The sequence below is a fragment of the Cetorhinus maximus genome, chromosome 21 (genome assembly GCF_964194155.1).
Source record: "Cetorhinus maximus chromosome 21, sCetMax3.hap1.1, whole genome shotgun sequence".
Classification (NCBI taxonomy): Eukaryota; Metazoa; Chordata; class Chondrichthyes; order Lamniformes; family Cetorhinidae; genus Cetorhinus; species Cetorhinus maximus.
This window is the reverse complement of record NC_135899.1, coordinates 80,243,054-80,312,098: the sequence shown is the minus strand read 5'-3', so window position 1 is coordinate 80,312,098 and position 69,045 is coordinate 80,243,054. Positions and strand designations below refer to the sequence as shown.

General features: G+C 42.3%; 1 protein-coding gene across 2 annotated transcripts; it reads left to right on the top strand.

Annotated features, from left to right (window-relative positions):
- The first annotated feature begins 10,545 nt into the window (after positions 1 to 10,545).
- slc9a1a (solute carrier family 9 member A1a) lies at positions 10,546 to 58,142 on the top strand. 2 transcript variants are annotated; one of them, XM_078567250.1, is made up of 12 exons: positions 10,546 to 10,934; positions 34,597 to 35,057; positions 35,780 to 36,030; positions 37,026 to 37,243; positions 38,133 to 38,329; positions 40,319 to 40,408; positions 52,080 to 52,150; positions 52,788 to 52,952; positions 53,441 to 53,555; positions 53,911 to 54,012; positions 55,079 to 55,151; positions 56,446 to 58,142. In XM_078567250.1, the coding sequence occupies exons 1-12, from the start codon at positions 10,688 to 10,690 to the stop codon at positions 56,685 to 56,687; spliced, it is 2,232 nt and encodes a 743-aa protein (XP_078423376.1). In that variant the 5' UTR covers positions 10,546 to 10,687; the 3' UTR covers positions 56,688 to 58,142. The 2 variants fall into 2 exon arrangements, with proteins under 2 accessions (XP_078423376.1, XP_078423377.1); XM_078567251.1 differs by having other exon boundaries at positions 53,911 to 54,016.
- Positions 58,143 to 69,045: the final 10,903 nt, after the last annotated feature.

Here is a 69,045-nt window from a genome sequence, read left to right as displayed (position 1 = left end):
TCTCTTCCTTTATACACTTTTTTCCTCTTCGAATGCAAATTCTCACTGTATCACTAGGGTTTTTTTAAATTTTATCTCTTCTAACAATAAAACCCTTTCATAACATCAATTTTATTTGTAAGCTTTGGAAAAAGTAAACATATTATTTGACTTCTTCTGGCTAGGTGTAATATTTCACCCACTCTTTTGAATGGTTTGTTTAAAAATGCCACTTGCCCCCTTTACACTTCACCTTGTAATTTTCCTAAGTTTATTTAATTAACATTTCAAACCGACTTCTCTCCTATACATCAAAGCCTCTAGACCAGCTGGCTTTAATCCAATTAAGACACACACGCACATAGACACAGACACCACTAGAACTCTATTTTAAAATAATTTCCAATAACATTATAGACATTATTATATCTTCTTGACATGAGCTCGATGAAGCTGAGGATGTTGAGGCCCCAAAGCACAGACAGACACAGCAGACGTGTCCTATATAGCCACAAGGTTCCAGGACAATGAAGACAGCTAGCTCATACAAGCCTCTTTCACTGTGCCCTCCATGCAGGCTCAACATTAACACTTTCTTTGCTACCTCAGCATCTCAATGAAGGACATCAATCTCGGAATAAGTAGTTACAACCTTGTATGATTATGGGCTCATCCTTGGAATGCTAGGCAGCCTGTGAGGCATGTGGCCATGATATGGGATAAGAACTCCACCAGCGTGCACTGTGAAGAAAGTATACATGATGCAGTCTTTTCACGCATTGTGCCAAAATTTCACTGCCTATGACTGCCTTCAAGAGGCTGCAAACCTCAGTGTTCTCATGGCAGTATACCTGGAGTGTTGCAAGGTGCCTCAAGGAGGACAATCTTCAATCACTGGTTCTTGCGTGTACGTCTGAGGACTGATGTGAATTGGGACTATGGCATCTCTCCACATGCCATCCCACATGCGAGAATAATGTTCTGGCCTCATCCTCATACTGAGTCCCCAGCATGAGATTGTTCTTTAGGACTCTGTGATCTGGTCACTCTCAGTCATGGATGCGAGTCTGCGAGTCAGGCCATCTTTATGTGTACAGAGAGAGCTTCAGCAGCAACATCACCTGATCATTTACAAGCACTCATAACCCAACCTTTGTCTGGAGCTTCCCAAGTTCACGTACTGCATAGCCTTGGTATCTGGGTGTGAGGTGGCCCAGTAAATGTTGACATTGCATTTAGGCATTACTTAGTAACTTGATTGATAATAAAGTGTACACATCAGTTGTATTGGAGCTCCACGTTTTCATTCCAGCAGTTTCAGATATTCAGATTTTCACAAGAAAACCTGATGGCACTGTCACAATCAGATAACCATGTTGATTGCGCATCAGAGAGCTAGCTCAGGGATTATGTCAAGCTACCCGAGCCAGACCTCCAAGTCCAAAGCAGCATCATCTCATTTAATAGTCCGGCATCAGGAGTCTAGATACACACCTCCGATCTCTCATAGTTGTGGCCGCCCATCAGACATTTCAGGAGTCACCAAGTGCTCACTTGGTCCATAGCTCTGCATCAAGCAGGTGGAGATTGGGAATGACTGTAGGGGTGATGTCTAGCTATACACACAGTCACGACATCATACTACAGGCTACCATGAGCGCCTAAGATCCAAAACTATTATGTGAAATGTCACCTACACTCAAGTCTGACAGATATTACATAGAGGCAATTGAAAGATGCACCGAGTTAATGTGGGTCACCATTAAAACCTATCAGATCCACATAGACTAGTTTTCAGTGCAGCAGCATCAGGAGAATAAACCAAACCGCTAAATCTATACGCATGAGGCCACATGATATGATCCTCTGTCGCAAGTCTAGGATATGCATTGCCCAACCACCATGTTGAAAGAGCAACACGCTTTGCTCATGTCGCTGCTGTGGACAGAAATGCAACACAATAATGAGATTGTGTGAAACACCATAGACCTGAGGGATATGATGGGAGATAAGTGAAGAGTTGGGGAGGGGCATCTGTTACATTTGTATGATCTCAGAGCATTGCATCAGACAGAAGAGCCATTCACCAGATGAGACTTTCAGATAAGCTAAATATTTTTACAGATGTGCAAAGTCTATACAGTGAGTGAACACCTGTGCCACTGTTGTGCCCTTAATATTTTTAAATTTTTGTTACCTTATCGCCATGTCTAGGTGCATCCACGACATCCACAGCAGAGGTAGAGGCAGCCTAACTGGCTGCTGTGCCTTGTTGTCTGTAATGACCTTGGCGGGCAACCTCTGGAGGGCCCCAGCCTGCACTGGGTCTCCTGCTGTGGGACAGGTGCACCCTCCTCAGCCTGAGCAGCTGGAGTTCCTGGGGTCACAGGCAGAGGGGATTGAGATCAGCTGGACAGTCTTGGAGACATCTCGGTGGATCGCCCCGGGGTGTCCTGCTAACGGTCCTCCCCACTATGTGTGCCTGTGGGCCCCTCCCTGACTCCTTGAGGAGAAGGGGCTCCTGGAGGGAGATTGAGGTGTCCCGTCTTCCTCTCACATAGCCACTGAAGGGATCCAACTCAGGGCTAAAGCAATGGTGTGCAGGTCTGAGCGCATATCTAGTACAAACTGCTGGGTCAAAATCTCCAGGGCGGTTGCCACCCTTCCAATGGTGACCTTGATGAGCTGGCATGTTGGTGCCATGACATCCTACAGAACATGGATGGACTCCTATATCCTCCATTCTGATCTGCTGACGGCCTCTGAGAAGCCTGACTGCTGTACCCTTGCCTGACTTTGGAGCTCTAACATCTCTCTGAGGGCTGATTCCAGAGGTTCGTCATCAGATTCAGCCTCAGCAGGATCCTGGCCCCCAGCAGTCCTCCAAGTGTCAGTGACCTTGGCTGTCGCTGCCTCTGCCTGCTGTGGACCCGAATCAATGCTGTGCTCACCAGATGGTACCCCACCCCCAGCCTGCTCCGAAACTCGGTCCCACTGAGGTTTGTGTATCTACCCTGGTGGAGGGTGCAGGTGAACAAAGTGACGGCTCTACATCTAGTGGGTCCTCAGGATCCTCATCCGAGGTGATCTGGGGGCTGATGGGCTGGCTGGCAGTGTGCCTCCTCCTTTACTTACACTCAAGGTTTTGGCTGGTGGGCAAAGACTAGTGGATGGGGCTTCACTGGCTTGTTGGGAGATGCCGATCTCACCTTCGGTGCAGGAATGGTTCCGGTCCTCACCGGCCAGCTCTGCTGCCGCTCCTCAAAGGGAATGATTGACCTGAGCTCCGGTATCTGCTGTCCTGTCTGGGATCCCTCCCTGTTGTTGTGGATGATCTTGTCCTGCATAAAGACAGATGGACAGACTGTGAGCAAGGTGGGTGTCAAAGCAGATGATCAGCATGCCGGCCTGCTGTGTGTGTTGAGTGGACCTCTGTAAAGGCTTACAGAGATGAAGATGTAAATATATGTGTGAGTCAGTGATGATGTCCCTTGTGCTGGCTGTGTGTGAGATTCCTGTAGACTGTAACCCTGCATGGCCTTCTGAGAGTGTGAGTTGAGATTGAAGAAAAGATTGACTTACCCTGGCGGAGTAGATGAGATCATTCATCCTTTTTCGGCACTGGGTGGTGGTCCTCTTCTGACCATCCTGGTGACCTCCTCCCAAGCTTTGGTGGGGAGGTTTGTGGACCTCTGGATCCCATCACGGGGATCTCCCACCTGACCTCGACTGCCTGGAGGGGTGCCGCCAGTGACTTGTCCCTGAACTTGGGTGCACATGGTTTGTCTCTTCTGGGGGCCATTTTGGTGCTTTCCACGACAAGTCCTGGGCTGCAGAGAGTGAATGTATATGCAGATGCTGTTTAAATATGACACCCGGAAATATGACCCGACGAGGTAACGGCAGGCGGACGTATCCCAGCCACAAGATACAACGTGCTGCTCATTCATGCATGCATAATTAGGTGAAAAGCGGACAATCTGTTGTGGCAACCTGCCATGCCAGCTGAAGGGAACCGCGCTGACTTTCCTGCCCGCCACCTCACTTAGTCTCCAGAGCCAAAAATTCCACCCGAGTATGGCAACCTTTGACCCAGAAGCAATACAGTAAGGAAAATTTGTAATTTCTTCAAAATTTCTGTGGAATCTGTAGTTGTTTTTAAGAATGCTTGAAAAGGACTTTTAAGAATTTGCATCAATTATAAGGGGATTAATTGCAATTTTCTTGGATAATAAGAAAGGTTTTTTTTTTGGAAAAATATACTTTATTCATAAAATATCTGAAAGAACATTACAAAACATTTCAAAATGGCCATCACTAAAAGTGCAATCATATTCAAGTTTTCCACAAAGATCAAAGTCTGTGGAATCTGTAATTGTTTTTTAAGAATGTTTAGAAAGGACTTTGAGTTTGCATCAATCGTAAAGGGATCAATTATAATTTGCTTGGAAAATAAAATATACTGGTCTATGTGACCTGGCAACACTTGACCTGGAAGCAGGACCAGAAGTTAAGAAAGAATCCATGTGACTGGTAGACACAAAGAAGAGCTACAGAAAAACGGTGAGGTACAAGCAGAGGTTCTGGGGGATGAAAGCGATAAGTGCAGAGATGTAGACACAAAGAGAAAAGGGAAAGAATCAGAAAGAGGGACACAGAATTCTTGTGTGGAGAAGAAGCAAATCACTCAGGAAGAGGTCAGTTTCTCTGTTTGGTAGAAAAGGAGACATGAGCCGTTGAAGGTACTGTGTGAGCTGGCTAAAAAGATCTAAAATCTGGAAAGCTGTGTAAATAGCTCTGAGATGTTAAAGAGCTGGGTGTTTTCCCATAGGCCAAAGCATGAACCAGGGTGTTATTGGTTAGTCAGTTAAAAAGAATCCCTGGAAAGTTACACCATCAGGACTGTCATGACCCGCAGGAGAGAGGGTTCGTAGAAGTGTGCCATTCTGATGATAATCATATTTGTGGAATTCAAAGGTGAAAGCTGTTGGATTTGAATCCTAACCAACCTTGCATGAATAAAGAACAGCATATTGTGGAACTGTGTAGCTAGGTAGTGTCACATTGGTGCGGGGAGTGATTCAAATGCTTGTTGTTGTGTAAAACATGTCTTTGTTGTGTCAACTATTTAAAGTGAAATTTACCTTTTTATTTGAAGTATCATTTACTTGTTAATTCACATGAAATTTACATTGGTTCTGATTTGTGTTAAAGTAAAAGCTACAAAAAGTGAAATCGCGTTGATAATTTCTTCATTTGGGGGTCATTCAGTGAATTTGGTTTACAGTTTCCCCACAGAGATTGTTACAATATATCATCCTACCGCCTATACTGGGTGGGATTGTGCAAAAGCTATATACGCTTTACATTATATGCGATAGCCAGTCTAAAGTGGTAGCCTTGGTAATTGAGTGACTGCTGAGCAGAATTTGTAGTGTTATGGCTTTAACGAGAGCCAGGTTCAATCCATGGTCTGCAATGAATTAACTAATCTTGGACAACTGGTGACAGCATCTGAAGGCAGAAGGGAAATATCAAACGGGCATCCCCCTTTTGGTGGCTTTTCAGTGATCTCCGCTGAAAAATCTTTGCATGTGCTTATGCTGAGCGAGGGCTTAGCTGTAACATCATCCCCAGTAACAGTTGACAAATCTATTTGTTGCCCATATACCCTTGTGAAGAATGGCCACTTGGCTGGGGTATCAAAGGGTTGTTGTTTCATGTGGAACTGTTCCCAGGTGTTAGTCACTGCAGCCTGCAAGATGGAAGAAAATGAAAGATAGAAAGCTCCTTTATTAACGTGAAGCTATCTGATCCTTCCCAAAATGTTACCGTAACTAGATAAATTATATGAATTCCTTGCTAGGGTATAGTATTTGCCTTTTAAGACCTTGTTCCCAAGATATATATTATTCACATATAAACCATGAATAGTGAGTGCCTGCAAGTAATTTGTTATTCTTATTGTATCCTTAACAACAACTTGCATTTATATAGCGCCTTTAACATAGTGAAACATTCCAAGATGCTTCATAGGACTGATTATCAAACAAAATATGACACTGAGCTACTTACAGGGATATTGGGCAAGTGAATGAGGTAGATTTTAAGGAGGAGAGAGGTAGACAGACAAACTATGGGTGAGCAATGATTTGTTTCTAGGTTCTGACCAACGCTGGTATATCATGAGCAACTATGAGGCATGCAGAGGAATATGTGACGATTTCCCCTCTCTGACCTCCCCAGCCTCCTGCAGGGAAATGCCTGGCATTTGGTGTTTTATTGATGTTTGGGGATGTGACTGAAACCTTTAGCTAAAACTGTGAAAACTGTAGGTGTTAAACCACATCCCATCATACAGTGCTGCAGTGTGCTGTGCACACATTCTAACAATTTAAATAAAATGCAATACAGCCTGTGGTTGTGTTACTTTAAGAACATAAAACACTCAAGGTTAAATGGCAGATTAAGGGCTCAGCACCAACTGATGTTTCTCTGAAGCATATGTACAATAAACACCATCTGTTCTATTTAGATGCTAAAGTCTAATTTTTGGCCGCTGTCTTCGGTCCCCGTCTCAAGCTCTGTTCCCTAACCACCAACCCCATCCCTCTCCATGGAAACTGTCTCAAACTAAACCAACATCAGTATCATATTTGAACTTGAGATGAGCTTTCAACTACGTATCTGCACAGTCACCAAGATTTCCTATCTCCACCTCCATAACATCGCCCAACTCCACCCCTGACTCTACTGAACTGTTGCTGAAACCATTATCCAAGCCTTTGCTGCATCTTAACTTGATTATTCCAACATAACCCTGGCCTGTTTCCCATTTCTGCAGACCTGGTCATCCAAAACAGTGCTGTCCAAGTCTTAACTTGCACCAGGTCCCATTCACCCACCATTACTGTGTTCACTGAAATACTTTGGTTCCTAGTTAAGGAACGGTTCAGTTTCAAAATTCCCTTCCTTGTTTTCAAATCCACCCCCCAAGTCCTTGCCCCCTCCCCATCCCATCCCTGTAATATCCTCCAGCCCTCAGTCTTCTGAGATTGGCTCCTTCAATTATGGCTTCTTGAGCATCCCCAATTTTAATCACCCCTTCCTTGTGGCTGTGCCTTCAGCTGCCCAGGCCCCAAATTCTGGAATTCTCTGCATAAACCTCTGCGCCTCTTTAACACTCTTTCCTCCTTTAAGACCATCCTTAAAACTTACCTCATTGTCCAAGCTTTCAGTCATCTACCCTAATAGCTCCTTATGTAGCTCGATGTCTAATTTTGTTCGATAACATTTCCCTGAAAGAGCTTGGGACATTTTACCACCTTTAAGGTGCTGTATAAATACAAGATGTTGTTGGGGGAGAAAGGTTGTAAATATACCTAATTTTGATTGTCAGTAACAATATTTGATTTCCCAGTGAGTATACTCACATTGAATATTTTTAAGGCAGAGGTAGATAGATTCTTGTTAGGCAAGGGAATCAAAGGTTATTGGGATTAGATGGGAATGTGGAAATTGATACACAAGAAGATCAGCCATGGTCTTATTGAATGGCAGAGCAGGCTCGAGGGGCCGAATGGCCTACTCCTGTTCCTATTTCTTATGTTCTTATCATGAGGTGCTTCAATACAATCAATGAGCTTGAAAGACATTTCAACATGGTCTTTACAGACAGGCAGTGCAATGGTATTCAAGTTATCTACATGGATCATGTTGCACCCTGAGGTCCTTTAATACAATTGTGATACATGTAGTATTCACTGCATACAGTCATACAGCCCAAAGGGTCTATACAATTCCCAGCCCCTCGCTGCATTAAGGCTGAAAGGTCTTAGGCAGTGACCTTTCCCCATTGCACCTTTGCAGCATTTGCCCAAGCTTTAGTGCGTCCCACTGTGTAAGGCTGTGTTTACTTGTGACGCAACACTAGGGGAATAACTTTTTGTACATACACAGAGGTAATGTCAGACCCAGTTTGTGATTGATGCTCTTAAGTGCAGTTAGTGCCTTATAACTCATTTTATCATTTGCAACTAAATAAACAGCCTAAGTTAAGTTTTGGGATGCAAACTGAAACCTGTTATTCGGGAGTAAATTAAAACAAATGATGTGTTTCCCAAAATGTTCAGTTCTTTGCCACTCATTATTATTCAAATCCTCATCAGAAATACACTAGGATATTACTTTTTTAATAGGACTTTTTGCAGATTCTATCAAAACGATGCTTTGAGAAGCAACAAGTGTTTGGGCTTACTGCGTCTTGCATTATGTATTAACATTTGCTATTTTCTACAAATGAATGTATTCTTTGGTAGCTGGGCTCTCAGGGAATCCCCTGTCAACTATTTTTATAATTCTTGTACCAGCAACAAGGACCTTTATTCACCAAAGTTGTTCAATGTTCTGAATTGTTAAAAAGTTATAAGTATGAAATAAAACAATCATTGCACAATGCTGGGCTTGACACAAAGGCTCTGGGATAAAGAGCCCAATTAATTATCAAATGAGCAGGAACTGGGTTTGCATAACACTGATGCTATTACCATTGACCGGAAAGGCATCAGGATCAGTTGTGCATGTGTTTCAGTGCGGGCTGAATGTGCATGCACAACCGTTTCTGACAGCGTTCCGGTTGGAGGCAGGAGTGAATAAGAAATGCGACAAAGTGACCTTTGACCTGGTAACTATATCAACAGGATAGAAGTCAAGACAGCAGTTATGTGACCAGACACAAAGGAGAGAAACAAGCAGAGGAGCTGGTGAGTGAAAGCCCAGATGCAGACATAAAGAGAAAGCAGACAAAGACGGAAAGAGGAAAACACCAAATTCTTATGAGGAATTGAAGCAAATCGCTGTCAGGAAGAGGTCAGTTTTTCTGGTTGGCAGGAAAGGATAAAGAAGGTCTTGGAGACAATGAGCAAGCTGCCAAAAAAAGTCTATAGCTTGCAAATCTATGTGAATATCTCAGAGACCTAAAGAGCTGGGTCTTTTCCCAAAAGTGGCAAAACTGTGAATAGGGGTGTTATTGGTTGGTTGGTTGAAAAGAAACTCTGGGAAGCTACCTTCTCTGGGAAGAAACCATCAGGACTGCCATGACATGAGGGAGAGAGTGTTCATAGAAGTGTGCCTTGCTGATGATAATCATACCCGTGAAACTCTAAGGTGACAACTGTTGTCGGATAGGACTTACCCTGCATAAATAAAGAACAGCATATTGCGGAACTATGTAGCTACGTAATGCACATTGATGTGAATGCTTGTGGTTGTGTACTTTTGTTGTATTGGCTATTTAAAGTGAAATTTTTGTTTTTATTCAAAGTATCACTTGCCAGTTAATTTATGTGATATTTGTGTTGGTTCTGATTCATGTTAAAGTAAAAGCTACAAAAAATAGAATACTGTTGGTACTTTTTTCATTTTGGGCTCAATCAGTAAATTTGGTTATTTTGGTTTATCGTTCCCACATGGGGATCGTAACGAGGGGGAGTTTTCTCTTCCTAATTTCCCGCTCTTTTGATTCTCCTGGTTCTCTCTTTGCAGGTTTTCCTTTCTGGTTCTTTCTTTGATCCAATAATTCCTCAATAACAATAATTAGCCTCTAATTTATCTCAGAAACATATGAACATAAGAACAGGAAAAAGCCATTCACCACCTCAAGCCAGTTTTGCCATTCAATTAGATTATGGATGATTTGCATCTCAACTCCATCTACCCATCTTGGTTCCGCAACCCTTAATTATCCTTGCCTACAAAAAAATCTATCAACCTGAATTTTGAAATTTTCAATTTCCCTCAACAGCTCTTTGGGAAGAGAGTTTCAGATTTACTCCACCCTTTACGTAAAATTCCTCCCTGCCAGAGGTCATAGTTTATTTCTATCTACCCTAACTCCATTTTTTTATGCATTCATGGGATGTCGGCATCGCTGGCTAGGCCAGCATTTATTGCCCATTCCGAATTGCCCTTGAGAAGGTGGTGGTGAGCTGCTTTCTTGAACTGCTGTGCTGTGGTGTAGGTGCATCCACAGTGCTATTTGGGAAGGAGTTCCTGGATTTTATCCCAGCAACAGTGAAAGAACAGCAATATATTTCCAAGTCAGGATGGTGTGTGGCATGGAGGGGAACTTCCAGATGGTGGTGTTCCCATGCCTCTGCTGCCCTTGTACTTCTAGGTGATAGTGGCCGTAGGTTTGGAAGTTGCTGTCTGAGGAGCCTTGGTGAGTTCTTAATCACCTTAACACTTCAATTAGATTACCCCTTAATCTTCTATACAAGGGAATACAAGCCTACTGTATGCAAGATGACCTCATAATTTAACCTTTTACTTTTCAATATCTTTCTGGTGAATCTGTACTGCACCCACTTCAAACCCTGCCAATATATCCATGCTGAGCTCCAGGTACAGTGCCCAGAAGTGAATACAGTTCGGTCCTCTCATGCTGCAGGTGACGCTGCGGCGGGCGGGGATTTGATTGGTCCTCCAGGTCTGTAAGTGGCGCTGTAGTTGGATTTTTTTTTTTGGTTGGAGGGGTGGGGGGGTTCCTCCCGTGCTGCAGGTGGCGCTGTAGCAAGGTGGTGGGATGTGGGCCGTCCTCCCGAGGCGGAGCGGCGGGTCTAAAGTGCCGCTTGGTGCAGTTGTCGGCTCTGCTGTCAGGTGGCGGTCGGGTTTCTAGTGTTGCTTGTGGTGATTCCCCGCTCCGGTCCTGATGTATCCCCGCTGCTGCCTTCCGAGCCTACTGCTCGGCTCCCTGATGCTGCTGACCCTGTACTCAGGTGCCGTCGTCTCGGCCCAGGTAGCGCAGGAGCAGGGGAACGAGACTACCACCCAGGGAAATGGGCAAGTCCGCAACAAGAGCATTAAGGCCTTCCCGGTGGTGACCATCGACTTCTCTCATGTCAGGCCCCCGTTCGTTGTGGCGTTGTGGATCCTGCTGGCCTCTGTCCTGAAACTGGGTGAGTGACTGGGGTGAGGGGGTTGGGTTGGGTTGGGTGGGGGGATGCTGGTGAAGATGAGTGGGGTGAGATGTAGGAGTAGGGATAATCCTATCCTATCCTGTCCGGTCCTGTCCTGTTCTGTGTCTCACTCGGTGCACGGAATCTTACATCACAGGAAGAGACCATTCGGCCCATCATGTCTTTGCCAGCTCCCGGGAGCACAGTCTCAGGGTAAGGGGCCAATCACTTAAGGCTGGGATGAGGAGAAATTACTTCACTCCAAAGGTTGTGAATCTTTGGAATTCTCTATCCCAGACGGTTGTGGATGTTCCATTGTTAACTATATTAAAGGCTGGGATAGACAGATTTTTGGTTTCTGGGAGAGTCAAGGGATATGAGGAGCAGGTGGGAAAGTGGAGTTGAAGCCCAAACTCAGCCTTGTTCGTACTGTATTGAATGGCAGAGCAGGCTCATTGGGCCATATGGTCTACCCCTGCTCCTGTTTCTTATGTTGTTGCATTATTTTCAAGCCATTCCTCTTCCTTATGCCCACTTGCCTTTTAATAGTTATGTAATGCAGTTCTGCCACTCGAGTAGTGCGTTTCAGATCGTAAACATCTGTGTGAAAATAAATTTACATTTTTTCTGTAGTCCTTTTGGCAATTATTTACATGTACTGTACTGCCTTCATTAACCCTCTCTGTTATTTCCTCAAAAAACTCAATTAGGTTAGCCAGACATGATTTGATTTTAACAAACCCATGCTGGCTGTCTCTTTACCCATGCTTCTCCAAATAAGGATTAATTTTGTTCTTGACAAAGGCTTGTCATAGTTCTCCCTATGACCCCTCTCCCTTTGACCCCTCTCCCCTTTGCCCCCTTTCTGCCAGTTGCTGCTGTGTCTATCCTGTCATCTGGATTTTGGATAGGGATGTTTTTAATTGGGTCTCAAACTGTTAAAGCATGCCCAGACCCAGGATACTGGAGTGGGATTTGCAATGAATGACTGAATTGTTTGGCTGTATGCTTGGAGTGGCTCATACTCCCACATCCATCTGCCTCTCTCAACTGATATTTTAGTACAAATGGAGATCATCTGCCAACCAGTGAATAGGAACATAAGAGAGAAACCTATGTTATCTCATGTATTTGTACGTCAACCTCCTACTGACGTAATTCTGTCCTCTGCCACACTAAACAACACTCACATCATTAGTAATGTTTGTATGTTCTTTCTGAACACAGTGTTACGTTCCAGCAGACCACCCCTGACAGTCAGTTGAAGGTGACTCTTGTGAATTAATGCAAGGGCATATTGTAACCTGCTGTTCGTGAATTTGAACAACCAAATGATAAGTTAGTTTCTGTGTGCCAGCAACATGATAGTACTAATTGCAAGAGCATGTATGAAATCAAACACGGGCCTGTCAAAGCCAAGGATTACACTCTTGCATACTATGTGTTATACTCTGTGCTGTGTCCCATTTTGTACAGTGGATTACCGTTTGTGCAGGATTCCAACATATACACATCTGTTGTCTATCTCATATGTTGATGCTGCCGCCCCCACCTAACACTCTGGCCATTCCCAAAGGAATGTTGGGTCTGAGATGTAGCTAGTTCTGCTGTGGGGGTTAGCAGAGCAGGAATGTTGGGAGTTATTGTGGTAGCCCCAAGACCATGACTGGGACCCAGAGTGTGACTTGTTTGATTAAGGAAAGAATGAGCAGCACCTGGTGCAAGTTAGCAAAATGCTTCTCTGACTCCAAAATGTACTAAACTTCAGATTAAAGCACATTTGTGGTGGAGTATTGGGTGGTAATATCTTTGTAGCCTAAAGGGGCCTGAGGTTGTATTGGAGGAATGACTGAACAGCACTGAAGACAGCTGATGCGATCAGCATTGGCACTGGCGAAACCGCTTTGGGTGCGTCTGTCTCCTGAACCTGCCTTCCTTGAGTGTGTGGTGTGTTTCTGTGTGCATGGCCACTGGGTTTCAGTGACTATTTCAGTCTTCACCCTCAATGAACAGGATTAATGAGTGGGGAATGGGTTAGGGAGGAGCTGGTATGTTTGAGTTGGTCGCGTCTTGTTCTGTCTTGTTTTGATTAAGCTGTTCAGGACCAGGCATTGCTCCTTAGACTTTTTTTCTCAAACAATGTACTTTAACATACTCTTGCAAATTTTATGATTACACAACAGCTCAAATTTGACATTTCACAGTGAAATATAGTTCAGTACAACGTGGATCATTTCTCATATCTTGGGAACATCCTCTCAACAAAGACAGAAACTCAATATTGCCTCCAGTGTGCCAGTGCAGCCTTCGGCCGACTGAGGAAAAAAGTGTTTGATGACAAAGACCTGATACCTGGCACCAAGCTCATGGTCTATAGGGCTGCAGTGCTACTCCCCCCTTGTATGCACCAGAGACATGGGCAATGTATAGCAGATACCTTAACTTCCTGGAGAAATAGCACCAGCGATGCCTCCACAAAATCCTGTAAATTCAATGGCAGGATAGGCACTCCAATAGCAGTGTCCTCTCTCAGGCCAACATCCCAGTGTCGAGGCACTGGTTATGGCTAATTGGTTACATTATCTGCATGTCTGACACAAGACTCCCAAAACAAGCTCTCTACTCTGAGCTTCGTCACGGCAAGCAGTTACCAGGAGGGCAGAGGAAGCATTTCAGGGACGTCCTTAAAGCTTCCCTGAAAAATGCAACATCCCCGCTGATATGTGGGAATCTCTTGCTTGAGACCGTCCAAACTGGAGAAGAAGTATCCGCGAATGTGCCAACCATTTCGAGCATCCCTGACAAGCCCAGGTGGAGACTAGGTGCAAACAGTGGAAGGATCATGCCAGAATCCACGCATCCTACCACCCACCTCCTCAAAGATTACCTGCCCCACCTGTGGCAGGATGTGTGGCTCCAGCGTTGAACTTTTTAGTCATGTTAGGACCCACAACCCCAAATTTGAAGAAAGTCATCCTCAGTCCTGAGGGACTGCCTAAGAAGAAGATGTGGCACTTTGAGATTCCTCACTACGTCTACAATTATACGTTATATTGACAATGTTAAACATCCTCTGGTACGTATAACCTCCATTTCAGAACTGCTTGGGATGAACTTCGACAAAAACTAAACCTTCTTTGCAAAGGCACGTTCCAGAAGGAGGTGGACCCCGGTCTCTTCCATATGCAGCCGCCTCAAGGGCTGTATATGGTGGCTCAGAGACTCTCGGTGTGTGTGAAGGATCTGCCAGGGAGGTTCCTTCTCACCACCTGCCAAGCTGTGTCTTGGTGCTTGTTATAAGGTTCTGGTGATGAGGCATTCTGTCAAGTGATTGGCGGTTGCTCAGGGAGCCATCTGACAGGGTCCACCATTTTGTTGTCCATCCTCGAGGATGTTATGTACCTACTACTGGCGGGTGGACTTACGATCAAAGATGTTTTACTGTGCAAACTTTTCCATGATGGACAGGTGGTACCGCACAATCCAACTGAACGGAGCATTCCGCAGCAACGTATCCAGACCCATCCTCACAATACCAGGGACAGACAGAATATCAGCAGATAGTAACATTTGGTGGTTGCATTCCAAGAGCCTACAGACAGCTTGATGCATCCACTCAAAAGTGGCCATCAGGATGAAGGTGAAGTTGAGTACATTTTTCCCTTTAGAAGTTTATACACGATGTCCCTGCAAACGTGGTCCATTTTCAATCTCCAGATAAATTGGAAGATAGCTTGAGTGTTTGAGGAGTGGTAAGTGAACCAGATTTGTGCCACATACAGCAATGCCAAAGGCACCCCACATCTGATGAGTATATACTGATTGTTACTGTTAGTTATCAAGATTGTGCTGCTGACTCACACAGCTTTTGTTATTTTATGTTTCTGGAGTGTAGCAATGCTCTTTGTTGTGGTGGGAGTAACTCCTGGTTATTTCCTGGATCTGTCGGGCCAGAGTTTGACAGGTTCGTTCAGGTACAAAGCACCACTGCGTTTGCAGAAGGATAAGAGCTTTTGATGGTGGAACTCTCTGGTATTTTACAGAATAATTCAAGCTGGTTTCTGTTTGCTATATTCTGCAGGCTTTGTCTAGTATATCATAACTGACTGCACCTGCTCCTTATCAGTAGCGTAGATAGGTGTGGCACTTACCCTCCCTTACAGTAACTGGAGGAATTGTGTGACTGTTTTTCCATTTATTGCACTGATGGCACGGGGGAAAGATTTTTCTCCCCCACAAGAACCAACCAGGAGCTGATTTCCATCTAAATACCAGGAAACGCAGAAGAAATACACAGGACCAAACAAGTGAAGAAAGATTCATGTTTGAGCTTGAGATGATTTTTCTGAGCCGGTCTATATTTTCTTTTACTGATGTGATACATTTCATGTTTTCTCTAATCTGAGGCTGATATCACACAGCCCTCAATCTGACAGGGACAAGCTCCACATCAACAACTTCCATTTGCTTTTCAGTGAGATGTGGATTATAGGAGAGAGAGCACAGGCAAAGTCACTGGCACTCTGACACTGACGGAGAGATCTGCATGTGTGTCATTCCATCTCTGCTCCAGTTCTCATGTCTCAGCCCTCAGGGCTAAATCTTACACCAGGCGCTCTCTGTAGGTCACAGTCCCACACACCACTTTCTCACTGACTTAATCCCTCAAGTGCTTTCAAAAGTTTTTCTGCCTCAACTTTGATCTTGGATGCATTTAATCAAGAACATTCATTTTTTGGGATTCTAAATATTGTGTGTGGAGAAGCTGGTTGTATTTTTGTAATGTGTCTAATGCTGAGCTTTAGTATAATTAGTAGCTTAGAGCTAAAGACAGTCTTAAAATTGTGTGTTTTGCGAGAGACAGAGTTGGCTGTGGGGGAGGACTGCAGCAAATCCACACCACATATTTGGAGTGTTTGAAGCCGCCCTAAGTATATATTATTTTCAGTTTAGGAATGAAAACATTCAGTGATGGCAGGGTCTGAAGATTTTGCTGATTTTATACATCAAATAAGTATTATTTATAAGATTTCCAATGAACTTCAGTTGTACCCAGTTAATGAACAAACCTGTATCCTGGCAGTCATAGTAAAGAATGTACGAGTGAAAGGGTTTTGAACAGGGTCACATGCAGAAAGCATAGTGCTGGGTGGGTATTGTCCCCACAGGCTACTGGTTGACAGATTACTGAGAGTGGTGTACCCTCAATCTATCCATTGACAAATGGCTGTGAGTGGTGCACCCTCAATCTATCCATTGACAAATTGCTGTGAGTGGTGTACCCTTAGTCTATCCATTGACAGATTGCTGTGAGTGATGTACCCTCAATCTATCCGTTGACAGACTGCTGTGAGTAGTGTACCCTTGGTCTATCCACTGACAGATTACTGTGAGTGGTATACCCTCAGTCTACCCATTGACAGACAGCTGTGAGTGGTGTACCCTCAATCTATCCATTGACAGATTACTGAGAGTGGTGTACCCTTGGCCTATCCATTACTATGAGTGGTGTACCCTCAGTCTAACCATTGACAGACAACTGTGAATGCTAACCCTCAGTCTATCCATTGACAGATTACTGTGAGTGGCATACCCTCTGTCTATCCATTGGCATTTGCACTGATGCAGATGTTGGGAGCTTTAGTTTAATTTCTGGTAATTAACACCTTCAGTTGGTCAGGTTTTCTCAGCTGGTTTGGTTAAAGGTATGAATATTTTACTGTTTTGAGATTTCACTCGAGGGATTTTGCTTAAAAGCCCTGAAGAGGACTGTGGAACTGGGACCTGGATCAGAATGTACTGCATTAGAGTTTGGTTCTGAGGGGAATGGATAGGTCTGAATTATTTGCTAAGGTAGCTAATAGGACATTGAGGTTGTCTGATTGAATCCACAGCTGCTGACGTACACTCTGTAGTCCTGAAGGCAGTTCAAGTAGGAATTTCTTGCACTGCTGTTGCATCTCAGTAAAATCCTGGTGTCAGTACTGATGAAGAAGGTGGGAATGGAAAAGGAAGAAAACTTGCATTGATAAAGCACCTTTCACAACCTCTTGGCATTGCAAATTGCTTTACGGTTAATACTTTTAAAATGTAGTCGCTGTTGTAACGTAGGGAAATATGGCAGCCAATTTGCCGACAGCAAGTTCCCACACACAGCAATGAGATCATCTGTTTTAGATGTTAGTTGAAGCATGAAGGTTGGCGAGGACATCAGGAGAACTCTTCATTGTCTACCTGAGGGACCAGTTTAATCTCTCCTCCAAAAGACTGCACCTCTGATCTTCCTCCTGTTCAGAGGTATTCATTGAGAGCCTGAAACAGTCTTTTGGAATGTATAGATCTGACACAGGTGGGGTGGAATTTGGGCAGGGACACATTGAACAGCTCCTACAGTAAGATTAAAATAGGATAGATCCTGCAGTTTTCAAGTACTGACTTTCTTGGAGGCATGGAAATAAACACGCATTCAGTCCAAGGATTGAGATGAACAATTTAATTACATGGGGATGAGAGAGATCCAAAGCTGGAGCTATCACCCACAGATCAATGGAAGCAGAATGGGTTGTGCTTGGACCTTAGTTCTGCTAAATACAGAGGGTTCCTCCAGCATTGTCCCTATGCATTTCTGTGTCGTACAGCCTCTGCTGCTGTGAGATGATGTTATGCTCATTAAAGGCAATGAGTGTGATGACAGTGCAGAAATTGATTTCTCTCGAGTCTTAATTAACTGTGTCACAGCCACGATAAGTGCATCCTCGGAAATAAACAATTCCGTCATATCCTCTAATGCGTTGCAATTACCCCACACTCCCCACTTGTCTATCCTGCGTATGGTTTGAATGATGCCCATTTTCCACAGGAACTATTTCTTTAAAAAGTTTTTCTTGTTGCCTGGAATGTTAAAATCTAAAAATTCATTCTTGGGATGAGTGTTGCTGGGAAGGCTGACATTTATTGCCCATCCCTAATTTCACTTGAGAAGGTGGTGGTGAGCCACCTTCTTGAACTACTGCAATCTGTGTGATGGATATTCCCATAATGCTGTTAGGTAAAGACTTCCATGATTTTGACCCAATGAGGATGAAGGAACAGCTTCTATATCTCCAAGTTGGGGTGGTGTGTGATGGTGATCCCATACAGCTCCTGCCATTTTCATTCTGGGTATTGGAGGGTTGGGGTTTAGGAAATGCTGCCAAGAAAGCCTGCGGCAACAGTGCACCTTTCAACAATGCACACTGCAGCCACAGTGCATTGGTGATAGTTGGAATGGATGTTAAGCTAGTGCAATGATTTATCTTGTGTGCTGCTGAGCTTCTTGAGCATTGTTACAGCTGTGCCTAACCAGGCAAGTGGAGAGTATTCCATCACACTCTTGACTTGTACCTTGATGGCGGTGAAGGAACTTTTGGGGGATGGAGAGAGGGCAGGAGGCAAGTCTCACGTTGCAAAATACCCAACCCCTGAACTGCTGAAGTAGCCATGGCAATTATGTGCTGGGCCAATTAAACTTCTGGCCAATGGTGATCCTCAGGGTTTTGTTCATTCAGGATTTGGCAATGGTAATACCATTGAATGCTAAGGTGGGGTGGTTAGGCTCTCTTGTCGGAGATGGGGATTGCCTGATATGAACGTTACTTGTCACTGATCAGCCCAATCCTCTACATTGGAGCAAAGATCATTGAAGCAGCTCAAGATAGTTAGGCCATGGGCTTTAGTGACAAGCCCTCAATAAACTGACACACATACAGGAAACCATGTGTTGTTGCCCGCCATTTAAGGATTTAAAATTGCACTGGCCATTCTGGGAAACAGCTGTCAATATTCATGCAGCTGGTATCAACCCAGTCTCCAGAGGATGGAATCATGGGTCACATGTACCAATAGCTCATTGCTGAACCAACAGCAGAGGGCCTGACTTGGACCTCCCTTGTAGACACTGGACAGTGCTCAACTGAATCTGCACAGGGTATGGATAATTCAGTCATCTGCTCCACAGGTGAAAGATGAGGGAACAAGCAAAGTGCAAAAATAGCTCTGAGTCCCAGACTGTGGGACACATCATATCAATATACTCATTAAGACCTGTTGTGGGAGGTACCTCATTTCTCCCAGGAGGCTGTCAAGCGGACAGCCTAAATTAGACATCCTATTATAAGCTTTTCCCATTAAATGAAAATAGTGGTATCAGAGCCTGGGAAAGTGGGGTACAGACGATGCCAAACACCGGAGGATTGGGGGAGGTCAGGGGTTGGGTGGGTGAGTGGTTGGAGAGGATGTTGGATGGGAATTTGAGGATGGGGCGGTCACTTTTATGATTTCGTACTATGAAATCAAATACAATACATTTTCAATATTCTCTTTTGAATTTAAACCAGCATATAATTGCAGTCTAATTTTTTATTAGTAGATACAGTTCTGATGAAATGCTGTGTTGATGTACCAGAGGCATGAGAATCTTGAGCTTCATAAAAATAAATGTAATAAACTGAAAACTGGGAGTGATGTAAAACAGGGTGTTGACTCACTATCACCCGTTTTATTACTCTTGCAAAGTCTGGGAATGAAATCCTGATTTGTCACTAAGAGATTGCTTAAAGGTTTTACAAATCTCTACTCTATCCAAGGTTCATCTCACCCTGCACCATTCTATTTAAAATCTAGCAGAAGGTGGTCACACTGTGGGACCAAAATTTCTCTGGGGGTCTCCCAATCTTCCATTGCAACTTCAGTAAAAAAAAATCCATTGAAATCCCAGAGAAACAGCATAAAGGGCTTTTAACGTAAGGGGTCTTTATAGAAACCCAATTCTATGACTTAAGTGCTTCTAGAAATGATTTATCTCGAGGTTTTGCTGTCACACACTATTTTTGCTGTTGGAGTTTCTTATTTATTAATTACAATTTTCTACTTAACTTGCCAATTCCTCTCTTACCTCAATTTAAAAATAATACTATTTACAAATTTATTTAGTGCAAAGGTAATGCAACATCATATGGAACCTGTGAATAGGCTGTAAATTCACAGTGTACAATACAAGTGTACAACAGTGGGTTCACACCATGAAGTCAGCATGGTAAGGTTGTATTAGCTACAGAGTTGAATTGTTTTGTAAATGTAGTGATTTCTTTGTGGCCACTTTCCCAGCATCAGTTGATTGCTCTGTGATTAATTACCCTTAAAGACTAGCATTGGGCCTCCAATTTCACCATTGCTCCTGTCACTCTGCCTCCTGCATGCTTGTTATGACACAGCAGATGGTAAATGCCGAGCTGTTCAAATACCAGAGGGAAACTTGAAACAACTGTCACAATTAATTTTCAATTTGTATAAATTTCAAGATGCGCGCCTTGAATTCAGTTGTAATAAGACCACCAAGTTTTGTAGGTTTTTATAAAACTAGATTAAACATTTATTAATAAGAGAAATAATTTTAAATACATAAATACATTAATCTACAAATTACTACTGATAACTTCTAACCCCCCTAATCAATCTAACTCCCAATTGCACTTTCGTTAAGGCAACAGTAAGGCACATAGATTTTAAAAGACCCAGACAAAGAAACATGATACCCTGAGCATCAATTTCCAAGTGAGTTTTCTTAACTTCAGCCCTTTGAAGACTTGCAGCTTGAGGCACAGATGCTGAAGGCTTTTCACACACTTGTAAGATCTTAAAAATGCCCTCTCTTACGCACAGCCCTTGCTCCTTCTTTATACATATCTTCCTCTTTGAATGCAAATACCCATTGTTTCAGGATGTCTTTGGACTTTATCTCCCTGGTAATAAAACCATAACACTAGGTTTTACCAGTAATCTTTGGGAAAATAAACTTCACCTGGCTAGGTGACGCACTTCACCCCTCCTTTGAAAACAATCTAGTCTGGTTTATTTTGAAATGCAGATGTGCCCTTGACACCTATGTTTCTAATCTTCCCCATGTTTATCTAATTAATATTTCAAACCTACCCTCTCTTAGATCAAAGCATCCAGACTAGCTGCCTCTAATTCAATTAAATCTCATACATGCACATAGACACATCCCACTATTACTCTATTTTACAATAAATTCCAATAACATTATTAGAATTATTATATCTTCTTGACAATGCTGGTGTAATGAAAAAAAGAGAAAACCTACATTTATACAGCATCTTTCACAATGTCCCAAATTGCTTTACAGGCAATTAAGTACTTTTCAGTTGTAGCGCCTGGTGGACTTTAGGCAATGTTATCAAATGGTGGAGCAGGCTTGAGGGGCCAAATGACCTTCTCCTGCTCCCAATACAATATAAAAACAGAAAATGCTGGAAAAACTCAACAAATCTGGCAACATTTGTGAAGAGAGAAACAGAATTAAAGTTTCGAGTCCGTATGACTCTTCTTCAGAGCCTGATCCTAATACGTATGTTTGAATGTCATTCTGGATGGATGAGATAAACTGTGCTAGATAGCCTTTGTCGTGCATAATTATCTTGCAAATAACGGGTATAATCTTGTCTCGAGTTATGTTTATTTTGTTGCTAATGAAAGTTTACTGTGGGGTGAAATTGCCAAGGCAGGAGTGCATAGTGGGCTCATAGTGAATTGGTAATCTGTTTTACCCTGCATATGCTTCTTAACAGTCTTTTTTATTGACTTTAATCTTGTCCTTTTGTCTACTTGCCTATTAACACAGTCTATCTTGGTGCTTTTAATGAGTTTTTTGAGGTATTGAAATACCATGATAAAGTTATGATGCATAGTAGATATTGAAAATATCTTGTAGTGAGAAGCAGCAATCGGCAGAGTCTTCAGATTTGCTCATCAAGAAAACAGATACAATTGTGAACCATTCAGTCTTTGCCCTGTGGCTTCTTAAAAGTTGTATCGCACAGAGGGCTCCAATGCTTCTCACTGACGGTGAATTGTGTTGTTCAACCATTCCACTCTGTTGCTCAGGAGTCATTTGATCTTTCTACCCTATGCAATTTCTGATAAAATAGAATCCAATTACACTCCTTGTATGAAATAATTATATTGAATAATATCATGCACCCAGACAGCAGAAAGTCGTTGTTGTCTTCAACAAAATGTAAAAATCTTGCGCAGTTTATCAGGGTTGCAAATATTGAATCTTTCCCCAAATATGAATTTACTGTTACCGTGTCCATATGGTGTAAGGTGCAGAACATGTTAATGAGGGCTGAGTTTGTCACTGAAATCAGTGTTATCTGTTGCAGTGTTTTAAATAACTAATAGGATATTTTCCTGTCAAGTTAACAATATTGCACGATGCTGTTAAAGTAAAATTTGTACTTTCTGATTTGTTTAATAGTCACAGTGGGATCACCTTTTGGGTGCACACAAACTAGCAGTGTATTATATTGTTGCTGCTCTTAATATTAATGACCCATGTTGCATATATATATCGAACGCTGTTTGTAACTAGATGCCAACAATAGGCGTGAGCATTTTACCAGGACCTTTCTGTGATTATTTGGTGAATTGATTGGTGAATCTTGAAAAGGGAAAAATATCATGCATGACTGAGGGGGAAGGTTAATGTGGACAGGGGGGAAATAAGGGACCCAAATAAAGGAGAAGCTCCAGGGCCCACGATTTCTCTCCTTGGCCCTGAGTAGTACTGGAACTCCTTGGTGCTGCACACAGTCAAGTGGACGTCATTTCTCACTGAAGTGCCACCTATTATAGGCACATGGGGCACCAAGACAGTCAGCATCTCCTGCACTTGATTTTTCCTTGCCTGAATGACTTGGAATGTAATAAACAGTTTCTAGTTTTTCACATTTCAGATATTGTTTTGCACAATCGCACAAGTCTTGTGGGTGCTGACTCAATGTTGATGGTGAAATACCAGAACAGAAATAAACTTCAACATCCAGTTTCAAAGACAGATGCAGGCTATTCAGACAGCTGACTATTGAAGCATCATGCTTAGTCTAATAAACATGAGCCAAAGCAGGCCATTTGTCTCAACTTGAATGTGTTGTTTACCCTCTACATAAATGTGCCCAACCTGTTCCTTCATTCCCATTACCTTCTACTGCCAATCTAAGCAAATCTTTCTGTTTCAGTCTCTAATGCTAGTATTGCAAAAGTTCCTCTTGCTCTCTGTCTTAAATCGCTCATGTTTGAAATTGTATCTAGGTTTACTCAACCTAGACCCTTAATCACTGGAAACGGTCTGTTTCTAACTACCACATTCCACCCCTTCAGAATTTTAAATAACTTTTTCAAATCATCTTGTCGTTCCAATGAAAAAAGCCCCATTCGAGTGCATCTGTGTATTTGTATTTCCACACAGCAGCATCCTTTTGAGTTTGTGCTGTACCCTCCCCAATTCTTCAACGGCCTTCCTAGAGAGTCTAAAACTGCACTGTGATCTGAGGGAGGTTTTATGTAGATTCACCATTACATGGCAACTTTTACATCCCATACCTTTGGCTGTAAAGCCCAGCTTTATTTTAGGTCCTTTTCTGCTTCAGGTGTTGAATTTAATATTGTGTGAACCTAAACTCCAAATCCTCTTTTCTTCTACATCAACCAGCCTTCTCAGTTCAAAAGTGTAATTCTTAGTTTTTTTATAAAATATACCCCTCACGCTTGATAACATAGGAGCAGTAAACCATTCAGCCACTTGAGTCTGTTCTGCCATTCAATTAGATTATGGCTAATCTGTATCTTTTTTTATCCACCTTCGATCCGTATCTTAATACCCTTACCTAACAAAAATCTATCAATCTCAGTTTTCAAATTTTCAAATGACCCCAGCCTCCAGCATTCGAGGGGAGAAAGTTCTAGATTTCCACTACTCTGGAGTGAAGATGTACCTCTGAACAGCCTAGTTCTAATTTTAAGTTTAAGGCATTGAGGGGAGGCGGTGGTATAGTGGCATTGTCACTGGACTAGTAATCCAGAGACCCAGGGTAATGCTCTGAGGGTTCGAATCCCACCACTGTAGATGAAAAAATCTGGAATTAAAAATCTGATGTCGATTGTTTCACTAATGTCCTTTAGGGGCCCTGCCATCCTTACCTGGCTGGCCTACATGTGACTCTTAGATGCCCTCTGATCAAGGGCAATTAGGGATGGGAAATAAATTCACCTAGCCAGTGACGCCCACACCCCATGAACGAATATGTGAAAAAAGAGGAAGATGGAGTTAAAGCCACAATCAAATCCACCATGATCTTATTGAATGATAGAGCAGGGCCAAATGGCATACTACTAATTATGTTATGCTGTCCCACCTTAGGAAATAGTTTCTACCTTATCAATTCCTTTGATCACCTAAATTAGATCACCCTTAATTTGTCTATACTCAAGGGAAAACAAACCTACTTGATGTAACCAGTCCTCAGAATTAACTGTTTTAGCCCCAGTATCATTCTGGTGAATCTACACAGCACCAGTCCAAGGCCATTAAATCCATGCTGAAGTATGGTGTCCAGAACTGAATACAGAACTCCAAATGGGGTCTCGCCAGAGCTCTATATAATTGTAATATAATTTCCACCCTTTTGTATTCCAGCCCCTTTGAACTAAAGGCTAAAATTTAATTAGCCATTTTAATTATGTTTTGTACCTGTCCATTATTTTTAACGATTTCAGTACTTGGAACCCTTAATCTCTGATGTGAAATTCTGTGCTACTTTTTTGCCCATTGCACTGTTTTATTAAAATTCCCTTACAGCTTCCTTTTGTCTTCAAAATTAGTCACTCTGCCTCCTATTTTAGTATCCTCTTCAGACTTGGACATCACTCCTCTCCAATTCACTGATGAATACAGTATTATTTGTATATTAATGCTCTGTAGGTGGTGGACATTAACTGGGGATTCACTTGTGCAAAAGGAGCAGACTGAAACTGGTAGTTGGTTTGGGAGGTGCATATTTGTAATGTGTATTTCTGTAAATAAAAGACTTATAAAGTGTGTAAAGATTGGACTCCAGTTATATCCTTCACCGCCTGATTTTCTGGAATAGAACAAGGTAGCAGGGAATGGTTGCCTAAAGGTGAAGATTGGAAACTTGAGAAAAAGTCTATCAGGCATAAAACTGAAATCCTAGTTGCTATTGTGGAAAATTGCAGAAAGCAAGTTCAGATTGTCAGTACCAAAACCGAAAATGCTGGAAAAACTCAGCAGGTCTATCAGCATCTGAGTCCATATGACTCTTCTTCAGAGCAGGGATATGGACTCGAAATGTTAACTCTCTTTTTCTCTCCACAGATGCTGTTAGACCTGCTGAGTTTTTCCAGCATTTTCTGTTTTTGTTTCAGATTTCCAGCTTTCGCAGTATTTTGCTTTTATCTTCAGATTGTCAGTATTTGATTACCTTTCAATATTCTTGCAATCTGTACCATATGACCAGTGGAAGAATGAAGTGGACATGTGTTACATCCCTACCAAAGAGAGAACAAGGTATCGCCTTGGCGTTGTCACTTGTTACAAGAAGTAAAATATTTTGAGATGATCATTGCTAGATGGATAGTGATGAAGATTTAAGCCTCCTAATAGAGCTTCTGAATGACATGTTTAAAAAAAAAAAGACCTGTTAAATGCCTATAAGGCATGATCCGAATTTGATAGATTTCAGAAATCAGATAGTCATTGTATGGAACAATATATCGTGGACTTTAGATTATACTAATGGTTGAATAAGTTCAATTTGGGGGTCTCTGGATTAGTACTAAAGCTTAAATTACTGGATTGTGCTAAGGTGTCTCATATGGGCAGGCAACTGGTCCTAACTAGTTCTTGGAGAAGGAAACTTTGGATCAGATTTCTGCTGTCTTCATAAAAATTCCTGGTCAGTTATTTCCTTCAGCCTTCATGCAAATAAAATGAGATATTTCAGAGTGACACAAAGAATAGAAGACTCAATGATTGCCAGATTTCGAATTAGTCCAGATACTGGACATAGGCATCAATATCAACGAAAAGATTAAGGATGGCCAGAATGTGGATGGAAGTACCTTTAACCAATCTGACTATCACAGTGGAATATAACATTAGAGCAACAATATTGGGAGAATGAATATCTTGGGAACTGTCAAGGAGCAATTAATTGGTGCTTCAGATGTGATTCAAAGTATCATTATGCAGTGAACTGCCCAAAGTGAAGAGGCAGAATCCTTGCAATGACATGTGACAGAGAATTTTGAGGAAGAGGATGAAGATGATGTTAAATCTGAACAAAATATACTGGTCACAAGGAGTTTAATCCTGTGATGAATGTGTTAGTTGCAGACTCTTTTAATTGGGCAGTATCAGAGTGCTTGTTTTTCAACAGTATGTGGGACAGATGGTTTAAAATGTCACCTTGATTCCCTGATTGTCACAAGGTTAAGGAATTTAAAAATACTACTTGCTTTCGATTTGGCAATGACAGCACCTTGAGGTCACTAAAGAGAGTTGTAATTTCGTGTAAGATAGCTGGAGTAAGCGATTTCATAAGTGCTGATGTATTCTTGAATGAGATACCTAGGCTGCTGATTCATTGTCAGCTGTCCCTTGATTTGAGGATGACATCTACTCAGGGCCTTGGGTCTTCATGTGACTGAACAGGCCGATTCTCAACGCACAGATCTTTGGGCACTTGGGGCAGAATGTCCCACAAGGTAGTGGGATCTGGAGTGCAGGATTTGCTTCCTTTTCTTTTCTTCTCTGCCTTTGCTCTGTCTCAGGTCTGGTATTCTCAACTCTCAAATGGCCAATGGTCTAGGGGAAGACAAAAAATGCTTCAAAGACACTCTGAAGACCCCCTCGGAGCGCAGGAACATTGACATTAATGATTGGGAAGAGTTTGTTACCAATTGGCCAAAATGATGACAACTTGTCCATAAGTTGCATCACGCTTTGAATCAAGTTGAGAATACCAGACCTGGCAGGGCACATAGTTTTCTGCCATCAGGATACAGTGTCCAGTCCATCGAAGTTGACTTTTCAGGAGCTTTTCCTGAATGCTTGTGGACCTGGCTTCGAGAAGGGCACTGGAATTTGTTCAATGGTCTTCCCATTGATTCCAGAGGATGCGGTGGGGGCATTGCTGATGAAATTCTCTGGCACTCTTATGTGTTGCTGATACACAGTCCAGGTCTCACTGCAGTACAGGATAGTGGTGACCACAGCTAGGATGCTAGGAACTTGAATGCTTTGCATGCACGGAGGTAGGCTTTTATCAAGCCTGAGGTCTCAAAGAAAATTTGAAGAGCACTGAGGCATCGTGTTTATCTGAGACAGAGTTCAATTCAGGAGGTTTGATATATTGTAAAGAGAGGGTCATAGGGACTGGAAAGTTCCTGTTAAGATAATAGGTTGTGATAGCACATGTACGTGGCAATCAACTTGTCAATGTTCATTCCTTGTGGTTAATCGGGATTACTTACAAAACTTTGGGCATTGAGCAGGTGATTGAAGTGAGCGAAGCAGCTTGTACCTCAAATGTTCGTGTTTTATGATGAGAGCCCTGAAGCACTGAATGTGGTCGATCAGGGACTGGTTAATGGTAATGAGAGTGATTTGGACATGCACGATAGCTATCACCATCTACAGAACAATTATATACTCTGAGTGGGTGCTCGGGTGACATATGTTCCGGAGGAATCTAATGATTGGAGGAATGGGACATGTAGGAAAAACTTCTGGTAAGTTTTTGAATGTTCAGGATATGGCAATGAAGCGAGGTTCATGGACTGACAGAATGGGGTGAAAGAGTGAAAAGTAAGAACACTGTGCAAGGAGTGATAGAGAGTTTGAAAGTGAGCCTTGTATCAAAGAGCAATCACAGGAAAGACCCTCTAGTGCAAGGAGGAGATATTGCAGTGGTAGTGCAGACATAAACGTGTAAGTAGAGTTGGTAACTTGAATAGTTTAGACAATGAAATAAAAGCCAATAAACAAGTTACAGAACTGGAAGTATAAGTTCTCAAGATCATTAATTTTGGTGACTGCAATTAAACTTGAGGGTAAAATAAGGGGGGTGAAAAAAAAAGGGAGTTAGATAGTTGGAAAGAATTTAGTGTTTATTCTAAGATACGAGATAAGAGTCTGCCAGCTTTGTTGCATGGTGGACTTGTACAGACATAGTTCTTATGGGTGGGATTTATAGACTAAAATTAGGCTAGTAGTTAAGGAATTTGATACAGATCTTCGTGGACTCTTTCACAGCTGGAAAAATAATTTTAAAATCTTTTTAGCTACTTTGGCCACATATTCCAAGGACTGTAGGTCAATCATTACGAAAGCCACATCTCTGCAATACTTTTCAAGCTGTTTCTGAAACCACCTAAAGAGGAAGCAGATGCGGAAGGAAAACTATGAAAAGTAAACCAATGTGTTTATGGCCTGAAGATGCTTCCAGGGTGTGGGTACTTTTTGGTAAGTTCTGTTTTACTGAAAGCACGTGGTGTTCAACTAAAAGCAGATCCCGCAATGTTTTTGGGTATCATAAAGGAAAGCTTTCACATATCTTCATGATGCATGTTGATTTCTTATGGTGATGCTGCCGAATTTGAGAAATATGTTATTTATAAGATCAGAGTAGAGCTGATATAACTTTAAACCAACAATCTTACTTAGAGAGTGTTGTTCCTATCTCGGTTTAATCATACTAGATCATCCCAGAAAGATGTTATATTCGAAGCGGGAAGAGAGAGCAACCACAAAGCTTAACTGGTCAGTTGAACTGGTTGTTCACTCAGACTGGATCAGATGTACTTTAGATGTGTTGGCAATAAGCACCAAGATGAAACATCCTAAAGTAGAGAATGTTTTAGGGGCAAATAAAACATTAAATCTGGATAAATGTGTACCACTGTTCCCATCCTTAGAACACCTAAAGACATGATTCTGTACAAAGTCAATTTTAGCAATGCTTCACCATTTATTCTTCCTCGTGGGTATTTCAATGCAACTGGCTTCATTATATTTCTTGTGGGTGAGAATAGTAAATTTTGTCCTTCAACTTGGGAAACTAAGAATTTTTTTTTAAAAAAGGGTTGCTAAAAGTACTTCGTTGAAATGCTGAGTCTTGTGGAGGCTGTGGGTGTAGCAATCTGGTTGTCTTTGACTTTGTGAGATTCTTTATAATGGGCATACTGAAGATAGTATATCCATTGAATGTTAGGTAGATAATACATTGTGGGATAATGTGCACTTCAAGAAACATGAGTGAGAAAATGTCAGATTTACCCTCTGGCTTGAAACAAATGCTGGAGAGAAAGGGAATCTCTAAAATTAAATGGGTGGATTCAAACCACGAACTGTCAGATCACTTAAAGAAATTCATGTATGAAAAAATTGTTTGGGGTCTTAAAGGAGGGATGTTTCACAATGTAATGCTTTGTATAGAATGCATTGAGAAAGGAATTTGTTAATTGTAAGGTAATTGAGTATTGTATTCAGGGGGTGAGCATTAGCTGGGGCTTCACTTGTGCTCCTGTAGATAGCAGAATGAAATTAGGTTTGTTCGGCTTGGGGGCGCATATTTCTAATGTATATCTCTAAGTAAAAGCTTATAATATCTGCACAGATTGAACTTCAGTTTTATTCATCACTGCCTGGCTTTCTAGAAAAGAACAACCAGAAATGGTCCCAGAACAGAATCTTGATACCACTACCCACTTGCACCACTCTGAAATACTCCTTGTCTCCTTCCTCTATTCTAACCTAATATGAATCCAATTTGCCCCCTTCCATCTAATTTCATTCCATTTAATCTTCTCCAATCGTTGCTTGTGTGATACTTTACCAAAGGGTTTTTAAAATCCATATTCACCATATTTGCTACAGTTATCTACCCACCACATCTGTCACCTTAAAGAACTTCTATCAGGATTATCAGCATGAATCTTACCTTCTGAAATCCTTGTTGCTATTATCTTTATTTAGATATTTAGCAATTTCATTTTTGGTAAAGTTCCCAGAATTTTCTCTACAGTGATGTTAAATGAGCTAGCCTGTACTTATCTGGGTTAGCTCTGGCTACTCTGCTATTCTCCGATTTGCATCCATTCTCAGTAGAACCCTGAAATATTTCTAGGGTCTCCACGATTTCTTCATCCGTTCCCTTCAGGATCTTTTTCATGGACTGAAACCTTCCCTAGTTTGCATCAGTAATTGTATCTATGCTTCGAACTTGCTCAGACTGAGCCAAACTGCCCTAGGTGACCTGCTTGTTCTTGAACTGAGCTTCAATCTCCATTTCCCTCCCAATACCAGCACCTCTATAGCATCACAGGTCTCCGCTCCTGTCTCACTTCCACCACCGAGTACATCTACAATTATCCAAAGTATACTTGTTGCTCTCCACAAAAACACAAAACCCACCCTATACTAGTTCCAACTCATGTAACAACTTGCTGGAGCAAGTTCAGTCCTGTCCAGTCCTGGCGCATCACCTCCCAACAATCCTCCATGGCATTTTCTATGCCATGCTCATTTTCTGAATCAGACAAAAGCTCCAGATCTCCTCCTAAATTATTTTTCCTTCAAAATCTATTTTTGCAATGATAGTTTCAGTCTCCTCTCCTAACCACCCCAAAATTGCTTGTTGCCTGTATCTTTAAGAACATAATAGGAGCAGGGATGCCATGCAGCTCTTCAAACCTGCTCCACCATTCAATACAACCACAGCTGATCATCTGCCTCAACTCCACTCCCCCGTTTCCTCCCCCCACACCCCGCCCTGTCGATTCCCATGTGTTCCTGATTCCTTGAGGGACTAAAAATCTGTCTATCTCAACCTTGATTATACTCAACAATAAAGCACGTACAAACCCTAGGATGGAGAATTCTGAAGATTCATACCCCCACCCTCTGAATTAAGAAATTTCTCCTTGTTTCAGTCCTAAATTATTGACCCCCTAGCCTGGGACTGTGCCCCCATGTTCTAGATTCCACAGCCAAGGGAAACAATCTGTGTCTACCCTGTCAAGCACCTTCAGAATCTTTTATATTTCAATGAGATCACCTCTCGTTCTTACAAACTCCAGAGTGTATAGACACAATTTACACAACTTCTCACCCCAGGAAACAGTCTAGTGAATCTTCGCTGTACTGTCTCCAAATTGACATGAAGACCAAAACTATGCATTTTACTCTGAATGTGGTCTCACTGAAACCCTGTACAATTGTAGCAAGACTTCCTCATTCTTGTACTCCAATCCCTCAGCAATAAAGGCAAACATGGCATTTGCCTTCTTAGTTGCTTGCTGTTCCTGCATTGCAACTTTCAATTCCTTGTACAAGGTGACTTTGAGATTTCATAAATTTTAAAGCATTATTCTGCTTTCCTTACTATCAAACTGAATAACCTCATACTCCCCCACATTATACTTCATCTGCCACCTTATTGCCCACTCACTTAACCTGACTATATCTTTGCACTCTGTGTCCTCCTCACAAATTACATTCCCACCTAGCTTCGTGTCATCAGCAAACTTGGATACATTGTTCTCGGTCTCTTTGCCTAAGTCATTAATGTAGATTGTAAATAGCTGAGGCCCCAGCCTTGCAGCATTCCACTAATTACAACCTGTCGACTTGAAAATGCCCCATTTATCCCTGCTTTCTGCTTCCTTTCCATTAACCAATCCTCTATCCATTCTAATATATTACCCCCAGCTCCATTAACCCTTATCTTGTACATTAACTACTTGAGTGGCACCTTTTGGAAATCCCAAGTATACAACATCTCCTGCCTCCCCTTTATCTACCCTACTAGTTAAATTCCCGAAAACCTCTAATAAATTTGTCAAACTTAATTTCCTTTCGTAAAAGTCTGTGACTCTGTCTGATCACACTTCTTTAAAAATAGATTCAAGCATTTTCCCAACGACTGATATCAAGTTAACTGTCCTGTAGTTCCCTGGTTTCTCTCTCTCCCTCCTTTCTTGAAGAGCAGCATTACATTTGCTAGCTTCCGATCGACTGGTACTGTTCTAGAATCTTAGGAATTTTGGAAAATCATAACCAATCCATCCAGTATCTCTGGAACTATCTCTTTTAGAATCTTAGGATAATAGGCCATTAGGTCCCTTAAGTTTCTCTAATACTCTTTCTCTGCTGATATTTTACGATCCCCAGTCCCTTGGCTAATCTCAATTTCTGGTCTATAATTTGTATCTTCTACTGTGAAGACAGACACAAAATATTTGTTCAACGATTCTGCTGTTTCCTCATTCCCCATGATGATTTCTCCTGTTTCTGCATTTAAGGGACCAACGTTTATTTAAGCTGCTATTTTCATTTACTTGTGAAAGCTCTTACGATCTGTTTTTATATTCCTGGCTAGTTTAGTCTCATTCTAGTTTTTCCCTTTTTATCAATTTTTGTTTGCCCTTTGCTCATTTCTAAAACTGTCCCAATCCTCAGGCTTACTACTATTCTTTGAAGCATTATAGCAGTGACTTTAAAGTGATTAAATGTCTCAAGGCGCTTCACAGAAGCATTATAAAACAAAACATGACACAGAGCCACATAAGGTGATATTAGGTCAGATGACCAAAAGATTGATCAAAGGGGTAGGTTTTAAGGAGTGTCTTAAAGGAGGACAGAGCAGTGCAGGGGAGGGGATTCCAGAGTTTAGGATCTAAGCAAGTGAAGCAGTTAAAATCAGGGGTGCTCTGGAGGCCAGAGTTAGAGGAGTACTGATATCCTGATGGGTTGTGAAGAGATTTTCAGAGACAAGAAAGGGCAAGGCCATGGAGGGATTTGAAAACAAGTATTAGAATTTTAAAATCAAGATGTTGCTTGATCGGATGCTAAGGTTAATTAACAAGCATAGGTGATGGTGGGAATAGGATTTTTTACAAGTTGAGACACAGGCAGCAGAGGTTTAGATGACCTCAAGTTTATAGAGGGTAGAATGTAAGAGACCACCCAAGAATCTGTTGGAATAGACAAGTCTATAGGTAACAAAGACATGAATGAGGGTTTCAGCAGCAGATGAGCTGAGATGGGTGAAGTCTGGCGATGTTACGGAGGTGGTCCTCGTGTTGGTGAAAATATGAGGTGGGAAGCTCATCTCGGCATCAAATGTACTTAGACTGTTGCCAGGGAGAGGGATGGAGTCAGTTGCTTGGAAATGGAATTTGGAAGGGGGATGGAAAATGGTGGCTTCAGTTTTCCCAGTATTTAATTGGAGAAAATTTCTGCTCATCCAGTACTGAATATCAGATAAACAGTTGATAATTTATCAACCGAGGAAGAATTGAGAGAGGTGGTGGTAAGGTAGAGCTGGGTGGTGTAAGTGTGTATGCAAATTAATACTGAGCTTTTGGATGGTGCTTGTGAGAGGTGGCTTCTTTTAATCTCACACTGTCCTTAATTTCCCTGGTAAGCCATGGATGCATCTTTCTTGTGGAGATTTCATTTTTTAATGGAATATATTTTTGATGAACATTTTGAATTGTTTCTTTGTGTCCCGCTGTTTATTTACCGCATTTCCCATTCTGTTTATCCAATCAACCCGAACCAGCTCTCCCCTCATAATTATGTAATGGGTTTTATTTAAGATTCATGCTTAAATCTGGATTATGTTACCCTTAATATGGAATTCAATTGTATTGTGATTTCTTTTTGCCGGAGTATCTTGTACTGAGTGTACCAATTGGCTGTGCCTCATAACACAATAATAGATCTAAAACAGTTTTATCACCAGTTGGCTCCACAACGTATTGTTCCAGGAAAGTGTTGTGAAAGCATTCTGCGACCTTCTCCCAGACTACCTTTGCCAATTTAACTTCTCCAGTCTATGTGAAGGTTAAAGACTCCACGATTATGACACGGCCTTTGTTACAAGCTCCAATTATTTTTTGCTAATGCGCTATCAAACAGTATAATAACTGTTAGAGGGCCTATAAACTACACTCGAGCATTTTCTGACCCATGTTATTCCTAATTTCCACCCATACTGATTCTCTTCCTAAGATAAAAGCAAAAAACTGCGGATGCTGGAAATCCGAAACAAAAACAAAAATACCTGGAAAAACTCAGCAGGTCTGACAGCATCTGCGGAGAGGAGCACAGTTAACGTTTCGAATCCATACGACTCTTCACCAGAAACTCTTCCTGATCATCTGAGTCAAGATCCTTTCTTACTACTGTCCTTGTTTTCTATCAAGGCTTCTATATCTCCTTTTCCATTCTGCCTGTCTTTTTGAAATGTTGTGTACCCTGTTTCCCAACCGTGATCACCTTGTAACAATGTTTATGTCATGGTGATTAGATATAAACCTTTAATCTCTATTTGTACTGCTAGCTCATCTATCTTATCAGAGATGCTTTACGCATTCAGAGAAAGAGTCTTTATTTTTTACTATTCTTTGTTTGGACCTTGTTTGCTAATGCACTATTGCTGTTAAACTCTGTTTCTTGCAGTCCCACTCTGCTTATCTTTACATCTCTCTGGAGTTGTATTACACTATATAAATGTAGATTAAGGCAGGCACAAATTTAGATAATGTTTTGATGAACCTTTGATCTTGACCTCTAAAAGTGACTATCTGCTTTGCATTACTTTCACACTTGACTATTTATGACAGTCAGGAAGGTTCAGTGAGTATGTGGATTGCAGTTTCTCTCTCCCCACTGTTGCCAATGTGTTATTAACTGGGATATTTCACTAGTTCATTGATGGTTGTTTTGTATTTTTAGGTTTTCATTTCCTCCCAAAGCTGTCTACGATTGTCCCAGAGAGCTGCCTGCTGGTGTGTGTGGGTCTGATAGTGGGGGGTCTGCTAAAGACTGTGGGAGAAACCCCGCCCATCTTGAAGGCAGATGTATTCTTTTTTTATCTCCTGCCACCCATCATTCTGGATGCCGGTTACTTCTTGCCCATTCGGCCTTTCACCGAGAACCTGGGAACGATCCTGAGCTTTGCTGTGATTGGGACGCTGTGGAATGCAGCCTTCGTTGGGCTACTGCTGTACGCAGTATGCCAGATCAAAGGGTCCGGACTGGAACACATCAGCCTGCTGCCTAATCTGCTGTTTGGCAGCATCATCTCTGCTGTGGATCCTGTGGCGGTGCTGGCTGTCTTTGAAGAGATTCATATTAATGAGTTGTTGCATATCCTGGTGTTTGGAGAGTCTCTGCTCAATGACGCAGTTACTGTGGTGAGTGCAATAGCTTTCACCAGGCTCCTAATTCCAGCAGCTTATCCCACACCGGACCGACTGACCCACCCTGTGCCTGACACCACTTCCTCTCCAGTGCCTGACACCCCCTTCCTGTCAACACAAACCGCTCCCCCTGCCGCACCCATTGCCACCTCCTCTCACCGTGCCAAGATCCCCCTAACTGCGCCAGACCACCCTTCTCTAACTACACCCCCCAACTCTTTCCTCTCAAAATTCTTGATAAGCAAGGGGGTGAAAGGATATCGGGGTAGGTGCGAAGGTGGAGCTGAGGTCACATTCAGATCAGACATGATTTTATTGAACGGCAGAGCAGGCTCGAGGTGCCGAGTGGCCTACCTCTGCTCTTAATTTATAAGTTGGCATGTATTTTCGTATGTTCTTCACGTCCGGCACCCCTCCCATCCCCTCCCTGCGCACGGCAGCTCTCACGTCCCCACGTCCAGCTTCCTCCCCGTGCCTGGCACCCGCCTCTCCCCTAACCCTCCCCATGCCCGACACCCCCACTCCTCTTACCCTCCCTCGCCCAGCACCCCCGTGCCCAGCACCCCCACCACCCCCACTCTCCCCTTGCCCAGCTCTCCTTCCCTCCCCTTCCCCGTGCCTGACGCCCCCTCCTCTTCTCACCATACGCAACACCACATGATTGTACAATGCCGCTGAGCCATATGACTTGCTGAGTGTATATGTTAATTGTGTAGGTGCTCTATCATCTCCTCGAGGAATACTTTCATACTCCAGCAATCGGCGCAAAGGATGTGATTCTGGGAATCCTGTCTTTCTTTGTGGTGGCCCTTGGAGGTGTCCTTGTCGGGGTTATCTTTGGACTTATCGCTGCCTTCACCTCCCGGTTTACATCACGTATTCGTGTTATCGAACCTCTCTTCGTTTTCCTCTACAGCTACATGGCATACTTGTGTTCAGAGATCTTCCATCTCTCAGGAATCATGGCGTAAGTGTCCCCAAAGCTATAAGGAGTTAACGCTGCGTTGACATGTAAGAATCAAGCTGTTTCCATTTATTACAATGCTTGATGATTGTTGTTGATATGTTAGGTTTCTTCTTTCAAAGTAATTGCTGGTTTTTGGCTGGTGGGGGGGGGGGATGCACTTACTGCTGGTGGTTGGACGGTCTGTCCCGGCAGTGGGGGAAGTATTGGGGTCAGTAGGGCAGACAATTCCTGTTGGAGGAAGGGCTGGCTGTGTTTTTTATTTGTTCTGGGATGAGAGTTGCTGGGAAGGCCAACATTCATTGCTGATAACTAATTGCCCTTAAGAAGGTGGCAGTGAGCCACCTTCTTGAACCCCTACTGTCCATTTGGTATAGACACACTGGTGCTTTCCTCTCAAGCAGTTTGAGACAACTTAGTGGCTTGCCAGGCCATTTCAGAGGTTGAGTCAACTCCCAAATTGCTGTGGATCTGGGGTTGAGAGAGGGTGGGTTTGGGTTGGGACAGGGGCAGACTGATTCTTGGGCTAGGATTTGAGGGGGGAATGGCAGACTGTTCCTTTGGAGGAAGATTGGGAAGGGGAATGGGCAGACTGTTCTGAGGGATGGCTTTGGGAACATTGGGGGAGGACAGACTGTTCCTAGTGGAATGGTCAGGCTGTTTCAGGGAGGTGGAGGCAGACTGTTCTTGTGGGGGAGCAGGTATTGAGGGAGCAAGGACAAACTAAACTGTGGTGGGGAATGTGTGTGTTTGCAGGTAGAAGGGCAGACTTTTCTGGAGGAGTTGAGAGGCAATCAGTTCCAGGGATGGTGGGTGGCTTGGGGGAGAGAAAGGGCAGATTGTTCCTGGGATACATGGGATAGACTTTTCTTTCTCTTGCACTGTATGTTTATTGCTGTGCCCTACTGCGTTGTTTGGAAATACTTTCCAGTAGGGCACCCTCTGCATAATCAGAGCTTCTGCTAGTTGAGTTATATGTTGGTGTTTGTGTTTTGCAGCCTCATTGCCTGTGGAGCGGTCATGCGTCCTTATGTGGAGGCAAACATCTCTCATAAGTCTCACACCACCATCAAATATTTCCTGAAGATGTGGAGCAGCGTGAGTGAGACTCTCATCTTCATCTTCTTGGGTGTGTCCACACTCGCTGGAGAGCACCATTGGGACTGGACCTTCATCAGTTGCACCCTGATGTTCTGCTTGGTTGGTCGTGTCCTAGGTAAGACCTAAAAGGTACTGCACACTTGGAGGGCAATGAGTGGATATGTATTGGCACAGCTTGGTGCAGCTTCGCCCCTGCCTCACTCCACTGCCTTCACTCCCCTACACCTATCAGGGGAAGAGAAGGCCCTCAAGTAAATATATGTTGTCGATCGCATACTAACTGGCTGTCAACAATAGGAGAATTCGCAATTAAATCCGTAACGGAAGCTTTTGGATTTAGTTCATGATTGGTCAGCATAGAAGAAATTTAACTCTGTATATAACCCATGCTTGCCCTGGGAGTGTTTGATGGGACAATGTGGAGGGAGCCTTATTCTGTACCTAATATGTGCTGAACCTGAACTAGTGAAAGAAAGCAGACCAATTAAAGAAATTATTATTGTAACTTTGAGTTCACACTGCAAGACAATAGAACTTGACGAGCGTATCTGATCTGAGAAATTTAGTACAGGAAGTAAGCTTCTGCATGGCACTGCACCAAGGATTGGTAGATGCCTTTTCACTCAGGCTTACACCAGCTGTTGATAATGAGCCCAATCTTGTTACTGTTAGCCCTCGTAATCAGTGCTTTAGTGATTGAATAATTCAGTGACAAGCTATTTTTAAACAAGTGTCAAGAGCCACAGCAGCTGCTGCATGCAAAGAATGTACACTTCCCCATCACCCCTCCGTGTGTATGCATAGACTTCACCTCTAGATTATGTGAACTTGTCTCTGAGATGGGGTTCAAATCTGCAAAATTCTGATTGAGGCAAAAGTGCTAGCACTGAGATAAAGTTCACACCTGGTCACTTTTACCTTCTCAGGTGATCCCAAAGAGGGATGATGATGCTGGAGATCTTGCAGTAAGACATTGTGCCCGTAACTGTGCTGTTTTCTTTCAGGCGTTCTGGGTCTCACTTTAATACTTAACAGATTTCGCATTGTGAAACTCACCCCCAAGGATCAATTTATAATCTCGTATGGGGGGCTGCGTGGAGCCATCGCATTCTCACTCGGCTATCTACTGAGTGACTCCTTCCCTCGAACCTTGTTCCTCACTGCCATAATCACCGTCATATTCTTCACCGTCTTTGTTCAGGTTTGTTTACTTTCTAGTTTATGTACTGCTTATTTGTTTCCACGTGTGCACTAGGGTTTGTATGTTGTCCCTGTGTGTGCTGGGCATGCATGTTTCTGGGGGCGTTTGCATTTTTGTGTGCGCACATTTGGGCTGTGCATGCCTGTGTGTGCGCGATGGGCTGTGCACGTTTGTCAGCAGGGGCTGGTCCGCACACGCGTGGCTGTCGGGCCTGAGCTGACAACCCCCCCACACGGGCAGCACTCTTTCCCACTGCCCGTGCTAGGCGGGCCAGAGTGATTCAGTGTCCATTGCCACTTCTCTGCTGTGGAGATTCCAGGTGATCATCAACAACTAGCATTTATATAATGCCTTTAATGTGATAAGACATCTTGTGGCACTAAGCAGGAGCAATTTCTGAGCCACACAATGGGAGGTTAGTACAGGTGATCAAAAGCATGGCTGGAGTTTAAAGGTGTAGCTTAAACAAATGGAAGTAAGGAGGTGGAGAGGTTTAAGGAGGAAATTCCATAGCTTAGGACCGAGGCAAATGAAGGCAGTGGTGGAACGATTAAAATAGGGGATATCTAGGTGGGCAAAATTAGAGTGCAGAGATCTTGGACAGTTGTCTGCTGGAGGAGGTTATAGAGATGGAGCCAAGACATGTAGGGACTTGAACTCAAGGGTGAGAATTTTAAAATTGAAACGTTGTCAGACTAGGAGTCAGTGTAGGTCAGCAAGGTGAGTGACGAATAAATGAGACTTGTTGCAAGATACATGCAGCAGTGTTTTGGATGAGCTTAAGTTAACGGAGGGTACAAGGTGTGCCTCAAGACAATACCTCATTGTAAAGCTTCCTATCCTGCCCAAACTGACAGGTGCAGCGAATGAGCAAGTGTTGGAACCTCTGGGTTGTTCATTCACTGGTCACATTGCTGCTGTAGGTAAGTCAGGATACTGCAGCAGGAGGGAGCCGGCGAGGGGGCAGCAGGAGGGAGCCCGCAAGGGGGCAGCAGGAGGGAGCCGGCGAGGGGGCAGCAGGAGGGAGCCGGCAAGGGGGCAGCAGGAGGGAGCTGGCGAGGAGGCAGCAGGAGGGAGCCGGCGAGGAGGCAGCAGGAGGGGAGCCGGCGAGGGGGCAGCAGGAGGGAGCCAGCGAGGGGGCAGCAGGAGGGAGCCGGCGAGGGGGCAGCAGGAGGGAGCCGGCAAGGGGGCAGCAGGAGGGAGCTGGCGAGGAGGCAGCAGGAGGGAGCCGGCGAGGAGGCAGCAGGAGGGGAGCCGGCGAGGGGGCAGCAGGAGGGAGCCGGCGAGGGGGCAGCAGGAGGGAGCCGGCGAGGAGGCAGCCAACATGAACAATTGTGGCAGTTTTTTGCGGTGGTATTTCCCCTTTTCATATTGCAGATTTTCATGAGTATGGATAACAGTCTCTGTGTAAATTGGAGATCAACCAGTTGTCTGATTTTTGAAGCCTTGAGAGGTTAAATTTTGCACATCCCTAACTTTAATTGTTCCATCATTGCCTTCAGCTGCCTAGGCGATGAGCTTTGGAATTGCCTCCTAAAACATCCCTCCACCTTCCTACCTCTCTTGAGGTGTCAGCTGTGGCTCAGTTCATAGCACCCTCGCCTTTGAATCAGAAGGTTGTGGGTTCATGTCCCACTCCCGGAAACCAAGAACTGTGAATGTACTCGAAAGAGTTACATGCAATCTGTTGATAACTCGAAAGAGTTTCCTACCTCTCTTTCCTCCTTTAATACACTTCTAAAGACCTACCTCTTCCACCATGCTTTGGATTGATATTTTGGTTGTTATCGCTCCTGCAAAACACCTTGGGACATTTTGTATGTTAAAGGTGCTATATGAATGCCAGTTGTTGTAAACAAGAGATGAGTCTAAGACACCAACAGAAAATCTGCCAGAATCATTTTAAGCTATCAATTCCTGTAGAGCTTTGGTTGACCCCACATAGAAGTTATTTGTGCACAGTGCTAATTGGATCTATTTATCTGGCAGGGTATGACTATTCGACCATTGGTGGAATTGCTCGCTGTGAAGAAGAAACAAGAGTCCAAACGTTCCATCAATGAGGAAATCCACACACAAGTATGGAATAGTGGCAGTGTGATGCTCTGGGCTCAGTGTTCGTCACTTTGACTGTCTGTTCTCGGTGCTCATTCTTTCTCTACCCACCACCACTCCCTCCCCCCGACCATCTTGCCATGTAGAGGTGGTAATTGTAGCCTATAATGTTTGGGACCCATAGTGTAGAGATGTGTATTGCAATATACGTGTAATGTTGTAAAGGGACATCGATAAATTAGTGGACAAAACTATGGTGGATAGAGTTCAATGTGGATAAGTGTGAGGTCATCCACTGTGGATCTTAAACATGTTATTTTCTAAATGGTGAGAACCTGGGAACAGTGGAGGAGCAGAAAAATTTACGAGTCCAAGTGCAGAAATCACTAAAATAATGTCTGGATTTTACCCAAGCCACGAGTGAATTGGTGTAAGGTAAGTAAGATTAGAGAGTTGAGTGCATGGCTCAAAGATTGGTGTGGGAGAAATGGGTTTCGATTCATGGGGCACTGACACCAATAACAGGGAAAAGTGGGAGCTGGACCATTCGGATGACCTTTACCTGAACTGTGCTGGGTCCAGTGCTCTGGTGGTAGAGAAGACTTTGAACTAAATAGTGGGAGTGAGGGATCATGTAAGGGGAGCTGTGGCAAAATAAAGAGAAAAGGAAAGGCAATGGAGCAAGGCAACTAACCAGAATATGGCAGGAAGGGACAGAGCGTATTATAAACTTAAGAATGCAGATAAGGCCAGAGCTTGCAAGAATGGTAAAAAGACACAATTAAAGGCTCTGTATCTGAATGTGCATAGTATTTGTAACAAAACGGATGAATAGGTAGCACAGACAGAAATAAATATGTATGATCTGATGGCCATTTCAGAGACGTGGTTGCAAGGTGATCAAGGCTGGCACCTAAGTATTCATGGATATTTGATATTAAGTAGTGGGGTAGCTCTATTAATTAAGGATGACAGTGCAGTAGTGAGAGATGGCCTTAGTTCAAAAGATGAAGATGTAGAATCAGTTTGGGTAAAGATAAGAAATAGCAGAGGTAAGAAGTCACTTGTGGGAGTAGTTTATAGGACCCCTAACTGTAGCTACACTAGAACCAAGTACACAGGAAGAAATAATGAGCTTGTAAGAAAGGTACTGCAATAATTGTGCGATTTTAACCTCCATATGGATTGGATGAATCAGATTAGCAAAGGTAGTCTGGAAGGTGAGTTCATAGACTGTATTCGGGATGATTTCTTAAGAGTAGTACGTTCTAATGCCAACCAGAGAGCAGGGTATTATCGATCTGATAATGTGCAATGAGGCAGAATTAATTAATGATCTCCTAGTAAAGGAGCCTATAGGCAACGGTGATCAGAACGCAATAGAATTTCACATTAAGTTTGAAGGCAAGAATTGTGGGTCTAAGACTAGTGCCTTAAAGTCAATTACACGGGCATGAGGACAGAGTTGGCTGAGGTGAACTAGGTAAATAGTAGGACAGTAGAGAAACAGTGGGAGACATTTAAAGAGATATGTCATAACTCTCAGCAAAGAAAAAATCCATTGAGAAGGATGCACCATCCATGGCTAACTACGGAAGTTAAGGATAGTATCAGATTGAAAGAAAAAGCGTACAACACTGCAAAGATTAATGGTAGGTCAGAAGATTAGACATATTTTAGAAACCAGCAAAGAATGACTAAAAAAGTACTGAGGAGGGAGAAATTAGAGTACGAGAGAAAACTAGCTAGAAAGATAAAAACAGTTAGCAAAGGTTTTTACATGTATTTAAAATGGGAATGAGTAACTAAAGTGAGCATTGGTCACTTAAAGGGTGAGACTGGGAAATAAATAATGGAAAACAAGGAAATGGTGAAAGTGTTGAACAGGTATTTTAGGTCTGTCTTCAGTGTAGAAGACACAAAGTCATCCCAAGAATACTTGAAAATCAAGTAAAAGGGAGGGAGGAACTTAAGGCAATCACAAGAGAAAAGGTACTGGGAAAAGTGTTAGAACTAAAGGTTGACAAGTGCCCTGGACCCGCTGGATTTCATCCTAGAGTCTTAAAAGAAGTAGCTTTTGAGATAAAAGCAAAACACTGTGGATGTTGGAAATCTGAAACAAAAACAGAAAATGCTGGAAAAACTCAGCAGGTCTAGCAGCATCTGGAGAAAAAAAGAGTTGACGTTTTGAGCCTTTATGACTCTTCTTCAGAAGATAAAGTTTTTAAAAAGTTACTCCCTACAACATGAGCTTTTCTTTTCCGCAATAACTTTTTACGTGGCATCTTATCCTCCTGAAAATCTAAGTACAGTACATCCACGAGTTCCCCTTTATCCATAGCACATATGACTCCTTCAAAGAACTCCAATAAATTGGTTTTCCTTTCACGAAACCATGTTGACTCTGCTTGATTACCTTGAATTTTTCTAAGTGTCCTATTATAACATCTTTAATAATATCTTCTAACATTTTCCCTATGACAGATGTTAAGCTACCTGGCCTGTAGTTTCCTGCTTTCTGTCTCCCCTCAGTTTTTGAATATAGAAGTTGGAGGGAAAATGCTACAATCTATTATTAGGCTTGTGATAGCAGAGAACTTAGAAAATCATAAATTGAGTTGACTCTGCCCAGTCATATTATGAAAAGGAAATTACGTTTAGCAAATCTGCTAAGAGTTTTTGAGGATGTAAGTAGTAGCATGGATAAGGGGAATCAGAGAATATAGTGTTTTTGAATTTTCAAAAAGCATTCGAAAAGGTGTCTCACAACAGGCTATTACACGAAATCATAATTCATAAGATTGGGGTTTATATATTAGCACGGACTAAGGATTGGTCAATGGTCAGAAAACCAAGAGACTAGGAATAAATGGATCATTTTGGGCTATAACTAGTGGGCTGCTGCAAAGATCAGTGATTGGGCCTCAGCTATTTACAATCTATATCAGTGACTTAGATGGGTGGACAAAGTTTGCTGGCAATACAAAGTGAGAAAGTAAGCTGTGAGGAGGACCCAAAGAGGCTGCAAAAGGATTTAGAAAGGTTCAGTGAGTGAGCAAGACTGTGGCAGATTGAATATAACGTAGAAAAATGTGAAGTTTTCCACTTAGTAGAAAAGTAGAATGTTTTTTAAATGGTGAGAGACTGGGAAATGTTATTCAGAGTTATCAGAGTGTCCTTGAATGCAAATCACAAAGTTAGCACGCAGATACAGCAAGCAATTATGAAGGCAAATAATTTTTTTAGGCTTTACTACAAACTGACTGGAGTATAGGAATAAAGAAGTCTTAGCCCAGTTGTATTGGGCTATGGTGAGACCTCACCTGGACTATTGTGTACAGTTTTATTCTCCTTATCTAAGGAAGGGTAAAATTGCATTAGAATGAGTACAGTGAAGGTTCTCTTGACTAATTCCTGGAATTAGAGAATATGAGCAGAGATTGAGTAGACTAGGCTTATATGCCCTAGAATTTAGTAGAATGAGAGGTGAACTCATTGAAACATATAAAATGTTTAGGGGGCTTGACAGGGCAGATGCTGGGAAGATTTTCCCCCTTGGTTGGTGAGTCTAGAACTAGGGGGCATGTATAACCATGTATGCCCATGTATAACTGAGATTTTCGTTCACCCATGAGGTGTGAACCTTTGGAATTTTCTTCCACAGAGAGCTGTGAATGCTTAGTCAGCGAGTTTGTTCAAGTCAGAGATCGACCGATTTTTGGATATTAAGGGAATCAAGGGATAGTGTGAAAAGGTGTAGCTGAGCAGATCGACCTTGATCTTATTGAATGGTGGAGCAAGCTTAGAGGGCCGAATGGCCTCCTATCTCAAAGGGGCTGGAATGAAAAGAGGTGAAACTAATGCTGCTTTTGTAGAAAGCTCTGGTTAAAGCCCATAAGGAGCATTACATTCAATTCCGAGCACTTCACCTATGATCTAACTGAATGGCAGAATGGGCAGTAGAGGCTGAATGGTTTCCCCCTGTTTATAGGTGTCTGGGGCCTTCCTTGTGTGGGTGGGAGTCTGGAGGTTAGCCAGGGTCCGAGGCAGCTATAGTATTTGTGTAATGTGCAGAAGACGTGTGATGCTTGTACAAGCTCAAGGAACTTAAGCAAGGAACACTTTAGTGAGGAAAATGTCACTGACAACAGCCAGCAGGTGGCATTATCTACCCTTGGTCTTTTCTCTACTGTATGAGCCTTGAACCTATTGTGTGGGACTGGTTGTAGCAATGGAGCTTCAGTGTTATGCATAGTGTTCAGCTTGCATTGAAACAACACCTTAGGGAACCAAGGCACTTAGTGCTTCTGTACATAATTTTTTGATTATGTGGAGTGGCACTTTGATAGCACATCTGTCCCTGAGTCAGAAGGTAATGTGTTCAAACCCCAGTCCAGAAACTTGAGAACAAAAATATAGGTTGACATTTTCAATGCCAGTGTTAAGGAAGTGTCACAATAAGAGAGATGCCTTCTTTTGAATGAGACTTTAATCAAAGGCCCCAACCTGCCCTCACAGATGAACTTAAAAGATTGCTTGACCCTATTGTGAAGAAGACTGGGGAGTTCTCCTGGTGTCCTAGCCAATATTAATATCTTAACCATCATTACTGAAACAGGTTGTCTATTTAGTTTATTTAGCTAAATTTGCAAATAACACCGAATAGGTGGGAAAGTAAGTTGCAATGAAGAAATAAGAAATTTACAAATGGATATGGACAGGTTAGGTGAATGGGCCAAAATTTGGCGGATGGAGTTTAGTGTGATGTTATCCATTTTGGTCGGAAGAATAACAAGGCGACTTATTATTTAAATGGAGAGAAACTTCAGAATGCTTTAGTGCCGAGGGACCTGGGTGTCCTCGTGCATGAATCGCTGAAAGCTAGTGTACAGGTAATAAGGAAGGCAAATGGAATTTTGGCATTTATCGCTAAAGGAATAGAGTATAAAAATAGGGAAGTGTTGTTGCAACTGTACAAGGCATTGGTGAGACCGCACCTGGAGTACTGTGCATAGTTTTGGTCCCCTTACTTGAGGAAGGATGTAGTTGCATTGGAGGCGGTTCAGAGGAGGTTCATTAGATTGATTCCAGAGATGGGGGCTTGTCTTATGAGGAGAGAGTGGGCAGTTTAGGCCTATACTCGCGAGAATTTAGAAGGATGAGCGGAGATCTAATTGAGGTATATAAGATGCTAAAGGGGATAGACAAAGTAGACTTGGAGTGGATATTTCCCCTTGTGGGGCATTCTAGAATGAGAGGCCATAGTTTTAGGCCAAAGGGTGGTAGATTTAAATCAGAGATGAGGAGGAATTACTTTTCTCAAAGGGTCGTGAATCTGGAATTCACTACCTCAGAGTGCAGTGGATGCCGGGACGCTGAATAAATTTAAGGAAGAGATAGACAGATTTTTAATTAGTAGCAGGTTGAAAGGTTATGGGGAGAGGGCAGGAAATTGGAGTTGAGGCCGAAATGAGATCAGCCTTGATCGTATTGAATGGTGGGGCAGGCTCAAGGGGCTGAACTGCCTACTCCTGTTCCTAGTTCTTATGTTCTGATCTCACTGCTGTTTGTGGGAACTTGCTGTTTGCAAAATGGTTGATTAATTTCTTGCATTACAACAGTGAGTACACTTCATTGCCTATAATGAACTTTAGGCCATCCTGAGGAAGTGAAAGGTGCTATATAAATGCAAGTATTTTCCCTTTATGTAAAGGGGAAGTTATGCATACCCTCATTCCAAGGCTGTGACCCTATGATTTATGCTTTACAACATCCCAAATGAGCTGTGTGGAGGATGATTTAATTTGGCAAATGGGGTTGACATTGTGAGGAAAAGGAGAGGACTGGAAGTGAGTGCATTAATTAAATCTGCAAATCATTCATAGGCAAATCTGCGAAGCCCCTTGATGCAGTGTGGCTCAAAGCCTCAAACATTGACTATGTCTATTGACGTGCAGAGAACCTGTTTAATTATTGACACAGTGTAATTCTGTTGCATATATTCAGGCTCACTGTGAACATGTAAGTTCTGCCATTAAATTTGATTGTGGCTGATCTGTATCTTAATTCTGTTTACCTGCCTTGGATTCATATCTCTTAATACTGAACAAAAATCTATTAATCTGCATTTTCAATTAACCCAAGCTTCAACAGTTTTTGAGGGAGAGAGTTCCAGATTTCCACTACCCTTTGTCCAGACATACTTTCTGGCATCGCTCTAATTTTAAGGTTATGTCTCCTTATTCTGTACTCTCCCACTGGAGGAAATAGCATCTCTCCCTCTCTACCTTATCAATTCCTTTGATCATCTTAAATACCTTATATTAAAGTGAAGATGAGCCTAGTTGATGCAATTCTAGTGAATCTGTGCTGTACTCCCTCAAAGGTCAATATATGCATTCTGAGCTGTGGTGCCCAGAACTGAATTTAGTCCTCCAGTGGGACATAGCCAAGTTTTGTATAATTGTAGCATAAGAATATAACAAAAGAAATAGGAACAGGAATAAATGTTGCACATAAGAATATAACAAAAGAAATAGAAACAGGAATAAATTATGTGGCCCGTTGAGCCTGCTCCATCATTTAAGAAGTACATGGTTAATTTTCTACCTTGGCTACACCTTTCCGCACTGTCCCTATGTACCTTAATTCCCTTATTATGCAAAGATTTATTGATCTGTGAACCTCAGCTTCACTTTCGTGCCAGATCCCCATATCTCTTGATTCCTTTAGAGTCCAAAAATCTATCAATCTCAGCCTTTACTATACTCAACGACTGAGTATCCACAGCCCTCTGAGGTGGAGAATTCAGAAGATATGCAGCCTTTAGGGTGAAGGAATTTTTCATCTTAGTCCTGAATCGCCTCATCCTGAGACTATGCCCCTTAATTCTCGACTCTATAGCCACTGGAAATAGCCTCTCAGCATCTACCCTGTCAAACACTCAGAATCTTACATGTTTCAATTGCAACGTCATTTCCATCCCTTTGCTTTCTGGCTCCTTTGATATAAAAATCAGCATTCCATTAGCCTTGCTAATTATTTTTTATACTTTGTGATTTTTCTTTATGGTATTAGTATCAGGGCTCCTAAATATCTCTGCTCCTCTGCAGTTCTGGACCTTTTATCATTTAGAAAAGATTCTAATCTATCTATCTTTGATCTATAATGGATGACCTCACACTTGCCCAGATTGAACTCCACCTGCTGAGGCTTTGTTCAGTCACTTTATCAATCAACATCCCTTTGCAACTTTCTGCTCTCATCTATGCTGTTTACATTGCGTACATAGAATTATATAGGATGTCCAGCACAGAAACAGGCTATTCAGACCAACTAGTCTGCACTAGTGTTTGTACTCCACACCAGTCTCTTCCCATTCCATCTACCTCATTTCAACCTTTCAACATCTCTTTCAATCCCTTTTCTCTCATGTACTTTTTTCAGCTTTCCTTTTGAAAGCATCTGAGCTTTTTGTCTCACCACTTCTGTGGTAGTGAGCCCCACATTCTAATCACATGCTTGAGTAAAGAATTTCTCCTTGTTCCCCTGTTGGATTTATTGGCCTTGCATTTATGGCCCCTACAAGAACATGAGAGGGAGCAGGAGTAGACCATATGGCCCGACAAGCCTGCTCCGCCATTTAATACGATCATGGCTGACGTTGGACTTCAACTCCATTTTCCCTCCCGCTCACCATATCCCTTAATTCTCTGAGAGATCATAAGTCTGTCTATCCCAGCCTTAAATGAATTCAATGATGGAGCATCCACCACCCTCTGGGATAGAGAATTCCAAAGATTCACAACCCCTTGACTGAAGTAATTTTGCCTCATCTCAGTCCTAATTGTCCTGTTATCCTGAGACTCTGCCCCCGTGTTTTAGATTCCAAGACCAGCTGAAGCAATCTCTCAGCATCCACCTTATCAAGCCCTTTAACAATCTTGTAGGTTTCAATGAAATCGCCTCTCATTCTTCTAAACTCCAGAGAATATAAACCCAATTTACTCAGCCTCTCAACATCAACTTTTGGATTCTCCCACAATTGGAAACATTCTTTCCACATCTATCCTGCCCAACCCATTTATAATTTTAAAGACCTCTATCAGGCCACCTTTAAGTCTTCTCTTAAAAGAAAAGCTGCAACATGTTCAATCTTTCCTGATAGCTTTAATCTCTCAGTTATGGCACCATCCTCGTAAATCTTTAATGTATTTTCTCCAGTGCTTCTATGCTCTTTTTATAGAGTGCACCATTCTTCAAGTGTGGTCTGGCCAGGGTTCTGTACAAGTTTAGCATAATTTCACTATTTTTGAATTATATAATACTAAAAATAAATGCCACTGCTTCATTTGCATTTTTAATTGCTTTGCCGGCCTGTGATGCTGCTTTTAATTGTTTCCTTTCATCTGTATCCTTAGATCCCTTTGCTCTTATAACATATTTTTTTTATGGTGTTGGTAATGTTTCTGTCTTTCCTACCAAAGTGGATCACTTTACATTTATCCGTTAAGGTTCATTTGCCACTTAACTATTAAATCTGCAAGTTTTCTAAAAAAAAATTCTTTGTATTATGTTGCATGTTAACCTCCATTTTGGTATCATATGCAAAATTTGATGTTGAGTTAATTTATTTCTAAATCCGAATCATTAATGTAAGTTATGAATAACAGTTGTCCCCATATTAATCTTTGTGGAACACTGCTTAATACCTTCCTCCAATCTGAATAATTACCCTTACCCCTACTCTCTGCTTTCTATTTTTTAGCAAATTTGCTATCCATGTAGCTATTTATCCCTGACTCCACATGCCCTAACCTTTATCATGAGCCTACTATGTGGTACCTTATCGAAGACCTTTTGAAAATCCAAGTATATGATATCTTCTGCGTTACTCTTATCTACTCTTTCCGTTACCTCTTCAAGTTACCTCTTCAAGGGATCAGGTTAGTTAAGCATAACTTAGCTTTTTAGAATCCATGCTGACTATTTTTTGTTTCATTTTCTGTTTTCAGAAGCTCTTCTATCATTTTAGTGTAGACTCCTGCATCTTTCCAATCACTGACAGCTAGGCGGTCTACAGGTCCTAAATTTTGTTCAATTTCTTGTTGCTCCTATATACATTATCTGTCCACCAGCCCTCTGGCACTACCTCCTTCTAGGGAACTTTTGTATATCTAAACTAGCCTTTGCTAACTGCTCCCTAGTTTCCTCAAGTGTGTGGGAGCTCAGCATCTGGCCCTGAGGTTTCATCCTCTCTTAGTTTCGCTAATTTGTCCATAATTTCCTTCCTTTCTGTTCCTACTATATTAATATTTGAAGCTCATCCTATAATAAAGTGTTTATTTTATTCATTCCTTGGATGTGAGCATTGCTGGCCAGGCCAACATTTATTGCTCATCCCTAATTGCCCTTCAGAAGGTAGTGTTGAGCCGCCTTCTTGAATCACTGCAGTCCGTAAGGTGTAGATACACCTGAATGCTGTTTCGGAGGAAGTTCCAGGATTTTGACCCCGTGACAATGAAGGAATGGCAATATAGTTCCAAGAGAGAATGATGTGTGGCTTGGAGGAGAAATTGCACATGGTGGTGTTTCCATGCATCTGCTGCCCTTGCGCGTCTAGGTGGTAGAAGTTGCATGTTTAAAAGCTGTTATTGAAGGAACCTTGGTGAGTTGCTGCAGTGCATCTTGTAAATGTTGCACACTACTGCCACTTTGTGCTAGTGGTGGAGGGACTGAATGTTAAAGATGATGGATGGGATGCCGATTAAGCAGACTGCTTTGTGGTGTCGACCTTATCGAGTGTTCAAGCTGCATACATTCACCTAAGTGGGGAGTGTTTCACCACACTCCTGTTTTGTGCCTTGTAGATGGTGGACAGATTTTGGGGAGTAAGGAGGTGAGTTACTCACCACAGAATTCCCAGCCCTCTAACCTGCTCTTGTGGCCACAACATTTAATGGCTGGCCCAATTAAGTTTCTGATCAATGCTGCCCCCCTTCCCCCAAAGGATGTTTGTGGGGTCTCAGCAATGGTAATGCAAAAGAACATGGTTAGATTCTGTCTTGTTGGAGATGGTCATTGCCTGGCAGTTATGGCGTGAATGTTACTTGCCACTTATCAGCTCAAGCATGAATGTTGACCAGAAAGAAAGAAAAACAAAAATTGCTGGAAAAACTCAGCAGATCTGACAGCATCTGTGGAGAGGAAGACAGAGTTAATGTTTCAAGTCCGTATGACTCTTCATCAGAACTAAAGAGAAAGAAATGTGGTGAAATATAAGCTGTTTAAGGGGGGTGGGACAGGTGGAGCTGGATAGAGGGCCAGTGATAGATGGAGGCAAAGGAGAGATTGTCAAAGATGTCATAAACAAAAGGTCAAAGGAGTGTTGACGGTGATGATATTAGCTAAAGGATGTGCTAATGGTGACATTAAGGGTAGAAAACAGGATGAGCAAGTGACAGATGGTCCTAGTGGGAGTGGGGTGGAGGGAAGGGATTGAAATAGGCTAAAAGGTGGAGATAAATCAATGGATGGAAATAAATTTTTAAAAATAATAATAGAAATAGGTGGGAAAAGAAAAATATATATATATAACAATTATTAGAAAAAAGGGGATCAAAAAGGGGGTGAGGATGGAGGAGAGAGTTCATGATCTGAAGTTGTTGAAATCGATGTTCAGTCCCTCTATCCAGCTCCACCTAGCCCCCCCCCGCCCCCCCCCCCCCCCCCCGCCCCCCCCAACCAAACAACTTATATTTCACCACATTTTTATTTCTCTTTAGTTCTGACGAAGAGTCATATGGACTCAAAACGTTAACTCTGCCTTCCTCTCCACAGATGCTGTCAGACCTGCTGAGTTTTTCCAGCAATTTTTGTTTTTGTTTCTGATTTCCAGCATCTGCAGTATTTTGCTTTTATGCACTTTCAACTGCTTGACTATTAACTGTTGCTGGGACTTGTAGCTTAGTCACATTCCAGGTTGACAATGTACCTATCTGCACTATTTACCCTCTGCTCGCCTGTGAATTCCGACTCTCACCAAATTTTTGTTGCCACATTATTTACTGTGCCACCTAACTTAGTGTTATCGGCACATTTGAAAACACTGTTTCCTGTTCTTTCATCCAAGTTGTTTATACATATAGTGAAGTGTACCCCATTAGATCCCTGGGTACATTTATATTCCCATCCTGCCAATTTGACAATATACCCATTATCTATTCTCTGTTGCCTACCTCCTAAACATTTCTCTGCCCAACAATTCCTTGTGCTTTCATTTTTGTTAATAGGCTCTTACGATGAAACCTTCTGTATATTTAGGCTCTATTTCTGTCCAATTTATATAATTCAAATAGTTGTGTCTGCAGTTATAGAGATGGCATGCCGTCTTGTTGATGAGACTGAGGAGCAGATGCATCAATATTATAATGATCAGTAAATGGCTTATTTCATTACTGCCAAATGTTTGAAAAAGGAGTTCATTTTTATTGTGTGTTTTCAGGACCAATTTAAAAGGTCAGGTAATTTTTAGGTCCGTGGAATAAGCAGAGAGGCCTTTCAGAGCCAACATGGGGACGATGGACCTCTTGAGTTATGTTTTGGCACTCTGTTGATATTAGTTTTATTGAATCATCGTGCCTTTTGTTGACCTGCAGTTTTTCTAGCTGGCTATTAAAAGTGTTTCTCTCCTTAGTTCCTGGATCATTTACTGACTGGTATCGAAGATGTATGTGGACACTATGGACATCACCACTGGAAGGACAAGTGAGTCAGGCTGCAGTAGTTAGTGTCAGTAATCAGAGCATTGGGCCATCTCTACTCCACTTAAATGTAGTTAATGTCATGGGGTTATCCTGCTGGGTATATGAGAGGTTTCTTCTGCGTCAGTTAATTCAGTGAGCGATCAATCCCTGGTTTAAGATTCCCCGCAAAACCAACTCTATATGCCTTTTTTAGTATCGGAAACACTCACCAGTCAGAGGCAAGCTGTACCTGGGATCTGAGCTGGGCAGAAGGGCAGCTTCCAATGCAGTACTTAACGTTTACATGGAATGCTCCTCTCCCCATACCTCCTTTCTAAGCACAGGGTTGCAAGGAACATCTATGCCTTGGTTCCACATCATATTGCAAGGGCTGCAGTGGGTTTGCTCCTGCATAGTTAGATTTAAATCTGGATGCTGGCACCTAGAGGACTGATGTATACTCATGGTGTACACGCCTTGGGGGGCAAGCATGATAAGATGTTGTAGGTTTAAAACATTGTTCTATTATATTATGTTCTCACTAACCTGTTGATATCCTAACCTCTGATGCATAGAGTATTATGGGTAGCTGGAACGAAGTCTGTCCCTGCATACACAGTCACTACAATCATTTGGAAATAATTATCTTTTTCTTTCAGGTTGAACCGGTTCAATAAGAAGTACATTAAGAAATGTTTAATTACTAGGGAAAGATCAAAAGAGCCACAGCTCATCGCATTTTACCACAAAATGGAGATGAGAAATGCGATTGAGATGGTAGCGAGTGGTGGCCTACCCAAGTTTCCATCATCAGTGTCTATACAGTAAGTGACTGGAACAGAGAAGAGATTCAGAAGGGTTGGTGTGAGGGGAGGGGCATAAATATGAGGGTGCGAGAGGGATGAGAGTTTGTCTCGGGGCTGGGAATGGGGAGGGCAGAAGTGAAATGAGAAGGCAATGGAAAGGGTGGGGGAGTGCTCTGGGAAGAAGAATTAACTCACTGGCGAAGGAAGGTAGAAGGGGGAAGCAGGAGGAGAGAGAACCTTTAAGCTGAATTTTTACGAAAGGCTTTATTTAATAATGCTGTGGAGAAGTATGCACAGAAATAAAGCACCTTAATTTAAAGCTATGAATTCTTATTGAAATGGAGGGGTAATTTCAGCCAGGATTCCTTGACCTCTAATCGATAACTCTGATCAGTCACAATTTCTCTGTATGGGGTGTAATAGATTATGCAAATATAAAGGGCCCATTTAGGTTCTGTAATACCTTTTTGCTGAAATGAATGTATAATTTGAACAACATTTAATAGGACTGTCCAGAGGAGGGGTACATTTACGGAGCGACTACTGCCTACACTTTCAAAAGAGAGAGAGGAGGAAGTCCGAAAAATACTTCGTGAGAATCTTCAGAAAACGAGACAACGGGTATGAATCTGTTCAGAGTAAAATCGTACAGTAACTGTGCAGTTATTGCTCACCGCAAAGATTCCTAATTACAGTTATTGTTACTTACTAATTCCATTAATTGTTCAGAGTAAATGTTACCAACTACAGTCAGTGGTCAAGGTAAAGGTTACCTACTGACTACAGCAATTGTTCACGGTAAAGGTTGTTCACTAACTGTACCAAGTTACATTGTTCATCCAGGTAGTGGTATTTCACTATACAGTTGACATTCTTGTGCTGCATTGGCCTTTCCCGTGAACAGGCTGTGAGGGACTCGATCTGCAAATTGTCTTTGTGTCGTGTCCCCATGAGTAATCTCTGATTTTCCTTTCAGCTTCGATCCTACAATAGACATACACTGATTGCTGATCCATATGAGGACCAGTGGAATCAAATGTTACTAAAACGGCAGAGGCTGCGCAGTTTTGATCCACGGGTAGGTGAGACATTGTTGAAAATGAAGCTTGCCTTGGTTCCTCAGAGCTCTTTTGATTTCTATAATACTCACGTCATTTCCCACTGTTGCTGTTAATCATGTCTGGGAGTAGTATTGCTGGGTCAGTGCTGAGTAGGATAACAAGTCTCCATCTTTGCCTGGAGTTTGGAGATTCCATGGTTCTCAGTCTTTCCACAAGGGGATTTTATCAGTGACTGGACAGAATGTAAAAATGTCTGGAAATGAGCAAACGGAATCAACTATTGTCGCTGCTTGCACAATTCATGGTTTGCTACCTCAGGGACTCCCCCAGTCACAATCCAGAATCTCTTGAACTATGCCTTGGGTAGCACAAACAGATCCATTAGTGACTTTCAGGCCAATTCTCTAATATTACATGTTACCCTTCAAAGTCTCCAGCCACTTCCTGCTTTATTTAAATATGAGATGATAGTGTTGTAAACTGTGGAGAGGGTGGGGTGGGGCCGTGTGGAGAGGACAGCATGGGGCCAGGTGGTGAGGGCGCAGGGCGGGGCCAGATGAAGACTGGGTGGAACCAGGTGGGGAGCGGGAAGAGTGGGCAGTATCGGGTGGAGAGTCGGCTTTTCTAGGCAGGGTTAAATATAGGTGGTGCTGGTTGGGGCATCTAGTTTGAATACCATACACTCCATTGGATAACCAGCCAACTAGAGACTTGCTGGTAATTCCAGCTCAGCAAGCAGTTTGCTGCCTTCAGCAGTTTGGTGTTGGGGAACCTGAACACCAAGATCTGCATTCCAAATCTGTAATTTGTGAGACTCCAATTTACTCCTGTTGGCAGTGTTACCTAACAGAGCAAATGCAAACAGTCTACGGGACTTGGGAATCGATTTCACTGGAGACACCAGTCTGAGTCCTGATAGTTTATCAGAAGCAGGTCTTGCTTGGGTGCTCTCTGGCAGTTTTCAGGATGTGTCTACCATATATAGAGTCAAGATTGGATTCTTTTGACAAGTTTTGTTACCATGGTTTGACTGTGACCTTTATCAAAATGCTCATGCTGATTTTCTTTGGATGATCTTTGCAGATGTCTGTTCACCTGACAGTTCCATCTGCTGCTCGGGGCTCGATACCAGGGCAGAAATTAGGAGCTGAGTCAGGTAATGAAACGGGTGCTGCCTGCTTCATGCTGCAGTTTTGTGTTCACTTTTATTGTTGAAATTAGGTTACTGACCTCTGACCTCACGGCGCGGGTTACTGACCCCCCACACCCCAGCCTTGCGGCACAGATCACTGCCCCCTGGCCTCACAACGCAGGTCACTGACCCCCTGACTTTTGCCCTGAGTAAGAATAAAACAGGTTGTAGAAATATATCAGAAAATGTACGAGTTTCACTCCTTATTCCCTGCACATTCCTCTTTTCAATACCAGGTCCCAAAGCAAATCCTTCTGACTTGTGGGTGACCTGCAGCTTCGTCAGCCTGGGAGCTTTGAACTTCCTGTACTCTTTAACTCAGACTTCAGAAACTGGTTCCTCAATAAAACTATCAGTGAGTCATAGAAATGAGTTTAAGTCATCCCTATTGGAAGTCTTAGAATTGCTTCGAGCTCAGTAACAGCCAAGCCAACCAACCCTGGTCTGCAACTCCAAGACCTGTTCAAGTTCACCCCCTCTGTCCATGCTGTGTACACTGTATGTTACTGCATATTTAGGTGACTTTCCTATGTGAGCAAAAGACACCTATGTGACTAAAGAACTTAACTTTATAAAGCACTTTTTATGTCTTCTGGATGCTCCAAATCACTTAGCCAATTAAATATTTTTATAATATAGTTACTAGGCAAATACCACAGTCAGTTCGTGCATGGCAAAATTTCACGACAGGAGTGAGATAAATGACTCAATAAACTGTTTTAGTGATATTGTTTGAGGGATAAATATTGGCCAGGACATCAGAAAGAGCTCCCCTTCTGCTTTTCCAGTAGTGCCATGGAATCTTTTACATCCACCTGAGAGAGCATACGGACACCAGTTTAATGTCTTGTCCAAAAGAGGGCACCTCCACCAGCACAGCACTCACTCAGTGCTGACCCTTCAGCAGCGCAGCACTCCTTCAGTACTGTGCTTAAGCGTCAACCTGGATTTTGTGCTCTAGTCTTGAGTGGTGCTGAACCCAAAATCTCCTTAGTCCACTGAACCAAGGCTGAAACCTAAGAAGTTGAAATTTTGCCAAGAAGTCAAATTGGTGTGACCAATTGGCCTCTGAGTGAACTTGATTTGTCCACTGTACAATGGCCTACAGACTATGGGTTGTTGGCCCCATCGTGCTGCAGAGTTTAAATTGAAATTCAAAACCTGATTTAAAATGTTTCCGAGTTTCCCAGAGGCTGAATACAAAGTGCCACGTGAGATGTGAGATCCCAGCACTAACTGTCGTCCTCCCTTAATTCAGATGCCACGTATTTTGAGTCCAGGGATCCTACAAGCAACACGCCAATGATCACTGTTGACCTGGCCTCCAAGGAACCTCTTGTGGCTCAGAAAAAAGATGCAGTGGACAGGGAGGACAAAGGAATTGTATTCATTGCAGGAACTCCTGTCAATGACGAAAGTGGTTCGCCCAGTCAGCGTATGCACCGCTTTCTTAGTGACCCTGGACCAGATAACAAGCCTGATGACCATCTCCAGTCATAGAGCCGACCGAGACAGAGGAAGCTGCAAAATCTCCAGCTTCTGCGAGCATTATTCATTACCCCGATGACTACCTACAGCCTGTTCCTCAAAGTGTGTTTCTGGGGATAAGATTGTTTCTGTTATGTTTTGACGTCTCACGGAACAATATAGGTACAGAGCTTACAATGGAGAGTAGGTACACAGAAAAAAAAACTATCTACAGTAAGGCAGCCAAAATTATCTGTTTGATTTTAAGATGTTTTTGCAAGAAGCACAATGCTGCCTTGTCTTGGCTGCATTGCCTGGACTACACTGCCTACAGTGTCTCCTACAGCGAGACACTCTGGGCTGTGGTGTTTGCTAAGTATTAGCTCCAGGCTCAACTCCCTAGTAAACGCAACAATACCATCATGTCCTAGAGCTAGGAACCACACAAAACTACGACACTTGGAGAAACAGGTTGTGATTGAGAAGTCAGGGCAGCACAAGCACTCAATGTGTGACTCAAAACCAAAGATGAACTTTATTTTTCTAGTTGTTATCAGGGGCTGTTTTTCATCAGGTTGTAATTAAGTGACTCCATTTTGTGTTATATTTCCAAATGTAATCGAAAGAAAATCACTGCTGTATGTCCAGAGACCCTTTACTGTACAAAAACTGTCTGACCAATGACAGCATTTCGAACCCTCAGATTGCACTAAAATTCAGAGTGGCAACAGGGACCAAACACAACGGTTCCCCCAGCCAAGCCTCAGTCAAACCGGCTCCCCCAGCCGAGCCTCGGTTGAATCAGTTCCTCCGGCCGAGGCCCGGAGCAGCTGTCCCCAGCCCATTGCCAGTCGAAGCTGCTCTGCCAGCCAAACTGTGCAACCACTATTTCAAATATTGAAATTGAAGGAGTGCAGAGGAGGGGCTGTGGGACAGAGCGCAAAGGAGGAGGCAGTGTGACGGGGGCCAATGATGCTGAGTCAGTAATTAAGAAAATTGCTTAGGTCACTTTTGTAAATGATATTATATGAGCTTGAAATACAGCCGCAGCACTAACGCCAGCACATCACATTCTAACAGGTCAAAGTGAGGGTCAGTAGCCTCAGTGTATGAATTTTCTATGTTTTGTCACCTTGTCTCACTGCTACAAACAGGATATCTGTGCGGGCCAGCCGTCAGTGAGAGAAGCAAGTTCACAGGGATGTTGGGTGTGTGCTGGTGTTGTCAAATGATTTGCTGCTATTACTAATTGCCTTTCAGAAAATTAATTGATTCATTTTTGCACTTTCTGTTCAAATTAACTTGCTTACATAAGTCATAGCACTCAAAAGAAAATGTGATTGAATATGTTATGTGCTTCATGGTGTTTGGAGTATGTTGCGAGTCACTACAATGCTGCGATATCGATTGGTGTTTTTTTTTTAATGTTTTTCAGATGTTTTTATATTTGTTGGAAGTGGTTAGGGGTATTTGATTAATTCTCATTTTTGCTGTGTCCCATGCAGTATCACCAGTTGAGAGCATGGAGCATTGTTCCCATGTAACACCTGGGAATGCAGCAAGTGCAGGCCAGAACTGAGCTGCTATGACTGTTCAGTTTGTCCAGGTGGGTGTAGACAGCTCTGATGTGATGCCTCATTCAATGATTTCTCCCCCATCTCAGTTGGATCAAGTTCTAAAGGAAGAGGTGAGGCAGAGTGAAATCACAATTACTGCAGCGACCTGTTCACATTGAATAAACAGTGGACGGAATAGTTGTAGTTATGCAACAGTTTGGAGCAGAACAGCTCCATTTTACCAGCTACTTTCTCAAATGTGACTTTAGCCAGCAACACGCAATAAAACATTGGTGTTGTGCATCTATTGGAGGTGCTGAAATTGAATTGTCTGCAAAAATTTGACTCATTATGTTCCTCCACCCACTTGCAGCAATTTCTGCAACACCTAATTGTGAAACACCCTTTCCTAGTATCTCTCGTTCCCAGCCCATTTAGTGCAGGTGGCGTCCTCATACCAAGCTACTGCAGATCTCATTATTTTTAATAATGTGTATATGAACTGAGTAAAGTATTATTAATAAAATTATATGAATTATTTCATATTACAGTTTCTTCATTGCATTAAATCAACATTTTGTAATCAGCTGTTTGCAGATTGGCCAGTTTCTTGACAGGTAAGCATATAGCATATGGATATGAAAGAATATATTGAATGATTTAAAATTGGTGTCTTAGGAGGAGTAGGCAGCCTTGTTCATAATCAGAATCCTGAGCAAGAAGTGAAGCTTTAGCCCAGCGATAATGTTCCATCCAAGTTCCTGTTTATTGCATCATGGATTTCTTTCTACTCATCCCAGCTTACCTTGTATTATACAGCGAAATCCCTCACCTGCAGGAGAGGATGCAGGATTTAGCAGCAAAAAGACTGTTGACTGATAAATGGCAGTGTGAATGTTCTGAGCTGAGGCTCACTTCTGGGGGCAAGAAAATGTGGAAGCACCAATGCTGTATTCCCAGTGGCTCCTGATGTTTTCAATGAAACCTGGTATTTCCAGGTAGTCGCCCATCCAAATCGAATTGATTATTTTTCAAAATTTGTATTTGTTTAACATTTATCACAATTTTGTAAATGTGTTCATTCCATTAACAGTTATAAGCATCAGAAATTAAAGCTCAGTTTGTCTCCTACACCTATTGAACTTCAAAAACTGGTTAAACAATACCATCCTTAAATTTCTTTCAGAATAATCAATCTAAAAAGACAATGTTTTTTGTCTATATTTGAAATGCTCTTTCAGGTTTATTTTTCTCCCTTTGTAAAACAGAACATTCCTTTGTTGCACAGTACAAATCTGGCTACACTGAACAATAAGTTCATCTCCATTTAAACTCGGGCAGACTCTCCTGCAAATCCCATCTCAAAATAAAGCCCAGTGGAATTCCTATTCTTGCACTTTGGCCCTCATCCAACAAGAATCTCATATAACTGTTGAACATAGTGCTTAAAGTTATTTAACTGCGGACATAAGACCAGTAAAGGGGACAGTGTCCCATACACTGGGCAGATTGCTGCCTGCACTCTCTCCATTTTACATAGAACAATCAGCGTAAATATCTGTTTATAATATCAATTTAATATCCAGTTCAATCCCCGCGGGACACTTAAACTTCATGCACACTTCTTTCCAAATCCTGGTAAAGTTTAGCTGTTGATCAAAATTCCTAGCAAGCAGTTGTCTTGAATAACCCTTCCTTAAATATACTGCATTAATCTCAGGCATTGCAGATTTCTAATTGGACAAATTCATCACCTATCTACAGCTGAAAGGTTGGAAAAAGCAGCATAATTTTTCCTATCTCTGGTGATTTTTAAAAAATTGTGCCATTCATAATCCTGTGGCATTGCCCTCATAATCTTATCATACATGATCCCTATTTTTTCCCAAACTCCTGATCCCCCCCCCAAACCATGTCCCTCACTGTCTCTGAGAACTAACCTGTAATCAGCTCGTGTAACACATATCTTACACAATTAATCCTAGCTTTTATAAAAGCTTAATTAAGTAATACCCTCCCATTGATATTTAACCATCTGTTTACATTTCCTCAGCATCCTTAGGCGTAAACAACAAATTGTTTAAGAATTGGGCCTAAATCTCTCCAACCCCTTAAAACCTCGGGAGATTTTAGTAGATTTAAAAAATATAAAATTATATTCAATGTCAAATATCCTCTTTCCTCCCATCCCACTCGGTTTAAAAAAATGCTCGAGACAGCTTGACGTCTAAAGAAATTCACCCATTTAAGTCTGTAAAGGATTTTTCTTGAAATCAGTATCTGGGAAATTTCCCTCTCCTTAATTCCTCTTTCCAATAATGGTAGTGTAAGCAACCAAGATTGGTTTCCCTTCCCTTAAATGCCTCAGGCAAGTCTCTTAGATGGACATTTCCGCCCATCCAGAAATATCCTCCACCATCAGTACTAGTAGGGAAATGGTGTCGGGATTGAAGGCCAATAAATCCCCAGAGCCTGATAATCTACATCCCAGAGTACTTAAGGAAGTGGCCCCAGAGATAGTGGATGCATTGGTGGTCATCTTCCGAGATTCTATAGACTCTGAAACAGTTCCTACAGATTGGAGGGTAGTTAATGTAACCCCACTATTTAAAAAGGGAGGCAGAAAGAAAACACGGAATTATAGACCAGTCAGCCTGACGTCGGTAGTGGGGAAAATTCTAGAGTCCATTATAAAAAATTTAATAGCTGAGCACGTGGAAAATATTGGCAGAATCGGACATAATCAGCATGGATTTACGAAAGGGAAATCATGCTTGACAAATCTACTGGAATTTTTTGAGGATGTAACCAGTAGAGTTGATGAGGGGGAGCCAGTGGATGTGGTTTATTTGGACTTTCAGAAAGCTTTCGACAAAGTCCCACATAAGAGATTGGCGTGTAAAATTAAAGCGCATGGGATTGGGGGTAGTATATTGAGATGGATAGAAAACTGGTTGGCAGACAGGAAACAAAGAGTAGGAATAAGCGGGTCTTTTTCCGAATGGCAGGCAGTGTCTAGTGGGGTACCGCAGGGATCAGTGCTGGGACTCCAGTTATTCATAATATATATTAATGATTTAGGTGAGGGAATTAAATGTAATATCTCCAAATTTGCAGATGACACAAAGCTGGGTGGGAGGGTGAGCTGTGAGGAGGATGCAGAGATGCTTCAGTGTGATATGGACAAGCTGAGTGAGTGGGCAAGCGCATGGCAGATGCAGTATAATGTGGATAAATGTGAGGTTATCCATTTTGGTAGCAAAAAGAGGAAGGCAGATTATTATCTGAATGGCTATAAATTGAGAGAGGGGAATGTGCAACGAGACCTGTGTATCCTTGTACACCAGTCGCAGAAGGTAAGCATGCAGTGCAGCAGGCGGTGAAGAAGGCAAATTGTATGTTGGCCTTCATAGCCAGAGGATTCGAGTACAGGAACAGTCTTGCTGCAATTGTACAGGGCCTTGGTGAGACCCTGGTGGAATATTGTGTGCAGTTTTGGTCTCCTTATCTGAGGAAGGATGTACTTGCTATAGAGGGAGTGCAGCGAAGGTTTACCCGACTGATTCCTGGGATGGCGGGACTGACATATGAGGAGAGATTGAGTCAATTAGGATTATATTCGCTGGAGTTCAGAAGAATGAGGGGGGATCTCATAGAAACCTAAAAAATTCTAACAGGACTAAACCGGGTAGATGCAGGAAGGATGTTCCTGGTGGTGGGGGAGTCCAGAACCAGGGGTCACAGTCTGAGGATATGGGGTAGACCATTTAGGACTGAGATGAGGAGACATTTCTTCACCCAGAGAGTGGTGAGCCTGTGGAATTCATTACCACAGAAAGTAATTAAGACCAAAACATCGTATGTTTTCAAGAAGGAGTTAGATATAGCTCTAGGGGTGAAAGGTATCAACGGGTATGGAGAGAAAGCGGGAGCAGGCTATTGAGTTGGATAATCAGCCATGATCATAATAAATGGCAGAGCAGGCTCAAAGGGCCAAATGGCCTACTCCTGCTCTTAGTTTCTATGTATCTATCAATACGTACCAGAGTTTGGAGAACTGATACCATCTTTGAACTTTCAAACTCCTTTACTTCCATCTTTCCGAATTTTTTTTTTATTTTCCTAACCATCAGTTCCCAACTTAACTGATCTAATTAGCTGCTGTTCTTTCCCCTCCATGTGAATCTCCACCATTTTACAGGAGGTTCCAACCCCTCCTCCCATTTTCCCATGACCAGGTGTTTTGCGCTGGCTTCCGACAATATTACTACACAGTTTTCTTATCAACTCTCCATCCCTCAAAGTTAAGATTGTGTCATCAGCATGTGGTATATCACTGAGACTAACCCAAAATTGGGAACATATTTCCAATTACTGTATATTGGTGCATTACGAAGAGCAACCCACAACTAGAAGCACAATTCTAATTACTCCATTGTCTTCCAGCATCATGTAACCCAATGGTTCCGATACTATGTACAGTGATGGGGACAGAGGACAACTTTAGCTCAGTGACCACTGTAGCAAACAATGCTTTGATAGAAAATCCATTCTATTTAACACAGCTAAAAATATTTGAATCAAAAATCATTAAATGGCAGACGTTTAAGAAAATAGTTCATGACTCACAACAAAGATATATCCCAGTGAGGAAGAAGGATTCTAGGAAGGGGATAAACCAACCATGGTTAACCAAGGAAATTAAGGAGTGTATCAAATTGAAAGAAAAAACATACAATGTGGCAAAGATTAGTGGTAAGCCATAGGATTGGGAAAGTTTTAAAAACCAACAGAAGATGACCAAAAAAAAGGAGAAAATAAACTTTGAGGGTAAACTAGCAAGTAATATAAAAATGGACAATAAGAGCTTCTTTAAATATATAAAAAGGAAGAGAGGCCAAAGTGAACATAAGCCCCGTAAAGAATGAGGCTGGGTAAATAATAATGGGGAACTAGGAAATGGCAGAGGAGTTGAATAAATACTTTGCATTAACTTCACGGTAGAAGACGCTAATAGCATTGAAAAAACACTAAATAATCAAGGGGAAAAAGGTGGGGTGGAAATAAATACAATAACTATCACTAGAGAAAAAGTACTAGGGAAACTAATGGGGCTAAAGGCTGATAAGTCCCCTGGACCTGTTGGGTTGCATTCTAGGATATTAAAGGAAATAGCTACAGAGATAGTGGGTGCACTGGTAGTAATCTTCCAAGAATCCTTAGATTCTGGAAAAGTCCCCCAGAGGATTTGAAAAATGCCAATGTAACACCCTTATTCAAAAAAGGAGGGAGACAAAAAACAGTTAACTATAGGCCAGTTAGCTTAACATCCGTCATTGGGTAAATGTTATTATCTATTATTGTCTACTATAAAGGATGTAATAGCAGAGCGTTTAGAAATGCATAATATAATCAAGCAGGCTCAGCATGGATTCATGAAGGGGAAATCATGCCTGACAAATTTATTAGAATTCTTTGAAGAGGTAACAAGCGGGATAGATAAAGGGGAACCAGTAGATGTAATATATTTGGATTTCCAAGATACCATACATAAGGCTACTTAATAAGATAAGAGCCCATGGTGTTGGGGGTAGTAAATTAGCATGGATAGAGGATTGGCTAACTAATAGAAGACAGGGAGTTGGGATAAGGGGAGCATTTTCAGGATGGCAACCTGTAACTAGTGGAGTGCCACAGGGATCAGTGCTAGGGCCACAATTATTTACAATATAAATGACTTGGATGATGGAAATGAATGTACTATAACCAAGTTTGCAGATGACACAAATAGGTGGTAAGGCAAGTGGTGAGGATAACGCAGGGTGTCTACAGAAGGATATAGACAGGTTAAGTGAGTGGGCAAAAACTTGGCAGATGGAATATAACATGGGAAAATGTGAGGTTATGCACTTTGGCAAGAAGAATAGAAGAGCTGAATATTTAACTGGAAAAAGACTGCAGAAAGTGCAGCACAGTGGGATTTGGGGATCTTCATGCATGAATTCCAAAAAGCTAGCATACAAGTTCAACAGGTAATAGTGAAGGCAAATGGAATGTTGGCTTTTATTTCAAAGGGAATGGAGTATAAAAATAGGGAAGTCTTGCTAAAACGATACAAGGCACTAGTTAGACCATGCCTAGAATACTGTGAACAGTTTTGGTCCCCTTATCTAAGGGAAGATAGACTGGCATTAGAGGCAGTCCAGAGGAGTTTCACTAGGTTGACCCTAGGTATGGAGGGATTTTCTTATGAGGATAGGTTGAGTAGGTTGGGCCTGTACTCATTGGAGTATAGAAGAATGAGAGGCAACCTTATTGAAACATATAAGATTCTTAGGGGGCTGGACAGGGTAGATGCTGAGAGGTTGTTTCCCCTTGTGGGAGAGTCTAGGACCAGAGGGCATAATCAGAGTATGGGGCACCCATTGAAGACCGAGATGAAGAGGAATTTCTTCTGACGGTAGTTAATATGTGGAATTCTTTACCACAGAGGGCTGTAGAGGCTGGGTTGTTAAGTATATTCAAGGCTGAGATAGATTTTTAATTAGTAAGGGAATCAAAGGTTATTGGGAAAAGGCAAGAAATGGAGTTGAGGATTATCAAATCAGCCATGATCTCATTGAATGGTGGAACAGACTTGATGGGCCAAATGGCCTACTTCTGCTTCTTTGTCTTATGGTCTTATGGAAGTATGTAACTACTGTTGCAGCCTGTAAATAAAGTTTGATGTTTCCAATGCGAAACCTGTCTGGAAAATCAAGTCCATAACAGACTGGCGATGAGGATAAATCGGATCCAGTGTTGTCCCTCGCCCAGCGACTGTGCATACCTTGTTTAAACAGAAGAAAAGGAAGATATATTCGCCAGATATGCCATATTTTGGCAGGATTGACCCCTTCGAACCATCCACAGAGGATTGGTGTCAATATGTAGAACTATTTCCAGGTAAATGAAATAACGGGGGAGGAAAAGAGGAAAGCGATTCTCCCAAGTGTTTGTGGGAGTAAAACCTATAATTTCATCCAGTGTTTGTCGGCCCCGTATGCCCCTGATTCGAAGACTTTTGGTGAATTGGTAGACCACATTAAGGGACACTTTCAACCCAAACCCTCAGTGACCATATAGAGGTTCAGGTTTAATTCGAGGGTTAGAACCCTGGGGGAGACCATTGCTACACATGTGGCGATATTGAAACAACTGACTGAACACTGATTTCAGCGAGACCCTAAGCAATACACTCAGGGATCATTTGATCTGCAGTGTGCAAGATGATACCATTCAACGACAATTATTAACTGAAATAAACCTCAATTTTAAAAAAGCATTGGAAATAGCACACTCAATGGAAAGCACCAAACGTGCTGGCTATACAAGGTGCACAAAATGGCGCAGTTTTCCAGTTGGCACTGGAACGGGCAGCCAGCTGTGGCGAAAAGTCAAGACTCCACTGCAAAGCGGGAGACAGTCCCAACTACTTGAAAATTTAAAATAAATACAGGAAACAGCTCAGCAGGAAATTTGAAAATGAATTGTTACCGATGTGGAAGCTATCATACTCCTGAAACTTGCTGTTTTAAAGAGGTGGGGTGTTATTTTTGCCATAAAAGAGGACACATACTGAAGCATTGTAAAGCAAAATTGAGATAGACTCCCAGGCAGCAAACTAAGCTAATCAAAGTACATAATGTGGAAGAACCAGAAATCACCAATTCTAACATTTACTCCCTATTTAATGTAAAAGTAGGGAAGACAGAGCCAATCACTGTTACTCTGTAGGCAAATGGAAAACCTTTAATGATGGAAGTGGACACTGGTGCTTCAACCACTGTGGTGGGAGAGGACACCTTCTAATATTTAAACAAGAGTACTCAACAACTGAATTTGGAGCAGGCTTCAGCCAAATTGAAAACTTATACTGGTGAAGCTATCCAAGTGAAGGGTATTACCACTGTACCTGTTTATTATAAGCACCAAACAGCACAACTCCCAGTGATGGTAGTAGAAAGCAAAGGACCAAGTCTTCTAGGCTCTGTTGAAGAGTCATACGGACTCGAAACGTTAACTGTGTTCCTCTCTGCAGATGCTGCCAGACCTGCTGAGTTTTTCCAGGTATTTTTATTTTTTTTTCTTCTAGGTCATGATTGGTTGAAAGAAATTAAACTAAATTGATCTGAAATTTTCCAGCCACGAATGGGAGGAGTGCCAGAGCTATTAGCAATATATGACAAGGTTTTTCAAGATGAACTGGGGAGAATCAAAGGCCTACAGGCTAAGATCTACATTGACTCAAAAGCAACTCCTTGTTTCTTTAAAGCAAGGCTGGTGCCATATGCCCTGAGAGAGAAGGTTGACACAGAATTGAACCATTTGGGGAGGTTGGGGGATCATACAGCCAGTTCAATTCTCAGAGTGGGCAGCTCCTATAGTCCCTGTCTTAAAACCAGATCAGACCATCTGGAACTGTGGGGACTATAAGCAAACAAGTAAACAAGACAGTAAACAAAGCTGCCAAGTTGGACATGTATCCTATTCCCAAGTTTGAGGATCTCTATGCTAAATCAGCAGGAGGAACAACTTATACTAAACTAGATATGAGTCACGCATATCAGCAGCTGGAACTGGATGATACCTCCAGAGAGTTCGTGACCATAAACACCCACAAAGGGCTATATCAATACACGCGTCTGCCCTTCGGTGTTTCTTGGGCCTGTACAATTTTCCAGAAGACGATGGAGAATTTGCTACAAGGACTACCTCATGTCATGGTCTACTTGGATGACATCCTAATAACGGGGTTCACAGAAGCTGAACACGTGGCTAATTCTGAGGAAGTCTTGAAACAATTTTTGGAAGCCGGGGTGCGCTTAAAAAAAGTGTCCTTTTCAGCAAGCAAAGTAATTTATTTGGGCCACCAGTGGATGCCCAAGGGTTACACCCGGTAAAAGTAAAAGTTAAAGCTATTAAGGAGGCACTTTCACCTAAAAATGTCTCTGAACTCTGGGTATGGTTAATTATTATGATTGATTCCTACCCAACTTATCAATGGTCCTAGCCCCTCTACATTCATTATTAAAGAAAAACCAGCATTGGGTTTGGAAGTCACTCTAAGAAGAAACCTTCATGAAAATTAAACAACTCTTGCACTCTTCAAACTTGGTAGTACACTATGACCCAACAAAGGAACTGGTACTAACCTGCGATGCATCCCCCATGGTGTGGGAGCACTACTATCGCACGATGGATGAAGGTTCAGAAAGGCCAATCAGCTACGTGTCCAGGACCCTTTCCACGGAGGATAAAGGGTATTCGCAAATCGAGAAAGAAGAATCATCGATTATTTTCAGAGTAAAAAAATTCCATCAATACCTACATGGCCGACGCTTTACGATAGTGTCTGACCACAAACCACTTTTGGGTCTGTTCAGTGAAGAAAAAACTATCCCTCCTATAGCTTCTGCACAAATTCAAAGATGGGCTCTAATTTTATCCGCATACGAATACACTTTTGTGCACAGACCAGGGGTGCATATAGCCAATGCTGATGCTCTAAGTTGTCTTCCTTTGCAGTAGAGCAATGCACATACCCAAATTCCCCAAGAGATTGTATTAGCAATGAATTTCCTGGATTCCTCAACAGTCTGCACAAGGCAGCTAAGAAACTGGATGAATCGTGATCAGTGGTGGATCAAGATGGTTACCTGGTGTAATAGTTTCTGTGACCGGACCCTTGTCGTACCACATAGAAGTGGAGGATCGGATCACCCGCAAACACGTGGATCATTTGAAAAGAAGGGAGATCATTTTTTGGGCTATGTTCCACCTGTAACCATTGTAGAACCCATGGTCCCTGTTGAAATTGTTCAACCAAGGTAGACATACCAGATGTCTGTCGGAGTAGATAACACTACAGGCCTGTGCCTAAAATGGTACCTGATGTTGCTGCAGTTCTAGATAATGTGGATCCTGTAAGAGATTCGAAAGTCATGGAGCTATGACGTTCCACCCGGATCAGGAAACTACCTGAGAGATTGAACTTATAATTCCATGACCTGTGTATATATTTGTAATGCCATGAAGGTAGATGTTCTTGTAAATACAAACTGTACAAAAAATTTGAAGGGGGAGGAATGTAGTAATTGTGGCTTTAAAGAATGTAATGACTGTAGCTTTAAGACTTACTAGTGTTGTATAGTATCACATGACAGTGTGAACGAACCGGCTCTAAGCATGGGGAATCTTAGACTGCGAGTTCTTCTTCTAGTTGTGGAGCTTGATGGAAGCATGTAACTGCTGCTGCAACCTGTAAATAAAGTTTGATGTTTCTAATGAGAAACCTATCTGAAAAATCAAGTCCATTACCGAGAGGAACCAGGACATAGCACCAGCGTGGAGAGATGGTGCACATAGAAAACTAGGAGGGATAGATAGCATTGAATAAAGAATAATGTAAAAAGAGCATGCATTTTATGGAGGAAGAAAGCAAACAACTAGCCTTGTGTTGGAATACATGTGTGTTAATGTGAAGAGTATTACAAATAAGGTTGATGAGATAAACCCTATGTGGCAATTTGTGGCTGTATCATATAAAAACAAAATGATGGAAATACTCAGGTCTGGTAGCATCTGTGGAGAGAGAAACAAAGTTAACATTTCAGGTCTGTGACCTTACATCACTGACTTTTTGCAGTTTGGATGAAACGGGTTTTAAGTACAGTGGCATGGGAAGGGGAGTGGGTAGAGAAGAAAATGGAAAGTCTATGATTGGGTGGATGACAGAGAGATTAAATGGAAAAAAGAGATGACGGCAAAAGATGATGTTAAAGGGACAAGTAAAG

Bases quoted from the DNA above. Each gene is read 5' to 3' on its own strand.
- slc9a1a (XM_078567250.1), top strand. From the start codon at position 10,688: ATGTATCCCCGCTGCTGCCTTCCGAGCCTACTGCTCGGCTCCCTGATG. The intron at 36,031-37,025 runs GTAAGTGTCCCC...TGTGTTTTGCAG, and splicing joins CATCTCTCAGGAATCATGGC to CCTCATTGCCTGTGGAGCGG. The intron at 37,244-38,132 runs GTAAGACCTAAA...GTTTTCTTTCAG, and splicing joins CTTGGTTGGTCGTGTCCTAG to GCGTTCTGGGTCTCACTTTA.